The sequence below is a fragment of the Peromyscus maniculatus genome, chromosome 7 (assembly GCF_049852395.1).
Source record: "Peromyscus maniculatus bairdii isolate BWxNUB_F1_BW_parent chromosome 7, HU_Pman_BW_mat_3.1, whole genome shotgun sequence".
Lineage (NCBI taxonomy): Eukaryota > Metazoa > Chordata > Mammalia > Rodentia > Cricetidae > Peromyscus > Peromyscus maniculatus.
In genome coordinates, this window is record NC_134858.1 from 81,175,514 (window position 1) to 81,247,602 (window position 72,089).

At 42.8% G+C, this 72,089-nt stretch overlaps 1 protein-coding gene across 5 annotated transcripts; it reads left to right on the forward strand.

Annotated features, from left to right (window-relative positions):
* Positions 1 to 6,845: 6,845 nt before the first annotated feature.
* On the forward strand, positions 6,846 to 49,317 carry Hmgn3 (high mobility group nucleosomal binding domain 3). Of its 5 annotated transcripts, XM_006985367.4 has the most exons (7): positions 6,846 to 7,017; positions 38,043 to 38,093; positions 44,152 to 44,181; positions 46,968 to 47,018; positions 48,156 to 48,269; positions 48,394 to 48,493; positions 48,832 to 49,317. In XM_006985367.4, exons 1-7 carry the CDS (start codon positions 7,003 to 7,005, stop codon positions 48,843 to 48,845), a joined length of 375 nt encoding a protein of 124 aa, XP_006985429.1. In that variant the 5' UTR covers positions 6,846 to 7,002; the 3' UTR covers positions 48,846 to 49,317. The 5 variants fall into 5 exon arrangements, with proteins under 5 accessions (XP_006985429.1, XP_042137310.1, XP_006985431.1 ...); XM_042281376.2 differs by having other exon boundaries at positions 48,394 to 49,317; XM_006985369.4 differs by lacking the exon at positions 48,394 to 48,493.
* Positions 49,318 to 72,089: the final 22,772 nt, after the last annotated feature.

Consider the following 72,089-nt stretch of genomic DNA (forward strand, 5'->3'; position numbering starts at 1 on the left):
CTTGGAGGCTTCCCTCCGCTCAGTTTCTCCTTTTTGAACCAACTGGCTCTTCGCATGGGACATGTAGAAAGAGATGACTAAAAGATTGTAGCCCATTCCCTGGACCTAGCTACTAAGTGTGTCTAATTTATCCTTACATAGTCATTTTGGAGCTACAAAGAGCGAATTAATTACACTCCTGTGAGTTCAAGTGTGGTGATATTGTGTCCCCCAATATATTGTGCACCCTAATTAACTTATCTTGGGTCAGAGAACAGAACAGCCAGTAGATTAGACATAGAGGCCAGAAAATAGTGGCACACACACCTTTAATCCTATCACTTGGGAGGCAGAGATCCATCCCGAACTCTGTGAGTTCAAAGCCACACTAGAAACAGCCAGGCATGGTGACTCATACCTTTAATCCCAGGAAGTGATGGCAGGAAGCAGAAAGGTATATAAGGCATGAGGACCAGGAACTAGACTCCTGTTAAGCTTTTAGGTTTTTGAGCAGCAGTTCAACTGAAATCCATTCGGATGAGGACACAGGGGCTTCCAGTCTGAGGAAACAAGATCAGCTGAGGAGTTGGTGAGGTGAGGTTAGCTGTAACTTGTTCTGTTTCTCTGATCATTCAGCATTCACCACAATACCTGGCTCCGGGTTTGTTTTTATTAATAAGACCTTCTAACGATTCATGCTACATTCAAGCACCATCAGAACCAAGGAAAGGTAAATGCACAGAGGCTGAACCTAAAAGGACTTGGAGATGGGAGAGATGCATAAAACACACTTGAGGCAAGTTATCTGCACATGGGTTAAATTGGACTGAAGTTGGAAAAAAAGAAAAGATGGTTCCCTGTCAGAGGGTCACAGAGAACCCTCGCCTCTCTTGCTGCTAATAGCTGCAGGTGTTTGTACAATGGTTACCATAGTAACACTATGAAAAGGTATGGCTAGCAGGAGTTTTGGGTTAGGTACCCTTTGAGGATGTGGGGTCCGGGAGCTGCCTTGAATGCTTCATGGGAAGATAGAAGTGCTTTTAACTGGGTGTGTACAGGTTTTAATTCCTCTTCAGGTATCTTGAAGCCAAGGAATAGGAAGAGTGTGGGGAAAAAAAATCAATACCAAGCCAAGCTGGAAAAATGGAACACAAGATGAGGTCTACAGAGACAGTCTCACTCACAGGACTGTGTTCCCACTTTGCAAAGATATTGAAAAGTCAGGAGAATTTGATGTGCACTCATTTACTACTTATGATATCCTAAACCATCCCCCAGAACAGCTATCCTCAGAGTGTCTACATTGTACTAGTTCTAAGAAGTTACCTAGAGATGAGTTAGTGTATACCAGACAGGACACCATTTCATAGAGACACATTCACAGATGTCTGTATCGAGGGTCCTGGAATGAAGAACAACTGTTCCAGCACTCAGTATATATGTCTTGAGAACATAGACCTAGGCTAGAATTCTCAAATTCTAGAGCTAGATCATAGGAAAATTCTCTAAAAACGCAGACGCCCGGGCCCAGTTGTAAGACTCTGAGTTAGTATGTTGGAGTTGGAGTCGAGGAATCTTTACTGTTAGCAAGTTACTCATTTGATTTAGGATCAGTGGTTCCTAGAATATCCTGGTGGCTTTAGTCTCTTCCAAAGTTAGCATACCAACAAATTAGAGGCTTTACCAGTAAGACACAAACAAAATAGAATATTCTTGTCATGTCATATCCATATTTATGAAGGAGTTCCTTCTATGAGAAAGAGCACACATTTGTCTTCTTGTTATTGCTCCCTCGTTATCTATCCCCTTAGAGTGTTCCTTTCTCATCTTCTGCTCACTTTTTGATGCTTTTGTTGTTGTTGTTGTTGTTACACTTGGATTCACTTTGGCATTCTTTGACCTATTAACTGAAGATCCTTGATGTGATCTGGAATTAGAGCTATTGGAAGCAACTGTAGCTAGAGTTTTCCTGCCTGGCCCACAGTCAGGACAAATCTCTCTCACCCGCCAGTCCCACAGCCGCTCAAACCCAACCAAGTAAACACAGAGACTTATTTTGTTTACAAACTGTATGGCTGTGGCAGGCTTCTTGCTAACTGTTCTTATATCTTAAATTAGTCCATTTCTATAAATCTATACTTTGCCACATGACTCGTGGCTTACTGGTACTTTACATCTTCCTTGTCCTGGCGGCTGCTCCAGGCAGTGACTCCTTCTGCTTTCCTGTTCTTTTATTTCTCCTCTCTGTCAGTTCCGCCTATACTTCCTGCCTAGCCACGGCCAATCAGGTTTTATTTATTGACCAATCAGAGCAACTTGACATACACACCATCCCCGAGCACAGCCAAGTGCAGACCGTCTCAGACACCTGTACTCAGGCCCGTGGTCCTAATCATAATCTATGCTTGGGTATAGCTGCTGGGTAACGCCACGAGGAACCCAAGAACAGGCTCCCACAGGACATAAGAACATCCCACAGCAAGCAACAATACTACAAACTGCAGATCTGACTTCTCCAGTGAAAGCTGAAGGGAAACTGCCGGAGCCTGCCTTACATAAGAGAGGGGCAGATGGGGAGGGACAGGTGGGGAGGGGGAGGAGGGAGGGACAGGTGAGGAGGGACAGGTGGGAAGGGGCAGGTAGAGAGGGGGTTTACAAAACAATCTTTTATCTTTTTTCCCCCAAGACAAGGTTTCTCTGTGTAGCTTTGGAGCCTGTCCTAGAACTCGCTCTGTAGACCAGGCTGGCCTCGAACTCAGAAATCTGACTGCCTGTGCCTTCCTAGGGCTGGGATTAAAGGCATGTGCCACTGCTGCCTGGCCACAAAATAATCTTTTCCTTTCAAACTTCCTTTGAAAGTTTCTTTCTATGATTTGAAGATTGTGCAAATTTCTTCCATAGGCAAATTACTGGAGCCTTGAAGGCCTACAAGTTTCATTAGAAGTGTGCAGTACTGTTAATAGTACTGGTTACCAATAATGAAAATACATTTCATGTTACAGCACACACCTACACCCAGTGCACATGCACATGTATGTGCACATACACACAGCATGTGTATCTTTGTATGCAAATATATGGGAAATGGAATTAATCTTATTTCATTTTTAATTGTTTAAAATATTATTGTGTCTTCTAATACATGGTACTGTTTCATAAGGACATTTCCATACAAGAATATATTGTACATTGAGCAATCCCCTCCATGCTCCTCACCTACCCATTTCTCACTCCCCCTCCATCCGGCTGGTCCTCTCTGCTTCTCTAGACAGCTTCTCTTCTACTGTTGTATCATACACACACAATTCGACATATCTGTATGAAGCCTAGGAGTGAAACATATGAGAGTTATCTTTCTGAGACTGGCTTAATTCACTTAATATGAATGTCCCCATCTGCATGCCCCAGTGGAAATAATCATCTTAGAAAGCATTACTTGACTCGACCAGGAGCATTGATTTTCTGGTAGGGTCCTTCCTTTCTCTTCCCTTTCTCATCCTCTTGCCCCGTTTCCTTCTCTCTCCTTTTCCTTGATGACAGTCATGATGCTAGGGTGGTTTTGCTATTTGAAAAAGGCTGAGGTCGGGAATTTACTGTTTCAACAAGTTTGAGTCGGAAAGAGGAAGAGGGGTGTGGGAATACAATGGAAGTTTGTTTCCTAATTTGTTCTTCTTTCTTCTTCAAACAGCAACTCCCTGATTCATTCATCGTCTGTCTGAGCTCATGAAGTATCTGCATCCTGTTGAGAAGCTTTTACTGTCTTAGAGGCTGATCATTCAGAAAGCATTACAAATTAAAAAGCTCTTTGGAATACACCCAACGACAGAGGAGCGCCTGCCTGATCCCTGCTGTCCCATGGTCGGCAAGTTCAGGCCACTTTATCTCTTAACCTGAAATTCCAGCTGCCTATCGAATCATTCTCTTTGCCTCTTCCTTTTACCCTCGGCACTGATTTCCCCAGTCTTGAAGGGTAATAAAGGCATAAGGTGTGGTGGGGAGGGTACATAGCTCCCTTGTCCCACCTTAAGCAGGTGTAACCCACTTCCAAGGAAAGACAGCCACTGCTGTGTTCAACTGAAGTTGTTATTTACAGTGTTTGTAAATGAACTAAGAGACACAAACACTCAAGGTTTTTCATAATCACCTTTAAAATTTATTTATTCCTTTTATGTTACATGTGAGTGTTTTGCCTGTGGGTGTGTATCCTTAATGCCCTTGAAGTCAGAGAAGAGCATCAGATTCCCTGGATCTGGAGTGGACGTGGGTGCTGGGAATCAAACCTGGGCCCTCTGTGAGAGCAGCCAGTGCTCTTAACTGCTGAGCCACCTCTCCAGCCCAGCATTCAGCTTTCTTTATCCAGCTAGCAAGCTTCATTTTCATTGGGACTGTTTTATTGTGTGCACTAAATAGTGATTGTAATTTTGTTTGCTACTCTTAGCTAAGCATTTGGTCATAAAAAAAAAAAACAAACAAACAAAAAAAAAAAAACAATAAAAAAAAAACCAACTTTGTGAGTCACTTTTCATTACCAGAGGGGAAAAGTCACCTTATCCCTGACACTGACACCCTTAAATCTTCATAAAGAAAAATATCAGGGCTGGGGTTGCAGCTCTGTGGTAATGTCCTTGCCTACTGTCAAGGCCCTAGGTTGGATCACCATTAGACAAAAGAAAAACAAAAAGCACAATTCAACCCAGATATATTCTTACACTACCCAGCACTTCCCCATATCTTACAAAAATATCTTCCCTGGTGGCTGCTGCTGCTGCTTCTTCTTCTTCTTTTCTTTTTTGGTTTTTCGAGACAGGGTTTCTCTGTGTAGCTTTGCGCCTTTCCTGGATCTTGCTCTGTAGACCAGGCTGGCCTTGAACTCACAAAGATCCGCCAGGCTCTGCCTCCCAAGTGCTGGGATTAAAGGCGTGCGCCACCACTTCCTCCTCCTCCTCCTCCTCCTCCTCCTCCTCCTCCTCCTCCTCCTCCTCTTCTTCTTCTTCTTCTTCTCCCATCAAGCACTTGGCAAATTAACTCTCTTCCAAGACATATTCGTTATAAATTTTTCTTTAATGGTAAAATTATGAACGTCTAGGTTTTTGTTCGGCTCTAAAGCAATGAATTGGTCTTATCTTGTTTCTTTTGAATATGTCATCCATTGAGTTTCTGAGAGCAAGGCATCCATCAAAGACAACTGGGACCATGTCCGAAGGGCACTCTCTCTGACTGAAGATGGGAAACTATGGGCACTAAGACACTAAAAGCAGCAGGATATTGCAGCACACCTCAGTGACAGAAAAAGACTGAGCTACGCCGCAGGTTTGTAAAGATGCACCAAAAACGGAAGCCGTCCATTACCTCCCAAGCTTGCAAGGATTCCAACTCATTTATTCTGAAAATGAATAAGGAAAAGGTGAAGTAGGTATCAACGTGAATTGCCTCATGACTTTGATACTTCCATGCAGCCTCTGTGTGAGGAAAGCAGATTCCATCCTATGTAGTGTAAGGCTTCCATGTAAGGTCCTATGATGAGACTTTTGCCTTGTGAACAATTCTGATGCTAACTTTGTTCGGTTTCATTCACTTTCCCTGTAATTTTGTATAAATTAAATTACTCATTGTCCTGCCTTGTATTGGTTTGCATTTTGCATTTTGCTTTTGCTACTTATCTAAGCAGGGATAGCTCATTTCTTTTATAGCAGAGTAATATTCCATTGTACAGATTTATCACAACTTGCTCACCCATTCACTAGCATTTTTCCTGCAGCTGTTAAGATGATTGGATTCCTTATCATAGTAATGGTCTGATTACACTGACTGATTTTCAAATGTTGAACAAATTCTGTGTTCTGGGCCAACTTCCCTGGTCATGTGTTATCTTCTTAACGTTGAATTTGATTTGCTAAAATTTTGGCCCTGTCTTTGTACCTATGGATTTTTTTGTTTTGTTTGATTGTTTGTTTGAGGCAGGGTTTCTCTGTGTAGCTTTGGAGCCTTTCCTGGAACTCCCTCTGTAGCCCAGGCTGGCCTCGAACTCACAGAGATCCACCTGGCTCTGCCTCCTGAGTGCTGGGATTAAAGGCATGCACCACCACCACCTGGCTTTGTGCCTATGTTTATAAAGAGTGTTGACCTAAAATTCTCCCCCAACGCCACCACCGAGGTTTTTCATCAGGATAAAAGTGGTCTTATAAAATAAATTCAGAAATGTATTTTGCAATTCTTTGTAGAACTTTGAGAAACATCACACTACACATGAAAGGTAACACGGCAGGTATAGTTTAAATGTACATACTTAAAATACAAATGTGCTCCTACCTTCCTCAATTTCTCCCTAATTCTCACAACAAACACACTATATCCATTTTCGCAGAACTGACTAATTGGCCGAATTCGTATGTGACTTGTAACCACAGATTAAAATAAATAATAATAATAATAATAAACCACAATTAGACCGAGGCATTTTTGTATTTGCTAGAGATGGGGCTAAGATCTGCACCATGAACACCCATTACAAGCTTTTATGGGTAACACGTGTACAAGGTACCCCGTGTCCCTATTGACATTATAAAGTTAACATGTCAATACTTAACTCTTCTCTTCTATGAAGGTGCACACTGCTCCCATCCAAAGAAGGCGCGTGAAACAATGGAACTCCAGGAGAGTGGCCTGAAGGCTACTAGTTGAACTGGGCATGCTCAGTCGCAGGCAGATTTTTTTTTTTTTTTTTTTTTGTGAAGTAGAAACTACAACTGCACGTACCGGGTGAGCAGGGGTGGGCGTGCCCTCGTGGAATTTAGAACGTTCCCTCAGCCAATGGGGCCTCGCGGCCGGCTGGCGGGGCTCGCCATTGGGGGACCGGGATGCGAGCGAGTGGAGCGCCGGGGGAGGAAGCGGAGGTGCAGGTCGGAGAGGCCGGGCTAGCCGATCCCATTGCGGGAGCAGCTGCAGCGGCTAGGCAGCATCCAGCGGCGTGCCAGGCGGCCCAGTCCGTTGCTTTTACTTTTTTGCTGCACCGACGTAGTCATTATGCCGAAGAGAAAGGTAAGTCCTGCTGAAAAAAATCGCTCGCAGGCCCTCGAGTGTGCTCGGAGCAAGCCCCCGGCGCTGCGATGGACGCAAGGATGCGCCTGTAACTCGTAGGCACTGGACCCCGCGGCTGCCGGCTCCTTTTGCAGCTGCCTGTTGCAGACCTCTCTGGCCCCGCACCGAGCTCCGAGTGTTACTTTCCCTCCAGGGAAGTGTCCTCCTCTCTCCATCAACTCCTGGCTCCAATGGTTGCCACCTCTTGCCAGCGGCAGCCAGGGCGGGTGTCCATCCCCCTCGCAGGAGTTTCCTCTTGGCAAACTCCAGGTTGTTCTCAGGGTGGAGGGAAAGCAGCTGGAAGAGTCTCCCAGGCCAGGGAAATCGAAAACCGTGGAAAGAGTCCGAGGAGCCAGGCGGGGTCGGGAGGGTCCCCCGGGCAGTGCCCAGGGCGGGAGCGATGCCGGCGGAAGGCCGGGAGAGGGAAAGCCATGTTTCCCTACGCCAGCCCTGCTGCGCCGCCGTGGACCCGTATGTACCCACTCCGGTGTCGGTGTCAATCAACCGGCCGCGAGGGCGGGCGGGGCAGTGCGCAGCGCCGGTAGGCGGCGAGGAAGGGGACTAGTGCCAAACACACCGACCCTGGCCAAGGTCAGGGGCCACCAAGCCCTGGCCGCTGCCCCATCCACCACCCCATGCTTGGACGGACAGGGAACCCGGGTCATTTTAGTCTCTCTTCTGCCCCTTGTGGGTCGTGTCCCCTTCCGCGCAGGGACATCACGAGCCACATGTGGGGTCACAGAGCTTCTCAGGGTGGGGCTTCGACTTGTCATTGGACTGGTAAAGGAAGGGCAGATTTTTTTTTTACCCCTCCCCAAGAGAACCGAGGAGTGAGGAATGATTCCTCAGAAAAAAAACCTAGCCACCTGCCCAAAGGATCCAAGTCAACCAGCCAGCGTGGCCATTAAAGTTGGAACTTGATTTAGATAATGCCCCGCTTTTCCCCCAAGACTGTGCACTGATTGTGTGTGTGTGTGTGTGTGTGTGTGTGTGCGCATTATTTAAAACTATCAAAGCTTTAACATTTTAGAAGCTTTTGCTTTCTTATACAGCGCCACTAGAATTTGATTGTAAACACGTCGTCTCCTTCCACATTTATTTTTATTACATTTGTTTATTGTGTGCGTGCAGGGGAGGCACGGGCAACCACACGGCAGCAGTAGTAGGTTCTCTCCTGCCATGTGTGTTGTGGGAATCCACAGCAAGCGTCTATACTCCTTGATCCATCTCCCCAGCCCAGGCATCTATCTCCGTTCTTTAAGAGAAAATCGATCATATTAATTAGAAGGGTTTTTTTCCTAGAATTTAACGAGAACCGACTCTGTGGCTCATGCTGGGTGGAGTCCGGTTTGTATTATCTCATTTAATCCCCAGAACCGCAGAACTATTTTAGAGTCATTGAGCAGGGTCTTAAGACGGATTGCCCAACATGTCATTATCCATTGGTTTCTAGTGGAGTTGCCATGAATCCGAAGGCCTTACTCGACACCATTGTTAGCTCTTTCTCTTCATTTAGAGGTGGGTAGGGACCAGGAGAATTTAGGAGATCCAGAGCCTTGTAGTTGAAGAAGCTGGTGGCGTAGTAAAGAGCAGGAGCACTTGAGGCTCACTGCTCAAAGCTTCATTTGATGGCAACATTGTTTTCCCAGTGCTGTTGGGCTAGAATGATGTCACCGTTTGCAGCCTTTTATCTGAGGTTAGTGACGAGCTGGGAATTCTAGCAGAGTCAGAGGAACTAATTATCGAGAAAATGAGTTACAGAGGGAGTCGAGGCTAACTCTTTTCCCGGGAATTGCTAACATGTTTGGATAAGCCGCAGGTCACGTCCACCCTCTATGAACGCCTGGTTTGGTGGAACTTTTCCTTGATCTAGGGCCACTGCTGGCGAAACCATCGCTCTTATTTTCTATCCATCTCTAAAGGAGGAGGGAAGAAAAGAATGGGGCAGAAACTGCCTTTATGTTTTCCTTCTCCGAATGGCAGGGACCCTCTATGGAGTTAGCTAATACTCAGTCCTTCAGCGAAGGGTAAACTGAGTCCTTGATTAACGGAAGTCTTTTTACTGCCTGATAGCTGGAGGCCAAACACCTGTTTTGCTACCCGGGCAGGAGCAGCCACAGATCACATGGCTGTGATGGCCCCCCCACCTGGTAGTCAAGCCTTAGCACTGCCTGGTGGAGTCTTGGAGTTCCTTGGGACTAACATTAGAAACCACTGTCCCCAGGAGAAGCCCACACAGCTATGCAGGAAAGAACTGGAGACAATTCGTGCAAAAGCCTTAGAGGTCTTTAAAGCCAGGTAATTGCCAAAGGATTTGCATACTCTACTAATGCATTTCCTTGACCAAACGACTACCTGTTCTGAGCCAGGCGGTGGTGGTGCATGCCTTTAATCCCAGTGCTCGGGAGGCAGAGGCAGGTGGATCTCTGTGAGTTCGAGGCCAGCCTGGTCTACAGAGCAAGATCCAGGACAGGCACCAAAACTACACAGAGAAATACTGTCTCAAAAAAAAAAAAAAACAAAAACAAAAACAAAAAAACAAACAAAAAAAAACAAGTAAACAAAGAACTACCTGTTCTGCTTTGTAAATTAAATGGTATGTACACACACACACACACACACACACACACACACGCACACGCACACACGCACACACGCATGGGGCATGGGTGGAAGTCAGAACTCAAAGTTGGCTATCTACCTCTATTGCTCTCCACCTTATTTTTTGAGACAGGGTCTTTCACTGAGCCTACAGCTCGTTGATTTGGCTAGACTGGCTCTCTCTACCTCTCCAGCACTAGTACTACGGACCCACAGGCATCTGGCTTTTTTTATGAGTACTGAGAATCAAACCCAGGCCCTCATGCTTGAGGGGCAAGCACTTTTCCCACTGAGCCACCCCCCAACCTGGTAATCAGCTTTTAAAGTCCCACATCATATTTTCCTTCCCATCTCTGCTCCATGTTTCACTGTCTCATCAAAATGTTACTTAATGGACTTCCAAATTCTGCAGATCACGAAGTTATAATAAAGTCAGTGAAAACACCTGAAGACCTAGCACTGTTTAAATATTATAGGGACACGCAGTTTGTTCTCTGGAAGCTTATATTTAATTTAATGAAATGATAAGATTATCAGACAAGAAAAGAGTTGACTGACATTTGTGCTTATATAGGTTACAGAATGTGCTGTTCAGATTCAGAGACCATGGGATAGATAAGAACACAGGATGAATTGGGGCTGGTTGGTCTTGAAAGTGTGGGTAGGACTCAAGGTAAAATTCAGCATCATTTTCTGTTTGCCACTCCTTATTATACCCTAACATATTAGGCCTCAGCTATACAACTTCAAGGCCACAATATCATCCATATTATTATAAACTATTCTTAAGACACTTCTTTGTAAGTTTTACACATACACACGTTTGTTTAGTAGTGGCATTAAACCAATTTTTAAATGACTGCTGTTTTAAGCAATGCAAAGCAAAACTTAACATTGTAATGTCTTTCTAAGATTTAAATAAAGTTGATTTTCTGTATTATACAATGGGTGGTGAGTGAGCAAAATCTCACAGACTGGGGTGGTGGTGGGACAATGACTGACTGAGTTCTAGACTGTTCCGCTCTACCAGCCACAAACGCCAGCCAGCAGCAGTCATGTTGTGTCCCATGTTCTCTATAGAAGCATGACCAGCAAGGCCTGGATTCAGTTCTGGCCTGGCCAACAAACACATTTTCACGTCCTTTTTGCTTTCAATTTCTTATCCCTAGAATTGCTATGTCTGGCATATTATGCCAGGAATTGTCTAGTACAGCAATGTCTACAGAGTAGACATGGTGTGCATAGTGATCTCTTTCCGCTTAGAGACTCAAGGGAAAAAAAAAGTCTGTCTCTTCCTTACTTTATTTATCAGCTGTAGGAGTTCCCTGGTGGCATTTTTCAGGTTACTTATGTATGCTATCATATCACCTGCAAATAATAATACTTTGACTTCTTTCTTTTCAACTTGTATCCCCTTGATCTCCTTCAGTTGTCTTATTGCTCTAGATAGAACTTCAAGTACTATATTGAATAGATACAGAGAGAATGAACAACTTTGTCTTATTCCTGATTTGGGTGGAATTGCTTTGAGTTTCTCTCCCCATTTGTTTTTGATGTTAACTATAGGCTTGCTGTAGAATGCCTTTATAATGTTTATGTTTGTCTCTTGTATCCCTAATCTCTCCAGGACTTTTATCATGAGGGGTGATGCATTTTGTCAAAGGCCTTTTCTGCATCTAATGAGATAATCATGTGGTTTGTGTTTCCATTTTTTTTATATGGTGGATTACATTTATTCATCTTTGAACATTATTCCTGCATCTCTGAGAGAAACCCTACTTGATCCTGGTGAATGGTCTTTTTGATGTGTTCTTGGATTCAGTTTGCAAGTATTTTATCGAGTATTTTTGGATGTATTTTCATAAGGGAAACTGGTCTGTAATTCTCTTTCTTTGTTGAGTCTTTATGTGATTTGGACATCAGGATAGTTGTGGCCTCATAAAATGAATTAGGTAATGTTCCTTCTTTTCCTATTTTGTGGAATAATTTGAGGAGTATTGTCGTTAATTCTTCTTTAAAAGTCTGGTAGAACTTTGTGCTAAAATCATCTCATCCTGGGCTTTTTTTGGTTGGGAGACTTTTGATGACAGCTTCTGTTTCACTAGGAGTTATAGTTCTATTTAAATTATCTGATCTTGACTTAACTTTGGTAAGTGGTACCTATTGAGAAAATTATGCATTTCTTTTAAGTTTTCAAATTGTGTGGATGGAGTACAGGTTTTTAAAGTGTGTCCTTATGATTCTCTAGGTTTCCTGGGTGTCTGTTGTGTCCCCCTTTTTGTTCTGATTTTATTAATTTGGAAATTCTTTCTCTGTCTTTTGGTTAGTTTGGAATAAGGGTTTGTTGATTTTTCTCAAAAAACCAACTCTTTATTTCATTGATTCTTTGTACTGTTCTCTTTGTTTCTGTTGTATTGGTTTCAGCTCTCAGTTTAATTATTACTTGCCCTCTGCTCCTCTTGGGTGAACTTGCTTTTTGTTCTAGAACTTTCAGGTGTGTAGTTAACTTGCTAGTATGAGATCTCTCCAATTTTTTTATGTAGGCACTTAGTGCTGTGAACTTTCCTCTTAGCAGGGCTTTCATTGTGTCCCATGAGTTTGGGCATGCTGTGTGTTCATTTTCATTGAATTCTAGAAAGTCTTCAATTTGTTTATTTCTGTATTGTCCCATTTTTCATTCAGTAGAGAATTGTTCAGTTTCCATGAGTTTGTAAGCTTTCTTTCTTTTTGGGGGGTTGTGGGTGGGGAGAGGTTTGAGACAGGCTTTGGTGCCTGTCCTGGATCTCACTCTGTAGACCAGGCTGACCTCAAACTCACAAAGATCCGCCTGGCTCTGCCTCCCTAGTTCTGGGATTAAAGGTGTGCACCACCGCCCAGCGAGTTTGTAAGCTTTCTATTGTTTCTGTTGTTGATGATATCAAGCTGTTTTGTTTTGTTTTGTTTGTTTTTCAAGACAGAGTTTCTCTATGTAGTTTTGGAGCCTGTTCTGGAACTCACTCTGTAGAACAGTCTAGCCTCAAACTCACAGAGATCTACCTGCCTCTGCCTCTGCCTCTGCCTTTCGAATGCTGGGATTAAAGGTGTGCGCCACCACTGCCCAGTGATATCCAGCTTTAATTCATGGTGGTCTGATAGAATATAAGGAGTTATTTCATTTTTCTTGTATCTGTTGAGACTTGCTTTGTGTCCAAGTATGTGGTCAGTTTTGAAGAAAGTGCTGAGAAGAAGGTATATTCTTTTGTGTTTGGGTGAAGTGTTCTATAAATATCTGGTCCATTGGTTTATAGAGTCTGCTAGCTCCAGTATTTCTCTGTTTAGTTTTTGTCTAGATGACCTGCCCATTGGTGATAGTGGGGTAGTGAAGTCTCTCACTATCAATGTGTGAGGGTCAATATGTTATTTTAGCTGTAGTGATGTTTCTTTTACAAAAGTGGGTACCCTTGTAATTGGAGCATAGATGTTAAGAACTGTAATGTCATATTAGTTGATTTTTTTCCCTTTGATGAGTATGACGTGTCCTTCCCCATCTCTTTTGATTAGTTCTGGTCTATTTTGTTAGACATTGAAATGGCTACACCAACTTGCTTCTTAGGTTCATTTACTTGGAAGGACTTTTTCCAACCCTTTATTCTGAGGTAATGTTGAGGTGTCTTTCTTGTATGCAGCAGAAGGATGGAACCTGTTTTTGCATCCATTCTGTTAGCCTGCGTCTTTTTATTGGAGAATTGAGACCATTGATACTGAGAGATATCAATGATCAATGACTGTAATTCCTGTTCTTTTGTTGGTAGTGTTCGTGGTGGTGGTGGTGGTGGTGGTGGTGGTGGTGTGTGTGTGTGTGTGTGTGTGTGTATTTGTATGCGTGTGTGCGCTACTCTTCTTTTGGTTTTGCTAGTGTAAGATTCTTTATTTTCTGTGTTCTCCTGATTGTAGTTAACCTCCTTGGATTGGAGTTTTCCTTCTAGGACCTTCTGTAAGACTGTATTTATAGATATATATTATTTAGGTTTTACTTTGTCGTGAAATATCTTTTTTTCCTCCTTCTATGGTGCTTGAAAGTTTTTCTGTGTATAGTAGTCTGGGCTGGCATCTGTGGTCTCTTAGTCTACAACACTTCTATTCAGGCTCTTCTGGCTTTTACAGTCTCCATTGAGAAGTCAGGTGTAATTCTAATAGGTCTGCCTTTATGTGTTACTTGCTCTTTTTCTCATGCAGCTTTTAATATTCTTTCTTTGTTCTGTATCTTAGTGTTTTGGTTATTATGTGGCAGGGGACTTTCTTTTCTGGTCCAACCTGTTTGGTATTCTGTATGCTTATTGTACCTTTATAGGCAGCTCCTTCTTTAGGTTAGGAAAAATTTCTTATGATTTTGTTGAAAATATTTTCTAGGCCTTTGAACTGGGATTCTTCTCTTCCTCTATTTCTGTTATTCTTAGGTTTGGTCTTTTCATATTGTCCTAGATTTCCTGGATGTTTTGTGTCAGGAATTCTTTTAGATTTAACCTTTCCTTTGACCGATGTATCCATTTCTTCTATTGTATCTTCAATGCCTGAGATTCTCTCTCTTCCATGTCTTTGTATTCTCTTGGTGACACTTGCCTCTGTGTTCCTGTTCACTTACCCAGATTTTCCACTTCCAGAATTTCCTCAGTTTGTGTTTTGTTTATTGCTTCTATTTCCATTTTCAGGTCTTCAACAGTTTTATTCATTTCTTTCAACTGTTTGGTTTTTTTTTTTTATTGGTTTTCTTTAAGGGATTTATTCATTTTTCTCAAATTGTTTGTTTATGTTTTCCTGCACTTCTTAAGGAATTTATTCATTTCCTCTTTAAGGACTCCTATCCTCTTCATATAGTTGGTTTTAAGGTCTTTTTCTTGTGCTTCAGCTATGTTAGACTATTTAGGGCCTGCTGTGACAGGATAGCTGGGCTCTAGTGGAGACATTGGCTTGGCTGTTATTGATTATCTTCTTATGCTGGCATCTAGGCACCTGGGTTTGGAGTGATTATAATTCTAGGTGCTGATTTCCGGGTTTGTCTTTGTTGGGTGGGTGTTTTTCTCCTTGGTTTTTGTTTCCTCTCTGGATTTTCAGAGTGTGATAGTTGTGTGTTGCCAGTTTTACTGGACTGCAAGGAGGCTGGTGTGTTCACGGGGAATGCCTGCTGGTTTGGGAGGCTGGGATGCAAGGATGAATGAGGTAAGGAAGGTCGGGAGGGGACAGTGTATGGGATCCACATGAAGTGTGGACGCGGGGAAGGGAGGCCGCAGCTGATACTTGGTTGCAGTGCTGTGGATGGCCCTAAAGATTGGGTTTGGGGAAACAGAGTTGAGAAGGTCTGTCCATCTGTCAGTCTGTGGGCAGCCTACCTTGTCTTCTGGAAGGCATGGCCTGTGGTTGAGCAGGGGTTGTCCACCCAAGTTGGAGGCTGGCAGGCAGCCAGGGGTGGTGAGGAGGTCAACAGGGGATGGTCTGTGTGATCCTCAGGAGGTGTGGGGTGGCTGCAGCTGGTATTCTATTACAGTACTAGGGACTACCCTGAGGATTGGGTCTGGGGGAACAGAGAACTATTTTGAGATTTTAAATTGAGGTTTTGGGGGGTTTTGGTGTGTGTGTGTGTGTGTGTGTGTGTGTGTGTGTGTGTGTGTGTGTTTTCCTTTAATGGGAGGGCCCAATAGCATTGGTCTTGGAATGAGAGAGGCGTGATTAACAGTACTCAAAGTTTCGAAGGGTGTCTTTCAAAAGAATGTCACTTGTTATAACACCAAAGATGGAGACTATAGATGGAAACGTTGATAAATTTGGCTACATAAAGATAAATATTTCCATGTGGGAAAATTACTAAAAATTTAAAGTTTGTGAAAAAACAGGAAAAATATTTGTACCAAGTAGCACAGAAAGAGGTTTGCTATCTTAAAAAGAGAATGTCTCGAATGTCTTTATAGACATGATAGGTATTGCTATTGGAAAAAAACAGGCTTAAATAAAAGTATTCACTCTGGGGGCTGCTTAGCAGTTAAGATAACTGCTCTTGCAGAGAACCTGAGTTTTGTTCCTAGCACCAATGTCTGATAGCTCACCATTCCCTGTAACTTGAGCTCCAGGGGATCTGATGCCCTCTTCTGGCCTCTGTGGGCATCTGCACTTAACATGCACACACACACACACACACACACACACACACACACACACATACACACAGAGTTTGAAAAAAAGTAAGTCTTTAAAAATATTTACATTTACTAAAAATCAGAGATATGTGTATGTTGCAATTGATAGATGTGACTTTCTTTAATCTGATTAAAAGAAGCATGATTGCCTACTGCTGAAACATTACAGATTCCTTATACAAAGATTTATTGAAAATGGTTTCCTTACCATTCATCTGGAGTGCACAGTTCAGTGATTTTACAGTAAATTACAGAGCTGTGCAATCATTCCCATTATCCAGTTTTGAAGCTCAAAAAGATAACCTACAAAAAGCATGCTAACTGCCACCGTCACTAGGCTGCTGTTTTATTCTGTCTATAGTTGCCCTTTCTGGAAATTTCATATGAAAGCAGATTACAGTGTATAGTGTTTTGTTTCTGATTTGTTTCATATTTTTGAGGTTCCTGTATGTGGTAGTATGTGTCACAACTTCATTGTTTTATTATCTATTCGTGCTCCATTGTATGGATGTATTGCCTTTTTGCCCACCTCTTCAAAAGTTGAAAAGCATTAGGATTGTCTCAACTTTTGTCCACGATAGATAATTCTGCATATATTTGTATATAAGTCATTGCATGGATACATAATTTTTAATCATAATTTTTACCTTGGTAATATTTCAAAGAGTACAAATGAAGGGTTCCTTCATGCACATACTTTGTGCTTTGTGGGTGTTCACTTATGAGTAGTCTAATGAGCTTTAATTTACATTTCTATAGCCAGAGATGATGAGCATCTTTGTGTGTGTGTGTGTGTGTGTGTGTGTGTGTGTGTGTGTGTATGTGTGTGTATTTTCCTGGAGTGTTGCAGATCAAAACCAGGGCCTTGTATATGTTAGCCTTCTGCTCTGAGCAACAATGCCTATTCGGGTGTTTTTGCCCATTTTTAAATCGGGTTGTGTCTTAGTTCGCTTTTTATTACTATGATAAAACACCATGACCAAAAGCACTTTTTGGAGAGGCTTATTTGGTTTACAGGTCTCAGTCCTTCAATCAGGGGAAGTCAAGGCAGGAACTCAAGGCAGGGACTGAAGCAGAAACCACTGAGGAATTACTGGCTTGCTTCCCACAGCTTGCTCAGCTTGCTTATTTATAATCCCAAGACTACCTGCCTGGGGGTTGCCCCACCCACATCAGTCATTAATCAGAACCGTGCCCTGCAGACTTGCCTGCAGGACAGTCTAGGGAAGCATCTTCTAATTTAAGGGTTCCTCTTCCCATATGGCCCTAGCTTGTATCAGGTACACACGCACGCGCGCACACACACGCACGCACGCACGCACGCACGCACGCGCACACACACACACACAGGCTGCTTGTCATCCTACTGACTTGTAAGAATTTTTGCGTATTCAAGTTCAATTTTTGTTTTGTTTTTGCTTCTGTCTTTCCAGACAGGGTTTCTCTGTGTAGCCCCTGGCTGTCCTGGAACTCTCTCAATAGACCAGGGTGGCTTCAAACTCACAGAGGTCTGTGTGCCTCTGCCTCCTGAGTGCTGGGATTAAAGGTGTGCACCACCACCACCATATAAGACTTTCTATATATTCAAAATGTAAGGTCTTTATCAGGTATGTGCCTCTAAGACATTTGCTGCCGCCTCAGGTTGTAAGGCTTAGCAGCTAACGCCCTCACCCTGGAGCTGGCTCGCTAACCCTGCCTGCCTCATAGTTTTTAAAGGTTGTTGTCTAGCACCCTCTATCTAAATCAACACGGTTATTTGATTATGTTTTTAAATTAACTTTGTTAATTTAAAAAAAATCTCTTATTCCCCCAGAGCACCTGACAGAGGTACTGTACATGTTTCTTGAACAAGTGGATCAATTAGTTGTTTTGAAAGGAGGAAAATAGTTACATTTAATTACTTCAGACTTTGGAGGGGAAGATGTCTAATGGGATGCTTGTAGTCATTGTTTACTGGCTTTATGACTTGGTGCAGTTTACCTAGCCCCTCCTTAGCGTCTTTATTTTTATCATGTTCTAGGACTCAGTTTACTCGTGTGTAAAGCCAGGATAATAATATGTTCTACCTCACTGGGAAATAACTGAGGTGGGGAGTACTTAGCATGGTATTGGCATGGGTAGAGCAGTCTCACCTGAGCTGGTGAGAGTACTTAGCACAGTGCTGGGCATGGGGGGGGCAGTCATCCCTGAGCTGGTGAGAGTACTTAGCACAGTGCTGGGCATGGGGGGGGCAGTCATCCCTGAGCTGGTGAGAGTACTTAGCACAGTGCTGGTATGGGGGGGCAGTCCTCACTGAGATGGTCAGAGTACTTAGTTCAGTGTCAGAATTGGGGGGGGCAGTCATCATTGAGATGGTGAGAGTACTTAGTTCAGTGTCAGAATTGGGGGGGCAATCATCATTGAGATGGTGAGAGTACTTAGCACAGTGCTGGGCATGGGGGGGCAGTCATCATTGAGATGGTAAGAGTACTTAGCCCAGTGCTGGCATAGGCAGACGAGTCAAACACCGGCATCATTAGAATGATGAAATCCTTAATCATTAAGGGAACCATAATGAAATAATGGGCTTGTCCTCAGCCCCAGGCTTCCATGGGGGGCGGGGGAGGGCAAACGACAGCCACAGTAGATGGGGGCAAGCAGTCCTCACCACAGACGGCTAACGAACTGCACTTAGTGGCGGATATGCAATAACCGAGTCATCACAAATGTATTGTTCTACGAACATAAGCCTTAATCTTGGACGGTCTTCTGTGGTTCCTTTTTCTCACAGAAGAAACTTTTCAAAATATCTCTGTGTAATACTAAAATTCCCTTAGCAAATCAGCTAAATAACCCTTTCCCCTCTACGTTTCTCCCCTAAAATGCTGTGTTTGTTGACACCAAAGTTAAATATATTCTACTTTCCTGTAGGGTGCAATTTGGCAGTGGTGACTGAAATAAATGCCATTTAGAGTGTCTGCTTTCACGGTGCCTAGTATGTTGAAATATGATGTTGGTCTCCTGAGTCATTTAAAAATCAGTGTTGGAGATAAACCAAATCAAAATGTCGAATTCTTTTTTTTTTTTTTTTTTTTTAACCAGCTACTTATTTATTGCACATTTCACTGTCTTGGAAGAATTCAGTCAAGTCCCTCTGTAGTTGCTAATGAAGGTGTTTATTGAGTCCTGTCCTCTTACATCTTACAGGCATGCTCAGGAGCAGGCCTGTAGGTGTGCCCAAGGGAAGTGCATGCTTGGCCACGTGTATATCAAACAATGCATACATTCAGAAGTGGGGAAACAGAGAAAATGGCTTCTGCCTTTAAAATAAATGGGTTCCGATATTTAATATTTTAGGAAGAATTGATATCAGTAATTAACGTGGGCATATCTATTATTGTTCAGATTTAAATAACTAACATTATTGAAGGTTCTATGCCTAGTTGTTCCAGACTTGAGTTATGTGTTCTACGTTCTTCGGGCTCTTTAGTTGTGCAGGGGTGTGTTTAGAAGTAACTACGTAGAAGAGGTGCTGAGCTGCAGTTTCCTAAACAACACGCGTCTGCCGTGACTGTGACATTCTGGGGACTTTCTGTGAGTCAGGCCCTTTTCTTTCCCATTGCTTCTGTAAACTTAGTCCCCTCAACCACTCAGTCAGGTCCTTTCATCTCCATTTTACACCCGGAAGCACCAGAGGCTGACATTTCCCCAAGGTCCTTGTGAGCTGCGACTTCATTCCTGGAGATCTGGCTCCAGAGCCTGTGACTGCAGCTGCAGAAAGGGAATATTGGGATTCAGTGCGATGAGGGTGTCTCCTCTGGGTCACACAGCTAGACAGTGAGAGGACCACCCTTTTAACCCAGAATTTTCCTTTTAAACATTACACCATCAGATTTCTCACACCCATTTATTCCTAATAATTTTAGGGTTTTTTTTTAATGAAAATTTAAACTAAGGTGCCTAAAAATGAAATAAGAATTAAGTTCCATAAATAAGTTATTGCTTTTTTGTTTGAGATACTATATTTATTAAAATCCAGACTGTTTTGCCATTACTTCTTGGCACGAGTCATAGAAAGTTACCAGCCAAGTTGTGATTATCTCTGTCTGAGCTGAAGGCTTGCTCCAGAATCCAGGCCTGAGCTTGGGAGAGAGAGCACATCATCACCAAACTGAGATATTTTAGTAACTAATGGCGCACACACACACACACACACACACACACACACACACACACACAGACACACACACACACACACACACACACACACACACACACACACACACACACACACACACACGATTTCCCCACCAGAGTATCGATTTCTTGGAATATGGAAAATCTAAGTCTTTTATTTTCTCATATTCCACAGTAAGCTATTCGATTTTCCTTAATCCTTAATTTGTTATATGTAGCAATAGAGGTGTTTCTCTACGGCTAGAAACATGAAAATACACTTGATTACTTTCTACTAGAGTCAGAGATTGCAGTGTGAATACTAAACCACCATTACTTAGACGTTGGATTTAGAAAATGGGGGGGGGTATTTTTGCTTTTATAATTCACCAAATAAGAATGAAATAGGTTAATCTCTATGAAAATCCATTAGACCTAGAACTGGGTGGATTTTTATTCTAATTTTCTGGATTACCATTGCATTAATAACAAGCATAAATTTAAAAATAGACAAAGTAATACTGCTTTCAAATTATATTATTATTTAAACACCACACACACACACACACACACAAACAAACAAATTCAAACTTTATACTGGACTGTGTTTGCTTTTTATATCTTTTTTTTTTCTTTTGAGGTGTAAGTTGTACTTTTAAAAAAACACCTTATTACTAATGTTATTATGGGGGCATGCCACAACCTCTGTGTGTGGACCTCAGAGAACAATTTTATGAAGTTGGTTCTCTCTAGCTTTACGTGGCCTCCGGGGATCAGATTCACATTCTTGGGCTAGCCAGTTAAGCACCTTTACCCATGGAGCCATCCTGCAGGACCCAGCCCCTCGCTGCTGCCGCTGCCAATGATGATGGTGGTGGTGGTGGTGGTGGTGGTGATGAGGATGGTGATGGTGATGCTACCTCTACTTCGGCTTTTACTGCTTCCTCCTCCTCCTCCTCCTTTTTCTTTAAATTCTTGTTAGGCACAGTTATTTAAATTCTGTGGGGAGCCATGAATACCAGACCTCATTTCTCATTTATGTATTAAATATGAGATAAATGTACTAAGGACTTGAGATGATCAAAAGTGTTTTAGAGACGGCCTCTGAATGAGCATGGCAACACTCACCTGTAACGTCAGCACTCTTCTGGAGGCACATGCACTCTGGAGGTATATGCATCCTGGAGGCACATGCATCCTGGAGGCACATGCACTCTGGAGGTACATGCATCCTGGAGGCACATGCACTCTGGAGGTACATGCATCCTGGAGCCACATGCACTCTGGAGGTACATGCATCCTGGAGGCACATGCACTCTGGAGGTACATGCATCCTGGAGGCACATGCACTCTGGAGGTACATGCATCCTGGAGCCACATGCACTCTGGAGGTACATGCATCCTGGAGGCACATGCATCCTGGAGGCACATGCATCCTGGAGGCACATGCACTCTGGAGGCACATGCACTCTGGAGGCACATGCATCCTGGAGGCACATGCACTCTGGAGGTACATGCATCCTGGAGGCACATGCACTCTGGAGGCACATGCACTCTGGAGGCACATGCACTCTGGAGGCACATGCACTCTGGAGGTACATGCATCCTGGAGGCACATACATCCTGGAGGCACATACATCCTGGAGGCACATGCACTCTGGAGGTACATGCATCCTGGAGGCACATACATCCTGGAGGCACATGCACTCTGGAGGTACATGCATCCTGGAGGCACATACATCCTGGAGGCACATGCACTCTGGAGGTACATGCATCCTGGAGGCACATACATCCTGGAGGCACATGCGCGAAGATACCAAGCTGAAGACCTACTGGGGCTTCCTTGAGACAGTAGCTCAGAAAACAACAAAGCCCGCCACAACACCGCTCCTTCCTTTAATCCCAGCACTCCAGTTCTGGGTGTATACTCAGTATGTAGAATTTTTAAACTCCATGTTGCAGTCTGTTTTTGCTTTATTACTTCCCAATGACACATTTATTTTTATGATTCTCCTCTAGCCATCATGTATAGATTTCATCATAGCTAGCTAATTGGTTTTTTTTTTTTTTTTTAATCATTAGAAGATCATAATTGTTTACTCTTTTCTAGAAGTTGGTTCCTAGCTGGGCAAAAGGAGAAAATAGAGTTGACTATCTAGTAACATCTCTGAGAGCCCCGGAGGAAGAGTTCAAAGGTTGCCACTCCACCTGGACAAGGCTGCTTTGAACCTCCAGTCAGCCCCTGTTTGGTTGACAATATTGAGAGGATCAAATGCACCAACAGTGCAAAAGCACGTCCAAACTGTGAAGTGCTACAAGATGACAGAACAGGGCTAGGGTGGGACTCAGTCGGTAGACTGCCCACCTGGTACGCGTGAAGCCCCGTATTCGATCCTCAGTATTCCATAAACTCGACATAGTGGTACATGTCTGGAATCCCGTAATCCCAGCACTCTGGAAGTGGAGGCAGAAGTTCAGTGTCGTCCTCCCCTACATAAGAGTTCAAGGCCAGCTTGGGATACAGGAAAGCCTACCTCAAAAAAAAGGGGTTGGGGGATGATTTACTGCCTTTTCTTTAGCTATCATAGTAAGGTTTTTAAAAAAGAAAAACTTGTTTTCTGTGTATATGATCATTAAATCTGAGCATTTGGAAGGCAGACTCAGGGACATCAGTAGTTCAGAGCCAAGCTTGCAATATCTGAGTTCAAGGCCAGCCTGAGGGTGTCAAACAAAAACAATACTATACACCTCAACATATATGCTTTAATGGGGCACTGTTTGCTGTTATTTCAAGAAGCTTGTGCGTGGAGGGCAGATGGAAACGTCCGTGATGTATGTGTTCCTTGGTTAGGCTACATTTGAATTGTTTCCCTAACTGAGAGCTCTTTGCTATCTGCATCCCAGATTGGCAGCCATTTTGAAAACGAGGAAGGCTGATGCAGCTGCTTTGAGCAATGTGCTATTGAGAATGTGAGCTGGGAGGTGGTGACACACGCCTTTAATTCCAGCACTCGGGAGGCAGAGGCAGGCAGAGAGCAATGAGTTCCAGGACAGCCAGGACTGTTACACAGAGAAACCCTGTCATGAAACACCCCCACCCCCCTCCAAAAAAAAAAAAAAAAAGAGAAAACGATCTCTAAGTCAGTCTGCCTGCATCTTGGTCCCAGCTTTTTTACTTGCCAGCAAGATTCCCAAAGAGAATCATCTTCAACAAGTTACTACTTATCCTCTCTGGCCTCAAATTTTCATTGATAAAATGGCTATAATACCATTATTTAATACCAGCCTCATTAGATTGTGGTGAGAACTGAGCCATTTGGTCATGGCTTTGGACTTGACTGTTACCATTCCTGTTTATGTTACTGTCTTCCCTCTGTACCACTTTCTTCAACCTCTCCCATGGCCTTAGTACCCCTATAATGTGTAGGACTTCTCGACAGTACGATCAGTAAGTGAGCAGCTAAGTCAGGTGAAATACTCGTGCCTCTCTTCGATGTCCTAGTGAAGAAAAATGCATACCCGGACAGCATGAATGTGAGCGAGACTGGGATACAGACTTCTGATTTAGGCAAGAGCCTTCTCCATTATCCCATTTGCACAAAACTTGAGTGCATCAGAAAAGGTAACCTTGGACAAAGATACCACAGGTGAAAAAGGTATCGAATATCCTAAGTTTTTTTTTTTTGGTTTTTTTTTTTTTGGTTTTTCGAGACAGGGTTTCTCTGTGTAGCTTTGTATTAAATATGAGATAAATGTACTAAGGACTTGAGATGATCAAAAGTGTTTTAGAGACGGCCTCTGAATGAGCATGGCAACACTCACCTGTAACGTCAGCACTCTTCTGGAGGCACATGCATCCTGGAGGCACATGCATCCTGGAGGCACATGCATCCTGGAGGCACATGCACTCTGGAGGCACATGCATCCTGGAGGCACATGCACTCTGGAGGCACATGCACTCTGGAGGCACATGCACTCTGGAGGCACATACACTCTGGAGGTACATGCATCCTGGAGGCACATACACTCTGGAGGTACATGCATCCTGGAGCCACATGCACTCTGGAGGCACATACATCCTGGAGGCACATGCACTCTGGAGGTACATGCATCCTGGAGGCACATACATCCTGGAGGCACATGCACTCTGGAGGTACATGCATCCTGGAGGCACATACATCCTGGAGGCACATGCGCGAAGATACCAAGCTGAAGACCTACTGGGGCTTCCTTGAGACAGTAGCTCAGAAAACAACAAAGCCCGCCACAACACCGCTCCTTCCTTTAATCCCAGCACTCCAGTTCTGGGTGTATACTCAGTATGTAGGATTTTTAAACTTCATGTTGCAGTCTGTTTTTGCTTTATTACTTCCCAATGACACATTTATTTTTATGATTCTCCTCTAGCCATCATGTATAGATTTCATCATAGCTAGCTAATTGGTTTTTTTTTTTTTTAATCATTAGAAGATCATAATTGTTTACTCTTTTCTAGAAGTTGGTTCCTAGCTGGGCAAAAGGAGAAAATAGAGTTGACTATCTAGTAACATCTCTGAGAGCCCCGGAGGAAGAGTTCAAAGGTTGCCACTCCACCTGGACAAGGCTGCAGGACCACTTTGAACCTCCAGTCAGCTTGAAAATGGAAATAGTGAGCCTGCCCCTGTTTGGTTGACAATATTGAGAGGATCAAATGCACCAACAGTGCAAAAGCACGTCCAAACTGTGAAGTGCTACAAGATGACAGAACAGGGCTAGGGGTGGGACTCAGTCGGTAGACTGCCCACCTGGTACGCGTGAAGCCCCGTATTCGATCCTCAGTATTCCATAAACTCGACATAGTGGTACATGTCTGGAATCCCGTAATCCCAGCACTCTGGAAGTGGAGGCAGAAGTTCAGTGTCGTCCTCCCCTACATAAGAGTTCAAGGCCAGCTTGGGATACAGGAAAGCCTACCTCAAAAAAAAGGGGGTGGGGGATGATTTACTGCCTTTTCTTTAGCTATCGTAGTAAGGTTTTTAAAAAAGAAAAACTTGTTTTCTGTGTATATGATCATTAAATCTGAGCATTTGGAAGGCAGACTCAGGGACATCAGTAGTTCAGAGCCAAGCTTGCAATATCTGAGTTCAAGGCCAGCCTGAGGGTGTCAAACAAAAACAATACTATACACCTCAACATATATGCTTTAATGGGGCACTGTTTGCTGTTATTTCAAGAAGCTTGTGCGTGGAGGGCAGATGGAAACGTCCATGATGTATGTGTTCCTTGGTTAGGCTACATTTGAATTGTTTCCCTAACTGAGAGCTCTTTGCTATCTGCATCCCAGATTGGCAGCCATTTTGAAAACGAGGAAGGCTGATGCAGCTGCTTTGAGCAATGTGCTATTGAGAATGTGAGCCGGGCGGTGGTGTCGGCGCACGCCTTTAATTCCAGCACTCGGGAGGCAGAGGCAGGCAGAGAGCAATGAGTTCCAGGACAGCCAGGACTGTTACACAGAGAAACCCTGTCATGAAACACCCCCACCCTCCTCCAAAAAAAAAAAGAGAGAGAAAACAAGCTCTAAGTCAGTCTGCCTGCATCTTGGTCCCAGCTTTTTTACTTGCCAGCAAGATTCCCAAAGAGAATCATCTTCAACAAGTTACTACTTATCCTCTCTGGCCTCAAATTTTCATCGATAAAATGGCTATAATACCGTTAATTAATACCAGCCTCATTAGATTGTGGTGAGAACTGAGCCATTTGGTCATGGCTTTGGACTTTACTGTTACCATTCCTGTTTATGTTACTGTCTTCCCTCTGTACCACTTTCTTCAACCTTTCCCATGGCCTTAGTACCCCTATAATGTGTAGGACTTCTCGACAGTACGATCAGTAAGTGAGCAGCTAAGTCAGGTGAAATACTCGTGCCTCTCTTCGATGTCCTAGTGAAGAAAAATGCATACCCGGACAGCATGAATGTGAGCGAGACTGGGATACAGACTTCTGATTTAGGCAAGAGCCTTCTCCATCATCCCATTTGCACAAAACTTGAGCGCATCAGAAAAGGTAACCTTGGACAAAGATACCACAGGTGAAAAAGGTATCGAATATCCTAAGTTATTTCTTTTGTATTGGGTTTTATATATATATATATATATATATATATATATATATATATATATATTTAAAAGGTATAGAATATCCTAAATTATTTCTTTTGTATTGGGTTATATATATTTAAACTAATAAAACTGCACTATGCACACATGAAGAAGTTTTTTGGTTATTTTTGGTTATCATTTATGTTTGCTTATTTATAAAATGTTTCTACCTTTAAATATAGCTTAGAAGATGGGTGTTTGAGTTCATCCAGGCTTCTGAACAGATAAACAGAATTCTTTCTCGGTTACTTTGATCTTGACAAAGCATTTGGGGAAGACATGCTAGTCTGCAGTGACCTTAATCACTGGGTCGTTGAAGCACAAGCAGAGAGGAAGAGGGGACAGAACTTGGTGTGGGTTTGATCATTAATGATCTGAATGTGACCCCCTCAGTTCTGAGTGGAGAGTATGTGACGGTGACTTTACAAAGCAGTCTAGGGCAGGACTGGGAAGACGGCTCAGTTATAAACTGCTTGCCCTGCAAGCATCAGACAGATCCCCAGGACCCACAAAAAGCCAGGCACAGCACTGTGTGTCTGCAATCCTAGGGTTCCTGTGGGGAGATGGAAGCAGAAATGGGAGAATCCCTAAAAGCCAGGCCCCGGCAGCTCAAGGGGCCCTGTCTCAAACCAGGGAGCAGGCGAGGACCAACCCCTGAGGTTGTCCCTTTGGCTTCCATGTGTGCACCATGGCACATGTGCCCACACCCCTACACATAACTCAGGCGTGCACACGCACACATGTGCATTCATGCAAACACACACATACACACAGAGTGAAAAATAAAAATCAATACAGCTTGAGTGTGTCTCAAACTTGGAGCTACAGAACAAAAAAAAAAAAAAAACAAGCACAATAACATTAAACATAAAAGTCTTGTGGCTTTGAACAAAACTTAAGTGTAATTTATGGTTCAGCAAATTTATTTCAGTTTCAGGAATTTCCTTGTTGTTTAAGAAATTTTGTACCAATTTCATAGCTAGTACCCTCATTTGTGGGGGAAAATGGTCAATCTGGTGTCAGTTAGTCTGCTATGTGTAAATTTTTGCCTTTCTCTTCATCAGTTATTTCATTTTTAAGGCTCCAGAATGGTTTTCCACTGCAATCAAGCTCACTATTTGCCTGATTTTCCTCCAGCTCTGAATTTAAAACAGAAATGCAAATTAATCTATAAAGAAAATTGGAATAATTAAATATTCTTTAAAGTATGGACCGGTAAAATGGAGAGGAGTCACCCAATACACTCTGGAGGCGAGAAAAAGTGATTAGTGGCCTGTTTCCACCCTGTCTCCTCTCAGCATTAACACATTGGCACAGGCAGCCCAGGGGTTGATTAAAAAGGAAAAGACCAGAGTTGAGGAAATGGGTTGACACAGGAAGAGCTTGCTGCTCAAACATGAGGACCTGGGTTCTGATCCTAAGCAGTTGTGTAAAACACCGTGCGGAATCACGAACTTGCAATCCCATAGATAGGAGAAGCTGCGGGTGGCGGGGACAGCTGGCTTAGCCATTTGTTAGCTCCAGGTTCAATGAGAAAACTGGTCTCAAAAAATGAGGTGAGAGCAATACAGAAAGACATCAATCTCCAGCCCTGTGGGTGCCTGTATGTGCGTGCGCGTGCGCACACACACACACACACACACACACACACACACACTCACACACTCACACACTCTCCAGGTCCAGCAATCCCTGATGAGAATTCTTAGCCTTCCTCCTCTGTGAGGCTCATGATCCTGCACCAGGAAACACAGACCTTATTCTCTGTGGCTTCTTGCACACCCTCAGGAGCTTTCTCTGAATCACGGATCCACCATCTGATGCCAATCTACAACAGTTCCCAAACAAATGACAAACGGGGAAAGGATTTCCTCACCTCCTCAGACCTCCTGACTTTGGTGGGCAAAGGTGGTTCACTAACGGGGTGGTCGCCACCATTTATCCTCAGTGACACTCAGCACTGCCTGTTGGATGGGTGGTCTGCGGACTAGAAAGCACTACATTTCCTTTCTTGGTTTTTCTGCTGGAAGGACTTACGGAATGCAGGGTGTATTCCCTGGGGTGAGTAACCGCAGGTCAGAACCCAGACTTCTTCTGAGAACCCTTGGTCAGTGGCTAAAAGTGGCCATGGTCCCATACCCCAGCTAGAGAGGAATCCTAAATCCCGTTCCTTCCTTTTCTACAAGTAAAGAAACGATATATATTGAACAGAAAAGCAAACAGGATATGAACCAGACTGACAGCATGTAGAAAAAATACAAAGAAATGCTAGCTGTCACCAGGGGATTTGTGTTAGGGAAGAGGCAGGGCATTGTTAAATGGGACTTAATACAGCAAAATGGTTTTCATTTTTCTTCCAAATATGAGTAGCATTTTGTATTTAGAAACATTTTAAAAGAGGAATCCCGGAAATGATAGAACATACTTATCCACTGCCCAGATTTCACAGATTAGAATATTTTGCCTATTTACCTCAGGCCCCACTTCTTAAAAAGTAAGTCCATATGGAGAAATTTTCCTTTGAAAATCCCTTTGTCCCTCTGGCTCTGTGGACCTCCCCAGAGGTAACTACTACCATGAGTTTGTGGTGCATTTTCCAGTACATGTGTTAAGATTTTACAATTCATTCATATCTACATTCCTGGTATTAATCTGTACATGTTGTAAAACTTTCAAAGTGGGTATATTCTGCTTAACTACATCATGGTCAGTGATGAATTGAGCGTTTTCTAACCACGTGGTATATGTTTTCTGTTTATCGTGTGATTTTGATTTTTTTCTTTTCTCTTCTGCCTTATCAGTCAGATTTGTCTCATTCATCTTCCTGATTTGGGTGTTCATAGACTGAGATTTTTTTTTTTTAATAACAATCATTGTATCTTTTTTTTAATATTTATTTATTTATTACGTATACAGAAGAGGGTGCCAGATCTCATTACAGATGGTTGTGAGCCACCATGTGGGTGCTGGGAATCGAACTCAGGACCTCTAGAAGGGCATTCGGTGCTTTTAACCTCTAAGCCATCTCTCCAGCCCCATTGCATCTTATTATAAGAAAGTCAGACCTGTTTTGGTGTCTTCTATCTTCCAAATCAAAGCCAGGCCCCCAACTGGTTAAATTCTTGTCCACCCCCCATTCCCATCTCCTGAGGTTGTTACTGCCCAGAGACATTCCCAACTCTTCCCCACCCCCCACCTCTGTCCTGTGTGGTGGTTACAGGCCTAAGAAGGTTACTCAACATGTGAAAAACAAAAGGACCCGAATTTCCAGTTTGGGTTAAGTTTAATCAACTTGCACTTAAAAACTGAAAAGAATCCCATTATTGGAAAATTTTAAGTGTTTTTGGCATAATCTGGGTAAAAGTGTAATTATTAAAAATTTTAAATACACATCAGGTATTTGCAGTGAAAATTGGGTGTTTGGTAGAGCTGGTTTATTAAGTGTAAAATCTACACCATATTTAAAGGATTTCATGAAAAAATGTGCAATATCATATTAATAATTTGTATATTGGCTACACAGTGAAATGGCATAATTTTACTATGGCGTTCAGATGATGAAAACACTGTGCATAGTCCTACCTGATTTTTTTTGTTTTGTTAATGTGGCCCTCAGAAGATCTAAAATTACATATCTGTATGTAACGTGATATAGGTTGGCACTGGTCCCAGATTTCTGTTAAGACATTTAAACATAAAACAAATAGTGTGTATTATCTGTGCACAATAATTACATTTACCAGGATACTTCTTTTCATTTTTTTTTTTCCCTTACCGGCCTGCCTTCCATGTAGATTCATTTTTCTTGTTTCTGAACTTGACCCTTCAGTAAGAGAGCCGTGCTGAAAGAAAGGCTTTGGTGGTGGTGAACTCTGTTTGTAATCTGAACCAGCTCTGGAAGGGCAACAAGGTGTGGAATTCTAGGTTGACACTGTGCCTAGACTCTGTGGACAGTATTGACTGATATTTATAATTGCTAGCGAGGAGTAATTCTTTGCAGGTAGCCTGCCTTTTCACCCTGATAACTTTTGGGTTTTTCTCCAGTGTTCCTTGTGTTACTGTACTTTGGTTGTAGTGTGCTTTGTATCCATGTGTTTTGCTCTCTTCTCGGTACCACGTTCTTTCTGCTGAGCTGTCTCTTAGAGAGATTTCAAGTTTCTCCAGTAGCTACTTGTATCTGCATCTCTCTCTCTCTCTCTCTCTCTCTCTCTCTCTCTCTCTCTCTCTCTCTCTCTCTCTCTCTCTCTCTCTCTCTCTCTTTCTCTCTCTCTCTCTCCCCCTCTCTCTCTCCCTCCCCCCCCATTGTCCATCTCTTTATTGTTCTCTGTTGCATTCTTGGAAATCAATGACAATCAGTCATTTCTCTTGTTGACCCTCACTTAGAATTTATTTTTGGTTTGATTTTTTTTTTTTAACTTCAGAATCTGTGAGCTGCTTTTCTTTTTCAAAATTTGCAATTGAAAGAAAATAAGATTTGTTTTTCCCTCTTGCCTATTGGGTTCAGTACTTCTTACAGTTCTACAAATCAAAGAGAGTTTGATGCAGAGTATTTGCATTCACAGTATCTATGTATCTATCTTTAATTTAAATAAAAATAATAAGCCAACGTGGTCATCATCCATCTTACGCAGTACAGCATTTGTCAATGAATTTGTTTTTCTCACTTTTTACCCAAAAGTAACCTGGTTTTCGTTTGCGGTTTTTCTTTGGTGTTCTTAGGGGTTAAGCACTTACACGTAATTTTAAACTTTGTTTTGAATCATGTGATAACCTTTTTTTAGTTCACCACTGTTGTGAGATTTATGCATGATGACATGCCTACCCATAGTTTGTTTTCACTGTTACATGGTGATTTATTGTGTACTCTTGTGTGTTTTAGTACCTTCCTGATGCAGGTTGGCTCTGGTTTTTAATTAATCACAGCAATGTATGTGTTTATTTGTTTATTCCTCAATTGTTGGTGCTGAAAAACAAACCTGTTATGTTTGTAGCCCATTATATTTTTTACATCTTTTATTTTCATGCTTTCTGTATTCTTGGATTTTTCAGTGTTTATCTTTTTGGAGGGGGTGGTATGCAAGTCTATGTAAGTGTTAACTACATCTAAATTGTTTATTATTTAGATGTTTATTATTTATAAGCCTTTAAATCTGACTGAGCAAGCAAGCATCCCCCTTCCCCCTCACCCCTCCGCCAGCCATACCCCATTTGTTTCCCTTCTTGAGAAATGATAGAGGTTCCTGGAAACAGATCCCAGGGCTAGCCTGGCACAAAAGCGTAGAGGCACTATCTTTACCTAAGCAGTTACTAAAACACACAAGAAGCTAACACCCTTTGCAGAGAAGGAGAAAAAACAAAAATTGATTGCCCATGTTGGCCTTAGCACTGAGTGTTGGGGGGGGGGAGATGGTTCACCCCTGATATGTGACCATATAGTACACCAGTGCTGTCCTGACAAATTGTAACCCTGGGCTCTAACAGTAGCAAAAGTATACAGTAATTTATCTTGGCACATAACACATCAGCTATTGAGGAAGCTTGTCTTCAGGTAAGAAGTCAGCCCTCCCACTGTAGGACATGAGAGCCTCCTGTGACATTTGCTCTTTAGATCCCTTAGAACTTCTTAGGGCATGAGACAAATGTATAAGCCTGAGCCTGGGATTAGCACAGCTCTGAGGCACATGGTGGTGCCTATCGGATTCCTACTGAGCTCAGCCTGCAGAGGGTGGTACTGCTCAGCTCCAGGCATACAGCAAAATGTCTGGCTTATCCCTGCCCCACGGTACCTGCTCTTTTAAGATTGCTTTACATGAGCTGTGCTCCCTTAAAATATTTCTCCAGTGCCTTCAGGCTGAGTCTGTGTCCTTATCCAGTCACTGGGAATTCAGTAATCCTCCAGCCTCTGACTGAACACAAGATCAACTTGCATTGGTGCCTTGATATGTCAGACCCTCTTGGGCCCACCTCCTAGCCATCCAACATATCTCCAACCTTTCCTGGTAATTCTTGGCAGCTGGGAGTTGAAGGAGCCTCGTGGATAGGCATGAGACCTTTGTTTGCCCATGGTTTTCATGCTCTTGGGTGTTCTTGGTTTGTACCAGATTTATCTAAGCCTGGTGTATACCAGGCATTGAAGCAAGAACCTCTTTGCTTGGCATTCCTTGCAGCCCGTGAAACGCTCCTCACCTTGCACCCCAGGCCGCTAGAAGTCACCTGAATATGCCTCTAGTCCTCTGTCTCCTCCTTTCTTTGTCCTTATTTCACACAAACACCAGGTGCAATCTGCTTCAATTCCTTCACGGTATGCCTTCCTCCTTCTTGATCTAACCTGGCAGCCAACTTACAGTGCTGAGGCATGCAGTAAGACATCTGGTAGTGATGGTCTCCCGGAACAGCACACCTGGTCATTGGAAGCAAGAGGATGGTGGCCAGTTGCAGAGAATCTACACATAAGGAAACATGCAACTTTAAGGCTCCACTGGATGTACCTTTACATTTTGTAATCCAACAGATGCTCTACGATCACCTGCACTTTCTATTGTATAACATCTTCGTAGCAGTCAAGTTCCTGACCTGCTTTCTCTCACGTCTGGCTAAGGAATAATAAGCATGACCCTTTAAGTTAGATGTCATGGTTAAATCATTCATTGGTGTAGAGATTGAGCCGCTGACGGAGTTGCCAGATTTCAAGGCAGAGTTTTGAGCCCACAGCTTGCATTCAGGCCACTGAGGCATGTTGACCCCAGAGAAAACATCAGGTGCTCCTAACTGGAACTATGTCTGAAATATGAAACCCCTGTGGAGAGACTGCCGAAGCAACCAGCCTTGTCTGGAGCTGTACTTTGTCACATCTGTAATCATACAGTTTACTCATTGGAAAGCATTAACATTTTCATTCTTCATGCCTTTTTAATGCAGTGTCTTTTGTTGCCTCTAATATAAACATCATTAGATGTGTGTTTGAAGATTGATGTCTTGATAATATTGCCTGCTACTAATCTATAACATATAACATTAAAAGTAATGTTATTAACATTGAATTTATATAATATTGATATTTTCATATATACCCATTGGTCAGAGTTTCTGCTGCTGTGATAAACATCATGACCAAAAGTAAGTTGGGGAGGAAAGGGTTTATTTCACCTTACAGCTCTAAGATTGCCTCACCACTGAGAGAAGTCAGGGCCAGGGTGGGAACCTGAAGGCAGGAACTGAAGGTAGAAACCATGGAAGAAGGCTGCTTTCTGGTTTCCTCCACAGGGCTTGCTCAACCTGCTTTCTTATACAACTCAGGACCAGTTACCCCAGGTTGGCACTGCCCGAGGTGAGGTGGGCCTTCCCACATCAATCATTAATCACATTAATCGAGAAAATACTCCACAGGCTTGCACATGGGACAGTCTGGTGGGAGCAGTTTCTCAACTGAGGTTTCCTCTTTTTAAAAAACTCTTACCTGCGACAAGTTGAAAAACTAACCAGGATATGTTTATATATAGTATACATTTATATAATACCTGCATAATGCTTTCTTAGCTATTTATAAGTTACAAGTAGAGGCATCCCTGGTTGATAGCTGCTGAGTGGCCTGACAATCAGAAAATTTGGATGGGTGGAGGCGTTGAGTTTGTCACCTGGGGAGTCAGGAAAACCAGTGACCCCTGTAGAAATTGTCGTCTGTGCTCAGACTTGCTGACATGTTGCTATCTAGAACTCAGTTAACAGATACAACCCAAGGCCTGTGAGGCTGGCCTTCCTGTGCAAGAGTAGAGGACACAAAAGAGAACGTTATGTTTCCCTCCAGGACAGGGGAGGTTCTGTTTGGAGGAGAGAACAATTAGTCAATTGTAAGAAAAGGGCTCCAACCTTGGAGGCAAGGGAGCCGCCAGAAAATGGCTAACTGGTAAACCACATGTAACATAGATCAGGGGACAGAGAATTCCCTGTGACCTTTGCCTTGAAATGTTTGGTTTTTCCCAAGACTACTATGCAGTTCCCTTACTTTACTCACTATTTTATTACCTAATTTTTAAAAAATGTATCATTAATTTATGTAGCTCTTTATTCTTTTATTTTATTCCCATTTTAATCTGACTGTATTAACAGTTATAGTTTATTTTTGAGATTTCTTTTATTATTTATTTAAATGTCTTGAGTGCATATGTATTCACATGTGTGCATATACCTGTAGAGGCCAGCAGAGGGCACTGGATCCTCGAACAGGAGTCATAGGTGGTTCTGAGCCACCCACCATGGGTGCTAGAGACTGAACTTGGGTCCCTTGAAATAGCAGCAAGTTCTCTTAACCACCAAGTCATCTCCCTAGCCCCAGTTACATAGTATAAAGAGCTCTCAGTTAGTTATTGAACACGCATATTATTTCCAACTATGCCTTATTAGGTATAATAGAAACAACGATTTTTTTTTTTTTAACAAAGAATTACTGGGTCATCACCTTGTTATCTCTCTGAGCTTTTTCCAGGTTGTTCTTTGAGAAGCTAATATTAATTTACAGTGTTACCAGCCCCCCCCCCCAGTGGCAATTTTATGGTCTTGTTTGTTTTGTTCTCATTTTATCAGACGAGGCATGTATATAACTGTTTTATTGTGCTAAGCTGAACATGGTGATAAATGTCAGTTTGCTATTTTTGTGAGGTGTTTTTTTTTTAATTTTTATTTCACTTATTATTCGTGTGTGTAGGCAAGTATGCATGTGTGTGCATGCGTGTGCACATGTGCACATAGGTGTGTGTGCCATGATGCTTGCATGAAGAGGGGAGGGTGACTTTCAGGACTTGGCTCTCCTTTCACTCTAGGTTCAGGGAATCTCAGTCAGGTCGTTGGGTTTGAATGACAAGTGTTTTTCAACCACTGAGCCCTCTCACTCACCCTAATTGTGCATTTTCTGATGGCGCTCCAGTCATCTTGGCCGCCTCTTGGTGCCGTAGCTTTTACCTTCAAGCTTTACATAGTTGTAAAATACATTTGTTCAATTTTCTCATGAGTCTTTTTGTTCTTGAAGATTTGTATTCTTTTTATCTATGTCTCCCTGTGTGCACGTCTCTTTGTGATTTTTGCGACCATGGATGTCGATGCCCACAGAGTTCAGAAAAGGGCTTCAGATCCCCTGGTGCTGGAATTAAAGGCAGTTGGGAGCCACTGATGTGGGTGCCCAGGTTTAAACTGTCTCAGGAGTGTGTGGTGCCGCCTCAGGAAATGATCAAACTCCGGCAGCACCAGGACACCTGACTGTCAAGTGGAGGGTGGGAGCATAGTGAAGATGCTGGGACTGAGGATGGAAAATAACATACATTTGTCAAAACATATCAAGGAAGGGTCTAGAAGTCAAAGTGAAGCAAATATAAGATGAGACAGTGCTTCTGTGGTCGGCCGGGGCTTTGTGCAGCACCCTGCCTGTCTTTATTATTATTATTTTCTTTGATAATTTCTTATATAAGTACTGTATTTACATAATTTCTATCCCTTCCTCCCCCTCCAGCTTCTCCTGTGTCCTCCATATCCCCTCTCAAATTTATGACCTCAGTACACACACACACACACACACACACACACACCCTGTTAAATCCAGTTAGTGTTGCTCATATGTGTAATGTGTTTAGGTATTTGATAACCTACCAAGGAGTTCCATCCTGGGAAGAATGAATCGACAACCCTTGGCAGTCATTAATTGCCTGAAGCTCTCCATCTAGGGGTGTGCAGGGCCTGGTGTGATCTCCTCCATCACTGTTGACATGTTGACTAGGGTTGTCATTGTGTGGCCTTCCTTAGGCCACTGTGTTGTTGAGATTTCATAGGCGCAGCTTCCTTGTCCTGTAGAGACGCACTGTTGTGTAACCAATATCCTGGTTCTCAGGCTTTTACAGTCTTCTTGCCTTCTCCACAGTCTTCCCTGAGGTTTAGGTGTAGAGGCTGTAGCTGTTATCGATTGAGCCGGGCATTCCACAGTCAGTCATTCTCTGCATTTTGACCAGTTGTGGCTTTTTATAATGGTCTCCATCTGCTGCAAAAACCTCTGCTTTGATGAGGGTTGAGAACAACACTTAACCTGGGTAAAGAATAAGTATTTAGAATACAGTTAGAAGTAATACTGATTTATGAAAGTGGCAGGAGGTTCTCTTACACAGTCTATAACTTTGCTAACCATGGGCCGTTAGCTAGGTTTCCAGTACCAAGCAGGATTTCCCTCCTGTTGAATTAGCTTAAGTCCAATTAGGCAGCCGTTGGCTGCTGCCAAGATATGGATGTCTGCCACTAGCGCACCTTTACGGGTATCTTGCCAAGCTGACCATTGCCATGTTGTGGTTCCTCGGTGTCATAGCTGGGTAGGACTGTATTTGTTTTTCTCCCTTGGCAGCTTACTTAGCACCACCAGAAACTGTAAGAGCCATCCCTCAGGGAGGAGGCTTCCAGGTCAGTTCCAGAAGGATTCCTTCCAGTCCTGTGCCTGAGCTATGTTATATCTTTAGCAGTAAGATCTTGCCTTCACGTTCTTGAATGTAATCAAGGGCATTGGCAATAGCCTAGGTTGTTTTGGGAGTCTCTTGGACTCTCCTAATAATTCAAAGGTAGTTTTCTCATGCCCAGAACTGGGACTTTTGTTCAATAATTTGTGGCTCTTGATTGAAGTATAATTGCCTCAAGTGATGTCACTTAAATGTGTGAGTGTGTGTATATAAACACATTTAAAATAGGTGCATTTTTTAAGTACACATAAAATAATATTTCCCTGTAACTTTTTAAAAACATCCTTGATGTTACTTATCTTCCTCCAACTTTCCCTTTATATTGCCCTCTGTCAACTCCCCACTTAATTTCCACCCCTCATTTCCACCCACCCAGCCCCTCATGGCACCTTCACCCTACTGTCTCCCTATCTAAAGCAGCAGAGTAACTTGAACAAGGAGGTAGACCAGATGGCGGATTCCAGGTACTTCCCACCACTGATTGCAGGTTTGTCAAGACAAGTGATACGTGCTTAAGGTGCGCGTACATTGCAAAGAAGGGTGCATAGCAGTTCTCTCCGCGTTCCCCATAGGGTGTCGGGGGGGGGGGGGGGGGGGGGGGGGCGGAGGGGGATGGCTCCATGGTTACAAGCACTTGCTATTCTTCTAGAGGACCAGAGTTCATGTGCGTTTGTGTGTGTGTGTGTGTGTGTGTGTGTGTGTGTGTGTGTGTGTGAGAGAGAGAGAGAGAGAGAGAGAGAGAGAGAGAGAGAGAGAGAGAGAGAGAGAGAGAGAGAAATATATACCTTGGGGCTGGGTAAGTGGATATAGTGTTTGCCATGAAAGTATGAAGACTTGAATTTGGATCACCAGCACCTACATAAAAGCCAAACACTGCTGCATTTATATATTCCCTGCTCTGAGGGCAGAGATACACAATTCCAGAAGCTTGCTGGGTAGTCATCCTGGCCAACCAATTTGCTCTGAGGTCAATGAGGGACCCTGTCTCAAAAAATAATGTGGAAGCCGGGCAGTGGTGGCGCACGCCTTTAATCCCAGCACTTGGGAGGCAGAGGCAGGCGGATCTCTGTGAGTTCGAGGCCAGCCTGGGCTACTGAGTAAGTTCCAGGAAAGGTGCAAAACTACACAGAGAAACACTATCTCCAAAAATGAATGAATGAATGAATGAATGAATGAATAAAATAAAATAATGTGGAAAGCAATAGAGGAAGATACCCACTGTTGACATCTGGCTTCCATATATGCACACAAAGATGATTTTACACACACACACACACTATACACACTCTTAAAATATATACTTAATAAATGCATTTTTCCCTGAAAATAATATATGGTTGTATCTGGTGCTAGGAGTCATATTACCCATGCACATTTTAATCATTATTTTTATTTCAAATTTAAATACAGTTCATTGCAATGTTTTTGTTTTTTTTTTCTAGTCTCCAGAGAACACAGAGGGCAAAGATGGAACCAAACTCACTAAACAGGAGGTAAGCGTCTCTTTGGCATACCTGTATAGGTCTTACTACTAAAATGTGTCACGTTGTCTGCATGTGAAGGAACACCATTGCAAACAAGTCTGCTGAGGCCGAAAGCCAAAGATTACATGTAGTTCCGTTTGGCTCAGGCATATTTCATTGAGTACGTTGATGAGGTATTTCCCATGTTGTTTGTGTTTCTGCCTGTTGGTCCTGCTGTCTATCAAAGTGGGTATTGAGCATTCCTTCTGGGCAGAGAGTAAGATGATAGGCAAATTCATCAAGGAAAACAGTGCCAGCTTTTCATAACAAGAAAATGAAAGGTTGTTGATTTCATAAATTTTCTGCTCCAGTGAGTGAATTATGAATTCCTTTTTTTGATTCTGATTATTTACCTAAGAGGATTCATCTCTAAAGACACAACTATGCAAAGATTTATAATATATCAAAATATTAAAGCTTTTTTTTTTTTAGAAATTAGGAAACTTCTTAAGTTATTCAGATAACTAATTAGTTCATGACTCAAAGATACAGAAATCTGGAAAGGGGTTAAGAACTTGGGAGACATGCTTATGTCTGACCGCTGATGGAGATACTGAAGGAGATGTCTTAAAAAGTCAGAAGTGAGATGTATCTGTGATGACAGGTATTCCCTTTTGGATAGAGCTTTCCAGTGTGTGGAGAACTTCAGCTCTTACACTTGAACTTATAAACTAAAAGGGGTCACAAGAGAGCAAAAACAATATCCAGTTACAGAGCCTTTGATGGGGTGATTCATATTATAGTTAATAATTCAGAGGAATTCGCCGTGATATCCAAACCCCCACATAAGCTTTGTACATGGAAATTCATTCTGCCAAGGAGAAAAGTCTTTAACAGAAGCTATAAAGACATAATGTAAAAACAAAAACGCCTGCCCTTATCATCCATGTACCAGCAATGAGCTGTTGGAGTTAATCATAAAATCAGAAACCAAGTCACCACACACATGCTAGAGTTAACAACAACAACAACAAAAAAAAGATAAACACTTAGAGAATGACAAAATGTGATTTTTATAACAGTTGGTGAAGTGTAACCTCGATGTTTTTGAATTTAGGTACCACACACACAAAAAGCATTTGGGTTTCTCTTTGTGGGTTAACATTTAACTTGATCAATCAGAAAGCCTTACAACCATTGCTCAGAGGGGAAACACTTGATTGCAGAAACCCTTCCTAGTCCCTCTAGGCAGAAGCAACTCCTCCTGGCTGAGATACACATAAAAGATAAGCCTGAGTTTTATGTTAGCCCAAGGATTTTCATGCTTTATGCTTTTCTGGTTTGTTATTTTCTACTATATATATATATATATATATATATATATATATATATATATATATATATATATATATATATATATATATAGTTAGGAAATATATATATATTTCCTAACTAAAGTATTTTATAGACAATGCTTTTTTTTTTTTTAAACCTGTCATTCAAGCCAAAGCCAGATTAAAACTCATCACGTGTCTTCAGGACATCAGCACAGTCTCTTGAAAGTAAAAGGTCATCAGTTAGCTTGAGTGTTGACTAATGCTAAAAACTGCCAGAAGTATGGATCCTCCCCCCCAAAGTGAATTGAAATTCAGTTCAAACTGAATTTTCCAGTGATGTCATTTCGTATGTCACCCAGGATGAACAGATACTGGGTACAAAGGGGGCTCTCCTTTTGAAGATCCCCCACTGTGGCTGTGGTATTTGGAGGGCATTGTACAGGGCCCCGAGCTTCAGGAGGCTGGACAGTAAATGACCTAACAGTGTGTCATGATCATTACTCTCTGCCATTTGCAAAGCCTTTTCTTTCCCATTCTTGCATCTGAGCTGTTCAATAACCCTAAGAAGCATTCCTCACCCCACCCCCCACCCCCCACCCCCTCCCTCTCCTTGCAGTGGTGAAGATGGGACCCAGCACCTTGTATATACCTGCTCGGCTTTACCACCACACCCCTGCCCCACATGCATTCCTTATCAAAAATATATGAGCACCTACTATAAGTTCTCCCGGCACTGTGCCAGGCCCTGTGGGTCCCACAGTGAAAAACAAGCAAAACTTTGCCTTCCTTCCTAAAGCCTCCATTTTAGTGAGGCAGAGAGAGTAAAGTAATAGGACATTTGCTATAAATTTACATATATATACATGCATATATATATATATATATATATATATGGAGAGAGAGAGAGAGAGAGAGAGAGAGAGAGAGAGAGAGAGAGAGAGCGAGAGAGAGCGAGCGAGCTCAGGAGAAGAAATAGCAACTATCACAGCAGTGCTGTTCTGATAGCAGACAGGCGGATGCAGTGATCCCTATTTTTTCTCAAGGAGAAGAGTTCTTAGAGAAATAATATGATGTTTCTCCAATGTCACAGAATCAGGAAAAACACCTGAGGCCCTGATCCCCATCCTTATTCACCACCCACTTTTTATACGGTGCTTCAGTTGAGTGACCCAGTTCCTGTTCTTCACCTTCTCCATCGCCCAGCCAAGGCTGTCCTTCGGTCTTTCTCTGTCTCCCAGTTTTGAAAAGAAGGCCGCTTATATTGAACTTCTCGTTTGTTTTTGAGAATCAAAAGCAATTTGACTTTTAAGTCTTGCTTTAAAAGAACATGCTGAAGCTCAGAAGCAAAGGGACATCTTATAAAAATAAGTAATAACCAGCAAAGTCCAGTGATGATGATTCTACTTGGATCTCTCTCTCTCTCTCTCTCTCTCTCTCTCTCTCTCTCTCTCTCTCTCTCTCTCTCCCTCCCTCCCTCCCTCCCTCCCTCCCTCTCCCCCCCCCTCTGTAGATGTGTGTGCTGCATTTGCAGGCAGGATGTTGAAATAGACCCCATGTCTTTCAGATGGAGGTGATCAGTCAATCAGTTAGGCTTACTGGATAAGTCTGATGTCTCCAGCATCTATAAACCACAGTGATTTGGTGTCCTAAAACTCTTCCTTCCCTGTCTGAGAGCGACTTACTTTTCCTATGATTTCTCACTTAATCAACAAATTAAGAGAAATTCCTTAACAGCTCCCCTACCCAGTTCTACCAAGTAAAGCTGAGCCTTAAATGAATATTTCAAATGCTTTAAATGTTTTAAAGAGGAATAAATAGCAGTCTAGTCTGTTTCGTATCCAATAAATTTAGTCCAATCATTTATAGATGTTAAGGCTGTGGAAGCTGATGGAACTTTCCAGGAAGGCATCCACACTTGCATGCGTAAGCGGTACTGCTGACTGAGTGAAAGGTTCATCTCAGCCTTCACTGCAGTGAAAAAAAAAAAAAATCCCTTATGGTGATTACTGGAAAGGAAGTTATAAAACGTTTTTTTTTTTTTTTTTATGACACAGAGAGCTGGTAAATTTTAGGTAGGAAGTCATAAAATTATTTTATGGTAAAACATCTACTTTTTAGAGTCTGGCTGGGTTAGATAGCCTATAGAGACTGATGTAGTATCAATTTCCCAAGCCTTTCTTTTGGAACGCTTAGTCTGAACCTAAATTAAGTCTGTGGATCAGTCAGCAGGAGGCCCGCCTTGTAGAGGAAGCTCTGATGAGACCATCCCTCCAGAAAGCCTATTCTGGGTGTTCAAATGTTGGATTGGAGAGGCAGGGTTTTGCATTTGGGAAATCCTTCACATGACTGTTACCTTTCCTTAGTAAGAGTTTGCCAGTGGTAACTGGTTGGGGAATGGACAGTTATGTATAATGGCTAATACGTTTGGCTCCTTTCCATAAGTGAATTGTATATGGCTTTCTGGTGCTTGCTTCTTCCATTGCCTTAATACTTCCTGGGGTCCCTGTTAGGCATCGACAATACTGAAATAGAAAAAGATGGTGCTTTGGGGGTAGGAGACACAGACAGGAGATGAATGAAGTAGCTGGTGAAGAAAAGCCAACAGGATGCTTGTAGGTTGACAGCCAAGCAGGAAGGGATTTGGATAAGGCTCATTTGCTTCCCTTGAGTAAGGAGGCTGCCACTCTTCCCAATGGAGAAGGTTGTTTTGCCTGCTGGACTTGTTTAATGGTGGTAATATGTGTTGAGACCACAGAGAAGCTTCCAAGCTGAGCTGTACAGTAACCTGGGGATGCCCTTCTGTTCTTCCACATTCAGAAACCGTGTGGAAGCATATACATGTTTTGTACAGCTTAAGTGGGAATGCTGTCTTTTCTTCAGCAATACTCAGTGTAGTTGACCATCCTGAGGAAGGCGTGGCAGGATTTGGATCCTGACTCCTAGGGACTTGTGGGTGTGATGTCACAAGTGCACCCAAGAGAATCCTGGCAGGCCTCTTGGTGTTTCCAGTGGAGAACCCCTCTTGTATCCTTCTTTACTGACTAGGTTGTGCCTCAGGCTGTGTGCTGATAGTTACGACCTATGCTGGGTAGTAACTGTGTCCCAGTCAGCAACTTAACCGGTTTCCCATTCTGTGTATATCCTGTTAGCTGGACTTAAGCCCCGCTCTGATCGTTCCTTGGTGAGACCCCAGGGTTAAAACTATTCATGGAGGCCCTGGCCCCTCATTTCCTGCTGTGGTTGAAAGACAGATGAGTTTAGCTCTGCTTGTGATTTCCGGCAAGAAAGTTTTTAGATGTGGTGATGTCAAGAACGATTTCTTCCAGGATGACCTGACCCACTGACCTAGACTGACTTCAGCGAGAATTCACGAATTTCTACAATTCTTCTCCATCATGACACGAGTTCCCACTGACCATTTCTGCTGACCCACTTAAGAAAAATTATTTGGAAGCATTTAGACCCTCACAATGAGTCAGAGTCTCATAAACAAGTGTGAGTCAGGGGAAAGCTTGAATTCATTTATTCAGCAAATATTCTGGATGTGTGAGGTGGTAGCCACTGTTCTACTGGAAATAGAAAAAGAAAGTAAAATGAACAGGAAGGATGGAGTAAAAGCTGCAGTGCAAGCCAATTTTAGTTTTAGAAAGTTAAATCCCTTTACCCGGGAGAAGTCGGTTCTCCTAGGTAGTAAAGAGTGTCAATTTTGTGTGCTGGATGCTTGTGTTGTTTTGTATTTTCTTTAGGGTGTCATTGGCTATTAAGTGAAAAAATAAACTAAATTCAATCAATATCTATTTAATCAATTTTCTAAACTTTTGGAATTAAGAGATTAGTGAAATCTGTATTTGGTAGATGATTGTGTTGGCTCTGTTCTGCGTTTAAAAAAGAAATATTTTTTGTAGCTAGAGTTTTCCTGCCTGGCCCACAGTCAGGACAAATCTCTGTCACCCACCAGTCCCACAGCCGCTCAGACCCAACCAAGTAAACACAGAGACTTATATTGCTTACAAACTGTATGGCTGTGGCAGGCTTCTTGCTAACTGTTCATATATCTTAAATTAATCCATTTCTATAAATCTATACCTTGCCACGTGGCTCATAGCTTACCAGCATCTTCACATGCTGCTTGTCATGGTGGCGGCTGACAGTGACTCTCTGCCTTCCTGTTCCAATTCTCCTCTCTGTTAGACCCGCCTACACTTCCTGCCTGGCCACTGGCCAGTCAGTGTTTTATTTATTGACCAATCAGAGCAATTTGACATACAGACCATCCCACAGCAATTTTTCTTGCCTGAGTAAGATTTTCAGTCATTGTTTTTTTTCCCAGTGTAGCAGAGATGGGAAAGTCCTATGTTGGTTTTTGTGTAACTACTTAAGTTCTTACTAGCTTAAAGATTTTGATTCTATTTTAAAGAGACCATTTCTTACGGTCCCTCAGTGTTCTGATGTCAGGTTTATCACAAAAGAAGAGTTTGTGGGTTAGAGTGGAGCCAGGATTCCTCTCTTTCCCCTTCTCCCAGCACTTTTGACTGGGAGAAGCCACTTGATGGAAGGTAAGCCTGTATCTTGTACAACACTTTCTCTGGAGCACCCAGTAGACTTGACATGTTTCATTATGCTAACCCATAGAGGCTGATGGGTGGCATACATTTTATTCTTTCAGCAAAGTAGAATATACCAAGAATGGATTTTTAAAACCAGCCTGGTTGTTTGTAATTGCCAAATTTTTTTTTCCTGTTCTTTTGTAGCCCACAAGACGGTCAGCCAGATTGTCAGCGGTAAGTACCTTGGGGCCCCTCAATACAGCTTCTCAGGAATGAGTACTCCCTTTGTCCGAAGCAAAAGGATGATTAGCTGGCATATTCCTTGAGTTTATTTTCCCTTTGGAAAGTACTTGGGGTTTCAGTTTCTAGCAAAACCTGACCTATGTTGCCAGGCAGTTCAGCTGATTATCTGTGTCAGTAAAAACCAGTGGCCAGGTCCGTTATCAAGTATACAAAGCCCATGCAAATTGGAACTGCTAAATCCTGAGACAAACAAGTACATTAGGTAAATCTTGGTCTCCAAATTCTACACCTGTTAATATTGAAATGGATCCAGAATGTAGAGTCTCTGCCCACAACCCATACTTTTGAGCATTATATTCCTGGATCAGAATGTTCCTAAATTAATTCATAGGCTTTAGCTGCATGCTTATCCTGGGACATCTTTGAAAGAGCGGCATTTTTGCTTTGTCTCTTGGAGTCCCCTTCAGCAGGCCATGCCCAGGGAGAGGATGTATAGAGCTAGGATGGATAAGGGATACTGAGCCTGTGCTCCAGCTCCTAGCCAGCCTGGCCATGCTTCTCTCTGACTTTTGTGCTCTTCCTTGGGAGTCTGCTTGTCCATTCTTCCTCATTCTACCAACAAACAGACCAGCCTGACTCTGGTAGAGGATTTTGCCCCAAATTCCTATAGTCTGAGCTACCTTCTAAAAAATGGGGAAAGCTTCATTGATAGCGGACCATCCCCACACTGAATGTCACAGGCACGGCTGGAACTTATGTGGAAGTGGATGTTAACACCACTTATGAGTTCACAGACAGCATTACTATTCACCAGAAAGACTGAAGAGCTGTTGCAAATCTCAGGCCAGTTAAGGGAATAACCCTTGAAAGTCAAAAGAAGGCTTTTCCTGAAGCAGCACTGTAAGAAGCCCCTTTCCCTGAGATCATGTCCTCATCTGAAGTCAGCAGAGTCCCGTGCTATAAAGCTCCTCTGAGGACTGAGGACATGGCTCGCTCACTGGATAAGGTGTTTGCCGTGCAAGCATGAGCACCTGTGTTGGGATTCCCAGCACCCACATAAGGAGCCATGTGCAGCAGTGCGTACCTGTACATGCCAGTACGGAAAGCAGAGGGAAGAGGATCCCTGAAGCAGGCTTTCCAGCCTGTCTGGCCCATCAGTGAACTCCAGTTCAATGAGAGACCCTGACTCAAAACATAAGGTGGAGAGTGGTTGAGGAACACACTGTCATGAACCGTGTGCTCCAGCAGGCACAGGACAACACCCCCGCCACACACACACACACACACACACACACACACACACACACACACACATGCACGCGTGCAAAATCTTAGTTTCTTAGTACTATCAAAACACTGAATGCTGAACCAAGATAAAAGGTCTTTCTCACAGAAAATGATAAAAGTGGAAACAATTTGCTGAAAATCAAGAAGACTTATATACTAATCTGTCAAAACTTACAATAACAGATTTTGAAAGTTAAGACTTAGGAGCCATGAAAGCTGTGTTTAGGAAGTAGACTGAAGATTTAGAGGGATAAGAACACTAATAAAAATTCTTACTTTTTAAGTTCCACTCTTTTTTTAAAAATTTGATTTCAAGGTCATTTCTTTTTCCTTCTCCTTTTAAGAAAAAATACTGTTATTCCATTTATTCACTTGTGTGTTGAGGGTCAGAGGATAACTTGCAGGAGTCAGTTCTCTCTTCTCAGCCTGTCTGCCCCGGGGTTCGAACATGGGTTATCAGGTTTGGTAGCAAGCTCATTTAGCCACTGAGCCGTCTCACTGGCCCTCCCTTTTGGATTTTTGAGGCTGTGTCTTACTCTGTAGCTAAGACTGGCCTCAGACTGTCCACCATCTCCTGCCTCAGTGTCCTGAGTGCTGGGGTTACCAGAGTGGGTCACCATGTTTAGCTTTTGGTTTTTTGTTTTTTTTTTCTAACAGCTGGTCTTTTGGAAAATGAAATGTCTCCAATTAAATTTTACACATAAAGGCCATGTTCAATATGAACTCCAGATCTTTTACAGATACTAGAGGGAAACGCACATTTTTCTTCACAGGGGACACCCTGGACAGTGTTTTCTATTTTTAAAACATTCTTTTAGTGCTTGGAGAGGTATACGCATTTTAAACCTTTATTAGAGAAATATTTGACCTAAAATACCCACAGGAAAAAAAATCTTAACTTTTAATAGCCAGACAGGTCACCGTAGTTATATGCTTACTACAAAGCTCCAGAGACAAAGGAACCCAGTGTCTTGGTGTTACCATCTTACCTTAAGCTGACATCAGAGAGGATGAAACAGGAAGAGGCTTGGCCACAGAACCTGAAATCTGTGTCAGGGGGAGGGAGCTGGATGTAGCTTTGAAGAACTTCACAGGCCTCAGCCTCGATGACCGATGGACAGTGGACTTTGCCTGTGATGTCCTGTAATTTCTAGTCTGTTGGGAAGGCTGCTGAGAGTGAATTCATCAAGCCATTTAGCCAAGGGTTGGAGTCTCTCCTCTTGCTGTGGTGTTGTGAAAAAAGAGAATACAGAGATAGCAGAAAGAGAAACTTAACCCTGCCCCCAGAGAGCTCTGCTGGACCAGAGCCTAATGAGGTAGCTTCTCCTCCTTATCGGCCCATCACTTGCAAACCCACAATGAAGATGGTGCCTGGTACCAAAAGGACCCGTTTGAAATGCACAGAGCCACAGTCAGAACCAATGATTGTCTTCTTTTCGGTGCTCATGGCGTCGGTTTCAGTATTTGTTTAATTTAAATTATTTCTGCAGAAGCCTGTTCCGCCAAAACCCGAGCCTAAACCAAGAAAAACATCTGCTAAGGTAAGAGGCATTCCCCTCTTCCCTCCCTTGGCTTTCTGAACAATGAATAAATTATAATTCCATGCCTAAAAAAAAAAAAAATCATCTGAGGAGAGATCCTGTTGAATGAGTCAGGCTAAAATGTACAGACCAGCAAGTCGTCCCCACCTTATGGGCTTTCCTTAAGGACACGAAGCGCCGTTTTATGCACTAGCAGGAATGTGTTTTCCATTTGGCCAGCGAGGTGCAGGAAGGGCAGCAAGTTGCTCTGAGTAGCCTGTGTGAGGAGGGGCCTGCCAGCTAGCTCAGAACCCGCACGCACTCCATCACATGGTGGTCTGGTGGAGTTAGTCCTGGCCCTGGACCCCTCTGCAGAGGTCAGAGAGGGGCGCACCGCCTCACAGAACTACTAGTCGGTGGTCATTCCCGTGACTCGCAGTAAAAATATGATCATTTACTCGAGCAAGCAGTGAACACTAGCCTGGCACTGTGTGAGCCCCGTTCTGGGTGCTCTCCTCAGTCGCCTTCAGCTCAGTCTACTCCACTGAAGCAGATAATGAGTATCCTGTTTGGCAGGTGAGGAAAAGGGAGGTACGTTAATGCCGATGAACTTAGCCACCGCGGCTCTCCTGTGCTGCACCCCCTCAGAAAGCACCCACACTGTCTGAAATGGTGTGTGGTAGTGAATGCAGATGTCCACAGCAGCGCTCCACACTGTGGCTCAGTCATAGAATTAGCCACAGTTCTTCACCTGGGCCTTTGTTTTCAGTGCCTTTCTAGTTGTGTGGCTCCATGTGGCTCCACATGACTGGTCACATTGGGGAGCCACGGGAGAAGCCACAGCCCCTGGTTAGGCGGGTTTCCCCCGCGGCGTTTCCCCTTTCCTGTGGCTGCCCCTCCACAGCAAAACCACTCATAGTGGAACTGTCCCAGGAGCGACGATACCCGGGCCGGCCACCATTTCCTACGGAACGGTGGGTTCGCCGCCAGCCTAGTACCGTTTTATGGAGGTACAGTGTAGTTCAGGTGAAACAGCCAAGTTGGGTCCCCACTTTCCCCCAAGGCCACCGTCATTGTGTCTGGCTGGGTTCCAGCGCGCGCTTCTAACATCGCTCTGCGCCTAATGTGTTCTGTTTCCCTGTGCTTCGATTCCGCCAGAAGGAACCCGGAGCAAAGATTAGCAGAGGTGCCAAGGGGAAGAAGGAGGAAAAGCAGGAAGCTGGAACGGAAGGTACAGCACCATCTGCAAATGGTGACACTAAGGCTGAAGAGGTACTTTCCACGACCACCTCCCGCTGACCGAACCAGTGCCTTAAAAGAAATTGCTCGACCCTTCTTCAGCTCTGGATAAGCACATTCACCATGTCTCTCTTTATTGCCTGTAATGTTATTGCAGATCCACATCTCTCGTTCCACTGTTAATGTGTCAGCCTGCAGAAGTCCCCCACCCAGCACACTGTCAGTAAAGGGGCAGATTGAAACAGTGAGAGTTAAGGGTACAGTAGACACTCTGCTTGTTTGCAGTGACTAGAATCAGGTAGTAGCTTGCTGCTTTCTTTATTATGCGCATTGGAGCCCCGCAGGTAAGGCTTCTGTGGTTGTTTCAATAGCAGAAAGCAATCAGTGCCGCCGCCAAGGGCTGGCGCCCATGCATTCCTGCCTTGTCTGTTTTCCACCCAGAGTTGAAGTGCGCTTGGAAGTAGATCTGGAAGGAAAACAACGGGCCGAATGCTCAGAAGTGTGTTTCTTGGTGGGTGGACTCTCCTCTGATTTTACTTATTTTAGTGGTAACTGTGTTATTTTCTTTCTTTCTCCCTTTCTCCTTTATTCACAGGCACAGAGAACTGAATCTATAGATACCGAGGGAGAATGAATTGTTGTGGAAAACGGGGGTTGATTTCACGGACCTCTTGGGACAACTTTTAAAAGCTATTTTTACCAAGTGTTTTGTAAATGCTAATTTTTTAGGACTCTATTAGTTGGCATAAAATATATATAAAGATGGACATTTTATCCTCTTATGGTGGTGTTTTTTGAAAATTTCCATCATCTTCAAGTAAAATAAATAACCAATTTAATATCGGAAGCTGCGTGTAAAATGGATTCAGCATTCCATGCCCTGGCTTTAAAAATTTAGTCCTGTGCATACTGTGGTGTTTTTACTGTGCATATTTGAATTTTTCATGCAGTTTTTCTAGAGCAATAATCAGTGGTGCTTTTGTGCCTAGGTTTTATGTGATTTTAATGAAATATGGATAGTTGTGGATACCTGCTGACTATTTGTGGTTTAAAATAAAAAGGTTTTCTTGTCTGCAAAATACCTGCCTGTTTGTGTCTTTACTAAATTTAGGAAGTGATCCATTTGGTAAATGGAGATGTTGTAAAGAATTTCCACAGTTGATACCATGATGTTATCACTAAGAAGTCAGACTGTCTCATAATTTTTTGGACTTTCTACATTATTGTTTTAATTAAACATGTATGACTGCTAGGGTAGAGGAATGACATGTACCTCACTTTGTAACAGGCATGGCTGGTAATGGTTGTCATGTATGATAAAGTTTAATATAATACTGATGTTTATAAAGTCCCTAAAAATAAGATAGCTTTCTGCTAAACCATAACTAGAAAAAAAGATAAATAAAAATAAACTGGGTAGGTAGGGTAGCACTTGGGAGGGAGAAACACGTTGATCTCTGTGAGTCTGAGGCCAATCTACACAGCTAGTCCCAGGCCAGTCAGAGCTACGTGGTGAAACCTTGTCTAGAGAGAGAGAGAGAGAGAGAGAGAGAGAGAGAGAGAGAGAGAGAGAGAGAGAGAGAGAGAGAGAGGAGAAAAAGAGAGAGAGGAGAAAATAAATCTGGGCTCATCTTTTAATGTCTCCCACTTTCAGAATAGCACCACGTCAGATTTGTATAGGAGTGCTCTCCCATTTGTGAGGACCTCAGGCCAGTGAATGCTCTTGGCCCCATACAGCCACCCTGCAGCCTTGTCAGCCCGAGAGGAACACCGGCCAGCATGTTATTAGAGTTCCTTTGTAGGTGAGGAAATGGGAGTGCGTGACACAATGGAACGGGAGAATCCAGGCTTGACTTGCTGATTTTTAAATAATGTCTTTCTGTCCGTGGAAGGGCCCAGCAGTGTCAGGGACAAAGGAGCTATTCTAAATACAACTTATTGTTTATGGTTCCCAAATGTGAGCCCCGCCCCCGGGAAGCTGAATGCTCAGGATTCTGCTTAGATGGAAACGTTTTGTAAGATGGAAAATAGTGGCTACATCGCTCAGGGACTTGTGGAAAGAGGCTCGTGGTCCTCGAGACCTTGCATGTCCACAAAACAAGGCCCCTCCTCCCACATGCACGTTGGGCTAAGCACTTCGACTTATGTCATTGTCCGAAATCCATCATTAGTTGATGACAAGTACCAACCACATTCTGTTATAAATAATCTCGAATCTAGTATTCCTTGACTTCCTACTCTGAAATGTGCCTGAATCCAGGAGTTTGGGTTGTACTGAAAGCGGCATTCCCCTCAGGGGAAAACCGTCTGCGACCCCACGGGTACTTTACAAAAAATGTGTTCAACATTCTGTTAATGCACAGCTGAAGCACTGTGCTGGCTAGAGTCCAGTTCAGGACTGGACTAGAATGCCCATAAATTTACTTTTTAAGAATTATAGGGTGATACAGATGATTTTTAAAATAATAGGTGTTATAGTAATACACAGAGAAGTGGATGTGTGTTACTCTTCCCTCATTTCTGTCTCAGAGGCCCAATCATTGTGCATTTGTAATGTGTATGTGTTGTGTTTCAAAGAGGGAGTCTTACTAGGTTTCAATTTCTTTAGCTAGTAAAGCATAAGTGAAGATAGATCTCTCCGGCTCTGTTCTACGGCTGTACGCATGCTTGTACGCAGTAATACCCTAGACACAGAATGTCTGAATCAAAGACAATATACATTTGACATCTGTGACTGTTGCCAGAGAGTGACACTAATTTCCACTCCTGCCAATGGTACATGAATGGCCTCACTCTCAGCTCTGCCAGCATCTCACTTTGTCCAATCTAGTCAACGAAAATTATCCTCCAGTGTTTTAATTTTATCTTCCTGATGTTTAATATCCACTTAAATCACTTCTGAAAATTCTGGTTTTATCTCTTTCTGTTAAGACGTTGCTCTATTCTAAGTCATCACTCATAAAAATCATCAATGGTATGTGTCTAAGTGTGTGGGTATGATCACCCCTCATTCACAACTTCTGTGAATACTGTGGAGCTAACAGCTACCAGATGAACCTCAGAGCCACAGAGGGGTTCCCTAGCACCCGAAGACTCATGTACACTGTGCCACAATAAGGACACACTGCCTGAGGCCACATGCCAGGTGTAGGGATGCCCCCTTGTTGCCCACTACTACCCGTTAGGCTAGTTGATACACTTTAAAAAAAGAGTTCCCCTTCTCTGGGATGCTTGTGTGTTAATCTGCTTGAAATGGCCTCAGCTTTGTGAATCTTGAATGACTGAGTCAAACAGTGCCCGGTGTAGGTGAGTTGCATTATGTACAATCATGACTGCACACTTAGAATTGCATTATGTATACCATCATGAGTGCACACTTGGAATTCTCCCTCGATGTTGCCCAGCAGATTTTAATGGCGTGACAGCAGGCTTTAGAGGCACAGAGCCCTGAAATTACCAATTACTGGTTCTGTGATGAGGCAACTTATATATCAGGGCCTAACAATAGATAAACACTCTTAGTGTATTAACATAAATAATATGTCTATAAAATGATTTATTTTTTCCAAGTTTTGCAAGACTTTGCTCTCCTGTCTGCAGGTGGAAGTGCTCTTCTTTAGTTTGTTAGCTGGACAGGGATAGGGAAGCCATCTCGGCTAAGCTACTCACATGGTAATGTCTTTGAATGTTTTTCTCTTACGCATGAATTCCAAACTTCTGTTATTTTCTGTTAGTTTATTTAGAACACTGACTTTTAAATCTCATAATAATTATAGTGATTAAGATAATAGGCTGAATTTATTTAATGTCCTATAATAAACACGGCATATAAATTATTAATTTGGGAGATAATTTATGAATTCTTTAATATCATGTCCTATCTTCTAATAAAAAATAAGCCCAGTTTTCCAGCACTAAATGGAGGGCCTGGCTCACTTTGAGCTGTATAATGCATCTCATGGGAGAGGAGGAAGTTTAAAAATGATCTTTATACATCACATTTTCTGACCTTTAAATGGGCAAGATTTCTTGGCTATGAAACCAAAAGCACAAGAAATCAAATAAAAGAAATGGATGACATCTAAATTTAAAACTTTTAGGACAATGAATACAACCCACAGAATGGGAGAAAAACATTTCAAATTATCAATCTCATATGGGTCTGGGTTCCAAGATACATAATAATCTTAGATTCCAAGGCACATAAAAAACCCCACTTTAAAAAGTGGGAAGATGATTTGAATAGACATTTCTTAGCACATACTAATGGCCATAGGCCTGTGAAAGGATGGTCAGTGCCTAGTTAGGGTTTCTGTTGCTGTGATGAAAGGCCATGCCCAAAGCAACTTGGGGAGAAAGGGGTTCATTTGGTTTATGATTCCAACTCAGTGTTCATCACTGAAGGAAGTCAGGACAGGAATTCAAACGGCAGGAACCCAGAGTCGGAAGCAGAAGCACAGGCCGTGAAGGAGTGCTGCTTACTGGCTTGCTCCTCACAGCTTGTCCAGCATCCTTTCATTGAGAGCCTATGACCACCCAGCTCAGGGCTAACCCCACCCACAATGGGATGAGCCCTCCCTCATCAATCACTAATTAAGAAAATGCCCTTCAGGCTTGCCTACAGCCTGATCTCCTGGAGGCATTTTCTCAATTGAGGGTTCCTCCTTTCAGTTGACTCCAGCTTGTGTCAAGTTGACATAAAACTACCCAGGACAGTCAGCATCACTACTCACTACTCTGAACCACAATACAATCAGGAAAGGAAAGAAACAAGTTCAATAGAGAGTATGGAGAAATGTGAGCATTCACTGCTGTGTGAAATGTAAAAATGGTGTGTGTGGGGGGGAAAGGTTTGGTCACTCCTCAGAAAGTTCATGGAGTTGTCACCCATCAGTTCCATTCCTAGGTCTAAATAGAAGACTGAAAACATGTTCAGATAAAAACTGTGTCTGAGTTTTCATAGAAGAATATTTCCTGATAGCTCCCAGTGGAACAATCCATGCGTCTGTCTATTTGTGAAGAGATAAAAAATAAAGACTATGAAATATAATAGTATCCAGCTGTAGAGGAATATACTGCCACACAATGAACCCTGGAAACATGCCATGTTAAAGAAGACACACATGAAAGGCTACATATTGTTCCCATTTATGTGAAATACTGAGGATAGAGGAATCCATAGGAACAGGTTAGAATGGCTGCCAGAAGCTGGGGAAGAACAGGGTGGGCAGTGACTACTAATGAGTACAGGGATCTATGGGAAACAATGACATTTGAAACTCATGTTAACACAGTCTCTCAATCTACCAGTAGCCACTGGCTTACAGTTTACAGAGAAATATAATTTACAAGGCTATTGAACCACACGATTTAGAATCAGAAGATAGGAGTTTCAACCCTTTTTTAGATGTATTTATTTAATTTTTATGAGTGTGAGTGTTTTGCGTACATGAAGGCATGTGTACCACATCTGTGCCTTCTGTCTATTGACATCAGAAGAGGATGTCAGATCCCCTGGAACCGGAGTTACAGATGGTTGTGAGCTGCCATATGGTTGCTGGGAACTGAACCTGGGTCTCTTGCAAGAGCGAGTGCTCTTAGCCTCTGAGCCATTTCTCCAGCCTCTAGGATCTGGGTTTTCAATCCCAAAGCTGCTCCTCAGTAATTGTTTGAACCCAGACAGGTGATTTAACATCTACCTATCAATTTACTCATCTCTACAACAGAGATTGAATATCTGCCTGACAAAGCTGTTGAGATTGAATGAAAGTCACTGTGAAAATCAGCTAGTAAAAGTGCCTACAATACAATCGATCGTAAACATCAGTTGAACTAGAATTGGACAAATACACATAGCCTTTGTAGGCAGGCTTGGGTAAAAAGAAGCCTCAGGCTTCACCTGCAAGGCAGTGTGCTACAGTGGCAGGCCATGAACTCTGAAGTCCTGCTGCCACCAGGTCAGCCTGTTTTTATTACTCACCGCCTGTGTGTCTGTCAATGCACACTTCAACCAGTCCTTCTCTATCTACCTTAGTGTTTCCATCGGTAAATGGGAATAAAAGTTGTTTTTTTCTCTGTAGGGTGTTATAAACCAGTGACCAGGCCGTATTGATCCTGTTGATTGAAATGAGAAGTAGGTGAACCATTAGTTCCTTTACGGTAGGAAGGCAGAGTTGCCCCCATTCTCCCTGTGTCTCTTGAGCTTAAAATGTCGTAGAGCAAATGCATGCTGAACTGGATGTCCCCTTCAATGGACTGGGAAGAGACAGTCTATAGCCACTGCTATAGCCATCACATTTGGTTACTGTTTATATCGACTTTTAAAACGTTGATGCCATAACCTTAACGTCTTTCTGTTGGTTGTGTTCCAACTCTTGTGACAATATTTATTTAGCCTGCGTACTTGCAGAATCGCTTTAGATCCAGCCTCAACTTTTTTCTATAAATCTATACTGTGATTTGTGATACCTTTCATTTTAGGTCATAAAGTACTTGACTAGTAAACAGAGAATGTTCCCTTAGAGATACTATACCTGGGCCTAGATTAATGACTCTCATGAGTTCCTTGAAGCCGGGCCATAAACTTGGAAGTTGGGAAGAATCCCTAAAATCATCTGCTCCCTTTTTGATGTGCCTTAACACCCCCTCCCTTAAAATAAGGCTAAGCAAGAGCTTCTCAGATTGACAAAAGGATTTGTTAACCAAGAGTCAGCTGCGGTGGCCCATGACTAGAATCCCACTTGGAAGGTAGAGGAAGAGGGTTAGGAGTTCAAGGCCAGCCTGGGTGACATGAGATCCTGTTTCGTGCATGCATACAACACACACACACATACACAGTTATAACCAGAACAATTACGACAGTTACAAACTACTTTCATCTTTTAAATTTTAAAAAAAGGTACTTTTAAAAGATAAATTTCGCCAGGCATGGTGGCGCACGCCTTTAATCCCAGCACTCGGGAGGCAGAGCCAGGCGGATCTCTGTGAGTTCGAGGCCAGCCTGGGCTACCAAGTGAGCTCCAGGAAAGGCACAAAGCTACACAGAGAAACCCTGTCTCGAAAAAACCAAAAAAAAAAAAAAAAAAAAGATAAATTTCAGTCTTAACATTTTAAAAGATTTGTTTTATTTGTGTGTATGTATGTGTCTCTTTGTATGTGCACGAGTATATATATGAGTATATATGCCCACGAAGGCCAGAAGAGGGCATCAGATCTTCTAGAACTGGAGTTACACACAGTGTGGGTGCTGGGAACCGAAGCCTGGTCCTCTGTAAGAGCAGTGTGCACACTTAATCACTGAGCCATCTCTCCAGCTCCACAAAGTGCTTTTAACTGCTCAGTCACTTTCGGTTATTAATCCCAGTTCTGTTAGGATTCGGGCATATGAATTAAGTCAGTTCTGCCTTTTTAAATATCTGACGATGCTGCCATAATATCCAAAACACTGCCACCCACCCACCCACTCGCAGGGATTACAGTAGTAGCACACAGGTCTCTTTTGAAATGTGCTGTATTTAAACAAGCCTTTCAAATCCAGATATTTGAGAAATGAGAAAAGGTTTTCAAAAACAACCACATTCAGGGTAAACACAGGAAATGTTTATTTTCTTGTTTTGAGCCTGCAAAACTGGCTTTACGTGCCAATACTCACCCTTACCCTCCAGTTTCCTCCCTACTTCACAGTTTTATCCTATCTTCTGTGAGTCCATCCCCAACTCTAGCTGAGATGTATTTTACTGGGCAGAGCACTCCAGGATTACATCAGAGTCATGTTGTTAATAAAAATATAATGTCTAAGTATCAGGCAAAATAACATGGATACATACAATAGTGGGGTCAGCCTCTCTGCTCTTATGTGGCTTGGATTCTAGTGGCGAAGCCAATATTTATTATGTAGTAACACAAATAATGCACATTGTAGGAGCCATTATAGAATGCTAACCTTTTCCACACTAAACTCTGTCAGTCCGCTAATGGATTTTATTCTGAAGACTATAGCTCATGACCCTAGCAGATGTTAGCCATAACCAAACCCGCAGAAACTAAGTTAACTTTCTGGATAGCCTTTTTAAAGCATTATTCATCTGGTTGCCATAAAGTATCTGCCAAAAAATGACAATTTGGGTTTGGCATGATTAAAGGTTTAGTTGCACTTCTAGGAAATAAGTAGCCATATCTCTCATGGTGTCTCCACTGATGACCCTCAGAATTTGAAGAGCCTAATAGGTAAAATAGTTTTTTGGTAAGTGGAGAATAACAGAAAGGTGGCTTTATAAAAATATAAAAGTCACAGAATTGGGATTGTCTATGGAGATGATGCAATGTATTTTTGTTTTTAGAGATGAGGCTCCTTTAGACTCCAAAAGGATCATTTCCTATACCTGAAACATTTGTGAGTTCTTCTAGAGTAGGAACTAAGTCAGAAAAGGTGATTTTAAAACAATCTTTCAGCCGGGCATGGTAGCACACTCTGTCTTCCCAGTGCATGAAAGACAGAGGCAGGAAGAGAAGGAGTCCAAGAACACAGTTAGCTACAGAGAGAATCCCAAGCCTGCCTAGACTACGAGAGACTCTGCCTTGGTGGTGGTGGTGGTGGTGGTGGTGGTGGTGGTGGTGGTGGTGGTGGTGGTGGTGGTTGTGCTGGTGGTGGCTGTTAAAAAATAAATTACTCTTTCACTCGCCAGGCAGTGGTGGCATATGCCTTTAATCCCAGCACTTGGGAGGCAGAGGCAGGCGAATCTCTATGAGTTCGAGCCCAGGCTGGGCTACAGAGTGAGTTCTAGGAATGGCACAAAGCTACACAGAAAAACTGTCTCAAAAAACCAAAATAAATAAATAATTTTAAAAATTACTTTTTCACTCTACTGAAATTTAGTATAAGAAACTGGAAATGAGTGATAGTCTTAAACACTGGTTTACTCTTTGGACATGTTGGCACATGCCTATAACCCCAGCTATTTGGAAGACTGAGGCAGAAAAATCACAACACCATATCACGCCAGGTGACTTGCAGAGACTCTGTCCCAAAAGACAATCACATTTTAAGTTCTAGGTTCAATCCCATTTCAGAAAAACAAGCAAGCAAACAAACAAAAAATTGAAATAGTTTGACCATCAGTCAATAAAGCCACTGCTCTATTGAGCCCTATGCTCCAGAGAAACCACAGCTCTAAGAAATGTAATTATTTGGCTTTGCTCTTGGGATTCAAGACAAGTCCTTGGTCATAGACCTTCCTAGAATTTTTTTTAAATAGTAAAGCTTAATATTTGCTGATTAAAACTAAGATAGTACAAAATTCCCTGTCAGTCTATTAGTGTCTAATGTGAGCCTTGCGCTGGACAAGGGCAAGCCTTCTTGATCATTTCCATCATGATGAGCTGCATTTCCTTCCGAGTCTCCTTCTCACACTCCTGTGGACAGGATGCTCTGCTTCACTGGCTAGAAGAACAGAGCCAAGGCTTGCAGGCTGAAATCTCAGAAACTGTGAGTGAGAATCTTTCCTCCTGTAAGATGTTGAAGTCGGGTACATTGTGATGGCATGAGAAAGTGATTGCAGACTCCATGACTCAGCCTCTCGGCCAGCACCTCACCCTTGAGGTGGTCCCTGGAGCTCATTGGCTGAATCCAAACTGCAGACATATTGAAGACCGTTGAACCAGGAGGCCCCTAAAGCTTCTCCCAACAATCTGAGTGCACAACTCGACCAGAAAGACAGTGACACCATGACTAAATGGGGGTGGGGACAACAATGTTGAGAGGCAGTGGAAGTGAAGATGGACAGTATTCATCACCATCCAGGCACACACCAAACTCGGGAATGTGTGGGGCACACGCAGTCTGTCTGGGCTTGATTGAAGAAGAAATAAGAATTCCAGTTTCTTCCACATGAGAGAGATAGGAAGAACACGTTTTCTGGGAAAAGGAGTCTAGCAACTAACCAGGTTCCTTGATTAGTTCATATTTCCTTTTTATTTAGCATATAGACTATCCAGACTGTTGCATATTAGGAGATTACTGTTAGCTGTCCAATTAAGGGCATCATGGTTATTAATATGAAATACATACCAGAGTTTTCAAAGGATTAATTGTCATAATAACTGTTATTTATTTTCAAATAGTTTAGCAAAAGTATATAGACACACATATATAGATAAAGAAGTTTGGCATAATGTTATTGGATCTAGAGGTGGGTATATAGGTATTTCTTGCACTGTTTGTACATGTACATTTTCATAGTAAAAATGAAGCTGGAAAATATACTTTGATCTTCTTATAGAAGAAAGGAGACAATTGATAATACCAGTCATAAACAGTAACAGCATGCTTACACTGTGCCAACTGTGTGCTAATGATTTTAGCCTGACTCGGATTGGTAGAGTGCTTGTCTAGCGTGCACGAAGCCATGGGTTTGTTCCTCAGCACCGCAGGGTGCGGTAGTACACTACACACCTATATTGCCAGCAATCAAGGTAGACACAGGAAGATCAGACATTTAAAGTCATGCTCAGCTCTACAGAGAATCTGAAGTCTGGGCTATGTGAGACCTTATCTTTTAAAAAAAGGGGGGGGGATTGGGAGAGAGTTGGGGGGAATAAATTTGGCCTCAAAGAGCTGTCTGGTTTTTGTCTGTATCTGACCGTTTGTCCTACCACAGTTACACATGGGCAGCCCCTGAGGTCGTATATTATCGCCTTAGCCTCAGAGATGAGGAGGCATTCACCAACCAAGCCTGTGTGTCTCAATAAAAATGTGAACACTGAAGATCAGGTGAGCATCCCAGGTTGCCACACCCACACATATTACCACACATTGATATTCAGAGAATAGAAATCTTGCGGACGAGAGAAACGTCAAGATTGCAATCTCCTCAGTTCTGCCCTGTGTCTCCACCTTTAGGGAGTTCTTATTGTAGTGGCATCATTTCACATGATAAACAGCGGCCATGAAGGAAATGCAATGGCCTTAACTGCATTCTGGTCACTTCTAGCAAATGACCAAAATTGCAAGTGGTTTGGAAAACCTTTAGCCTGCAGAAGCTGTCAAAGACTGGCCCCAGGACAGTCTTGGGGACTGTGCCTTTGAGCCCCTGCACTCTGACTGACTCCAGGTATTCTCTTTGATGCCTTTGTATAAATATATACAACATGAGCATTAAGGGTCATGATAAATGTTACTAGTTTACCTGCTTTGCAAATCCGAAGAGACCTGGAAACAGAGAACTAAATGTGTTGCCCAGTATTATTCAGTGACTAAATGGTGAAACTAGAATTTAAACTCGACAGGCTGAGGCAGAACCTGTGTAGTTGATAAAAAAAGGAAACGTATTTTGGAAATGGTAAGTGAATAGAATTTTTTAGTAGGTAGAGCCAGGAAGTGCTGGGGGTTCGCTCCTGTCCCTTCTGCCCGGTAACTGGCGTTCTGTGTAATAATGCACTTACAGAATGAGACACTGAGCACAGCAATACCTTGCTCTCTGGAAGAGAGATGTAGTGGTTTTAGCAGTACGCACATTGTTTTCCAAGCCCATTAAGTGGGCTGATTAATTTTACAAAGAAACCCAAGAGCGGGAAGTGAATGGGCCTCTTCGTTAACTCTTCCTTTCCCGACAGGCCAGACCTCCACATTCTCTGAACATGCTCGTTCCTACCAAGCTTGCTGTAAAATTCCAGTAGCCTGGGAAAATGCCTAAAAGGGGAGAGCAGCCTTGCACCTCTCCACTAATTGATAGTTGACAATAGTCCAAATCTAAATGGCATGGGCTTCGGGATTTCAAAACGCCGTGGTAAAATTGTCATGCCTGAAAGAAATTATATGAGGTAAGACCCATCCAATTATCACAGTTTCTATTTTTTTCCCCTTTGTGAAATACCAAGGGCTTCAGCCAGAGAGTCCTCAGTTTAACAGACAGAAGGTTCCAAGGCTTTGCAAGCAGTTTGATCATCTTTTTAAACCGACTAGCTGAGTCGAGATTGCATTTTGACAAAATCCACACAAAAGCCCACAGACGGAGGGCACCACACAGGTGCAAGCAGGGCCTGTGAATGGCCCAGTGCAGCAGCCACGGGCCTGGGCATTGCTCCCTGAATATGTGTGTGCATCAGTGTGTTAACAAGACCCTCGCCCGGGTTAAGGACGCCACTCTGCTTCTACCATGACCCAAAACCTAAGCAATTCACTAGAGAAAATAAATTTGCCAACGCCAGACATACATGAAAACAAGAGGAATTCAAGCCCCCCAACCCATGATACCACTTTATTCTGCCAAATTGAGCCTAATGACTAAATCCTTAAATAGTTTCGTCTATGCCTTGTGAGATTCTTTAAGTAGCTCATATCTCACCTACAACAATATCAACAACAACAACAAAAAGATGTAACTCCACCCCCTGTGTTGTGAAATGTGCTTTGGTATGATCCCTCCTCGGGTGTTTTCAATCATTGAAGCAATTGATTGTAAAACACAATTACATATTGTTCCAAAAACCTGTTGTGGGGGTGGGGGGTGGAGGGGTGGGGGTGGGGTGAAACAACAAATGACAAAAATCAAGGAAGGAAAACAGCTAACAATGCTTCCATATTTCTCCATGTATAAAACTGAATAAACTGTACAAGATCCATGGAGAGGGAAAAAAGTCAGTCAGCCCCGGCATTCTGTGTCCCCGACAAGCGAGTCCCACAAGGTTGGAGACAAGAGTTGGCCAAACATGTTTCCAGCAAGTCCCAGCTAAGTGTGGCATCCTTCCGTTTATTTTCGTTCTGTGAGTTTTTTATTTCTGCATACTTTGAAGTTCGCCTCAAGGGAAAAAGTTGAATTGGGGCTCTGTGACTAGAATCTTTGGCCTGGAAGGTTGGCGCCTTCAGCGGTTTCTCATGCCAAGCTTTTGAGATTCCATTCCCATTCCAAAAGCTGACAGGAGCTTCCTTGCAAGTTCCTCTGAGAGAAATGAATGAGACAAAAGTCCAACAGATCTCTGCCTTTATTGGCCCTTAACTAGCCTAATTAGCTTGGTGAATTAGCAGCGCTGAAGGCAGAATGCGGATTGCACAGAGGTGAAGACCCACGGCGGGGGCCCCACAGCTCACGCACCAGGCAGGATCCGTCCTGGTCACGCATCCAGCCGCTGGAACGGTCACAGGAAGAGACTGCAGACAAGCTGCTGTCGTCCTCGCCTAGTTCTACAGGAAATGGGGAGTTTTTGAACTTTGAGACAGGCGAAATGATATTTATTCCCAGAAAAGACTTCATGATGCCAAAACTAGTGGGCAAAGGACATTACGTCACGAACACCTTTAGATCCAAAGGAAGAAAAATTTTAAGGTGGCTCTGAGTAGCTCTTTCCCAAAGACAGGTGAGAAAAAAAAATTGCAAATTGCAAATGGCACTAAATAATGCAGGAGAACTCCAGAGCAACCTGGGGAATCTCCAGCTCTTCCAACAAGAGGTACAGCTGTTGGCAGTGTGATTTTTCAGAAAGGGTGCACAGTACATGTTAAAGTTCCCAACTAAACAGAGCTTAAAGCCAAAACAAAACAAAACAAACAAACAAAGATTAGAATATTCAATATGTGTATCCTTTTTTAAAGCTTGGCTCTAGACTCAAATACTATAAATGGGATATATTTTGAAATCTATCTATCAGGCCTACCCTCTAATGTGGTGAATTTATGTTCACCTCATCTTTACCATCCACGTACACAACTCATAGATACACACTGACTTCCCTGCATGGTTTTAAAACCTCAGTGCCCTGTGTTAAATGTCAATGAACGTTAAAAAGAAAAAAATGTATCATAACCTGTATACATACATGTTTGTGCATGGCTTCTCGAGAGGATACACGGGATGGAGCAGGTAGGTGCACAGAATAGATTAGGACTTAAGAAAAAGAATATTCTGCAACTTGTTAATGTTTTCCCATTCTATTTGAAGTTCGGACACACCAGTGCAAATGGCCGCCGTGGTACCCGAAACCCGAGCACCACAAACAGCAGAGCTGTTGGCAGTGTGATTTTTTTCAGAAAGGGTGCACAGTGCCTGTTAAAGTTCCCAACTAAACAGAGCTTAAAACCGAAGGGAAAAAAAAAACCCAGAATATTCAATATGTGCATCCTTTTTTTAAAGCCAGGCTCTAGACTCGGATACTATAAATGGGATGTATTTTTAAATCTACATGAATGTTCAGTGGGATATGAAGTCATGAGAACTGCAGGGCAATCACACATTTACGTGGGGAGGTTTGCACATTGCTGGGTGGGATGCCTGGTGCGTGCCTCGGAAATGCCAGCGCCTCCTCCCAGAATCCCCCTCCCTCACTTCTATGCCGAATCATTGCGACAGCTACCAGTGACTTCTTAGAGAACTGTAGCACCCTTTGAAGACAGGAGACTCCACTCAGAATTATCACTCTAGAATCTAGGTTCCCTCCCATCCCGAACTCAGACAGGAATTCGACGTCAGCCTCAAGGCACAGAATCTGTGCCTTGTGTTGGATATAGTACAACAGTGAACTCAAAGTAACAAACTTCCTACTCTGCACCTTTTACTTTTGATTGAATTTTACTTGTTTTAAAGTAAAAATTTAAAAGTGCATGCAGAAATGCATGCCTATGCATATATCATGCTTGCGCACACTAAAACAAATGCCATTGCTTGAAAAGAAATAAGCTTTTTGTGGCTATGTGATAAACAAGAAGGAGTGGGATTCAGAAATAAACTAATGATGCTGAAGGGAGTTCATGGACATAAGAAAGTGAAATGCTCTTGAAAAATTCTGGAGGAGAAGGAAGGAATTCTTCAATGGAAGCCATGGCAGTGGACACACAGCGGACCCTGCCGCATGGGACGCACAGGCTGTGTCCACGGATGCCACCAAAAGGTTTTGGAACTGCCAGCCACACACCCGCTTTATTTTCTAACCTGAGAGTGGCGGGGGGGGGGGCTCTCACTGACTGTTATGAGTAACTACAGTTGTAAAGAGATATGCATAAGCCTACAAATCCAATGTGCAATTATAACTGTGGAAATAACTTAGCAAATAACTATGAAGAGACAACCTGTTTCTGAAGCCAAGGAATAAATTCTTGGTTCTTATTGCTTCCACATGGATACCCCATGGGCCATATAGGCTAAGACCAGAGTCTCCTCCCAATATTTTTTTCTCATAAAGGGAACAGATTTGATTCTGTTGTTGAATGAAAAGTTACTGAGAAGCAAATCTTTCTTTGCCCTCAGACAACAGGGCCCTGTTCATAGAAAAACTTAAGGTATAGACACACAAGAAGAAAAGCTTTTTTAACAATTCCTTTTGTAAATTGCAGTAAGATCTCAGCATCTGATATATTAAAAATCAACGGCATTTCAATATGCTAGCAATGGACACTCCAAATGTCCTAAAACTCTGCTTTGGTGGTAATGTAACTTGGCCAATTTTCTCACAAAACAACTGAATTTTATGCTGAAAAGATACTAGTGTTATATAAAATATTTCTCCATAAAGTCTTTTTAATGTATTACGTGTGTGAGTGTATGCATGTTCATAATCATATGAATGCCTGTGCAAGCCAGAAGAGGGCGTTGGATCTCCTGGAGCTGGGGTTAGAGGCCTTTGTGAGCTGCCTCGCATGGGTGCTGAGAACTGAACTCAGGCCCTCTACAAGAGCAATATGCTCCCTTACCAGCCGAGCCATTATCTCCTTGAGAGACTTGGGGTTTTTATTGGGGGGAGGGTAATTTTGTTTTTTGGTAAAATAATGAAGAACATCTTTTCCTCAGAAGAGGGGTTTTACTCAGCACATATGCCCATGTGTGTGTTGTAATCTCCCATGTCAAACACTTTTGACCTTAAGAATTTTCAGGAAGAGATCACCCAGTTTGGGTATTTCCAGACCTTTCCAGACAGAAGTCAAATGGCCCATTGTTATGCCTACCCCCACCACACACACACACACACACACACACACACACACACACACACACACACACACACGACTTTGACAGTCACATTTGGTTACTGTTTAACTAGCGGAGCATCAAGCACAGAGGAGTCTGCTTTCAGCCAAACAGGTGGTCAACAGGAAAGAAATCTTTTCCCCAATGTCCATACCATCTTGGTTGTTCTGGATGTTGGCAGAGCTCAGAAACTCGGGTGAGTATCTGGCTGGGAAGACAGGGTGCTATAAACTTAAAAAGCCCCCCCTACCCCCTTTAAGGCACAGTAGAATTTATGAGATGATTCTGTAGGAGTTAGGTCTGTAGCTATTTTCACCTAACCCTCATTTTGTTATTTTTAATCTACTGATTTTCAAAAATATTTAAAGACTTACTAAAACAGAATAGTCTTTTGTTATTTTAGGAACACTGAGCCAAGAACTCTAGTTTAAGGGAACTGACTGCTTACGAAGAATAGTCAGTGCAAAATGCAGCTTCTTCAAAGGGAGTAAGACTCAGTTTATTCTAAACCAAACATGAGTGACCATGGCCCAGGAACATGGATTCAGGTCACTCAGAATTTGAGTGTCACTATAGAAGGAGTCATAAGTCATAAACATCAACTGAATAAGTACATCAGTGGGGACATTGGCCTGGGGGGGGGTGACAGCAAAGCATGGACATCTCTTTTATAGCTGTCTAATGGTCTACATTCACGCCAACACTCAGGAATCACAGAGTTCCAATCAGTCGATGGCTCTGCAGAGGCTTCAGCACAGATGAGCCTTTTTTAGGGACCTTCTTTCACTACAGCAATGATAATAGGCATAATAATAGCTACGACTGTACTAGATCTTGACAGGAACTCATCTTATTGCTAAAAAGCCTCACAGAGAAAACAAAAGACACTTGCTATGGCAACAGGTAGCAGCTCCCCGTATTTCTAGTGTGATGGCACAGTACTGCGCATTCTGATCTGTAGTCCTCTAGTCCTCGTTTAAGTGTTCAGGGGAAAAACTGCCATCACTCTTATTTTGTAGATGAAATCAAGGATTTTGGAATACTACTTGCCAAGAAATACTCATAAAAGATGCAGCTAACATCTCAACAGTGTCAACCTGTGGAAAAGCAGACCGTGGCCTCTGTTCTATGTGGTACCTAGTGATTCTTTGATGAGAAAGGATACACAGCACAAGGGATGCAGGAGCATCTATATAAAAATCAGTTATCACAGTTATCTGTCCAAAAGCTATTTCTATTGTCTTGTGTGAAAAGGTACCACCCTCATCATCTTTGATAACAAACATCTGCCTTCCCCAGAAAAGCCCCCCAAATCTCATTAATGCTATTTTGTGGTTGGAAATTCCTGATGTGTGGCAAGTTAGGAATCACTTCAGATTCAAAATATTGGCTCAGGAGGAGGAACATAAAAGGAAACAGTTCCATGTCTACAGTGCAAGGCAGGCATGCTGAAAAGGCAATTTGTTTTTAAAAGGCAGACTGAATGGATTTCAAGATGAAGTAGTGACTGTTAAATTAGCCTTTTTATAGCTTGAATAAAGGAAGTTTCATAGTGACCAAATACAATTTTGTTCAAATTTTCTTCTTTTATTTTGGCATTTGTTTCAGAATAGCCAGTTATTTATCTTTTAGTTGGCTCCTAAAATTAAATAGATTGATTTTCAAAGAGAAATTTTTATTAATTTTTTTAAATTAAAATAACAATTACATTGTTTTCCCCTTCCCTTTCCTCCCCCCAACCCCTCCCATGCATGCATGCACACACACCCTTACTCTCTCAAATTCATGGCCAAAGAGAGAAGGTTTTAATAAGATTATTTCTGTTTCTAACATCTCACCCACAGTGAGTATCCTTGCAGACTCCAAGACCTAAAGAGTAATTTGGGGTTGCATGTCTTTAGGACCAGGTGAAATGGCAGTCATCCAAGTAACAGGGTCAGAAGAGGGCCAAACAGCTTTTCCTGAATTAGTAGGTGAAAAAAGGAAATGTGAGCACATTAACTTCGTGACACAGAGTCCACATTTTGCTGCTGAGTAGGCACATGAGTCCCTGGCCCCAGGTTTTAACAGTGGAACTCTTTGGGAGTTCCTCCGGAAATTCCCCCAGATTCCTGGTCCTCGTGGGCACAACAGTGACGCTCGTGTGCACTTAGCGTCTTCTAAACTCTACACTTGGGGCATGTTGTGTCATCCCCACAAAACCTGGTAGGACACCGATCTCCTGAGAATTCATTGCAGGGGAAAAGGAGCGATTTTAACCTGGCCAGGCTATAATACAAGGAATGAGCATTTGTAAAATTGTCAGAAAGACAATAGAAATAGCTTTTGGAGAGAAGCTGTGAAATTTCTTTCTATACTGATGTGCGTGCATAACTTGTGCTACATCCTTTCTCACCAAAGAATCAGCAGGTACCAAATGAGACCCAGCGCTGCCTCTCTGAGAAAGCTGCCACTTTCAAGGTTAACTGTTGATGCAAAAACACAACTTCCACCTCAAGGGGAGTAATGAAGAGTTCATTATGCACCAAATATAAGTGGTCATGGCCCAGGAGCATGGCTTCAGGCTATTGCAAATACCATGTTCCAACATGGTAACAGTGTCAGGACATTTTTTTATAGTTACTCAATAAAACAAAGTCGTAAATCAATGCACTTCTCAAATAGGGGTGACAATGTCACGCAATTGTGAAGGCAAATCCGGAGAGTCCTTGCTACAGATTTCGGGTGGCATCTGAGGTCATGTTCAGCCTTTGGGTTGGTAGAAGCTAATGGTCTGTTAACAACATCCCAAAAGTTTGCATGTTATAGCCCCAAAATGTTAGGTCAACTATAGAGGTGCACAGTGAAGGGCTGCCAAGGGGACAACAAATGATTCATAATTCAGCTGTGGATTTGTACCAGTGCGTCTGTCCGTAATCAAGTTCTAATCAGTTCATCAACTTGCAGACTCTCATCACAGATGAAGCTTTTTTTTTTTCTGGGAATTTCATTTCCTAGTCATCCAAGCTATTAAATAATAATAATAATAATAATAATAATAATAACAATAATAATAATAACATACCACCAACAGGAAACACAGCACAAGGCAGGAATCCAGGTTCAAGAATTGGCTGCAGATGCTGCTGTCACTGCCTTCGGCACTCCGGAAGCTAGCAAAGGATGCCGGAAGCCAACTGCAATATAAACCTCACCCCGTCGTCATAGCCTCTGGTTTGCCAGCAGAAAAACAGCCCAGCGAAGCAAGACGCTGGCTTCTTCCTATCTGCTTTCCAGATTTCAGACAAATTCATCAAAATGACAGAATCAAAATCTAACCAATTCCAGCTGCCTCTGGGAAAGGCGTATTTGAGTTTCCCAGCCACGCTGGAGAGTGGGAGAATGCAACTAAGTTGGGAAAGCCACATGAGTTAGCGATACAGTTTGGGCCTGTAAGTGTCCCCCAACATTTGATAGCTGAGGAAACCAAGGCCTGAAGTAAAGAGTCAAGGTCACAGCCTGCCATCTGCACCTGAGCCTGGGCTCTTTACCAGGACGGTCAGATGCCTCACAGGAGTCCAGGGACGAGATGGAAACACCAGTAGAATTGTTTGCCAAGTAAGAAAATTCCCTATGCCGATGATGTTGATGATTTTGATTTTGATGATGATGATGATGATTTTTCAACAAGGCTTGGAATGTAGGTCGATGGTAGAGTGCTTGCCTAACATACACAAGTCGCTAGGGCTGAGACAAAGAAATTAAGAAAGAAGCTAAGCCTTGATATTTGATGGGACTTCTATGACTTTTGTAACACTAAGCAAAAAATCCTAAGGGATCTAGAAACGCTCTTGTAGTTCACCTTTTGTAAGTCCAGACATTCAAAGATGTCATTGAGGTAGAAAATTCAGGGATCAAACACCAGATGAATCCTCATTAATCGCTAAAAAATTCAACCCCCAAATTTCAGAATGCATTGCTAAAATGTCACAAGAAGCCTCTTTCAGAGACAGTGTTACCAAACCTCCAGAAACAATGAGAAAACATTTTTTTTCCTACCTGTAAGTAGCAGAGTCACCTGCTACAAGCTCAATTTCTCACCCCCTGGATGTCCCTTGGTGCAGCTCCGGTCATTTGGGTTTTGTCAATGGCATTTGTAGGCAGTCATGCGCACACACTACCTACAGGCTGAGCCTCTCTTGTGGCAACTGTACTATTTATGGGCAATTGTGGAGTGACTATGTGGCAGAAGCCTTGGCTTCTCCTGAACAGCTGACAACCACACTGGCCTATTAGATGAAAGCAATTTGTTTTCACCTTTTCGCCAACCTAAGGCTCTGTGGCCAGGGGCTATTTGGTCACAGCAGTTAGTCGACTGGGCCTTAGGCTACAGATTTTCTCTAAGGTATAGAGCTGGCCTATGAGCAGAGGCAGGCCAAGAGGGTTTATATGGGAGTGTGGAAAGGGCATTTCTCCCAGAAGCCTCTATTTCACGTTTCCTTACCCACCTTTGCACCAGCAGCAGTCAGTTCTCAGAAGCTCATTTGACTTGCTGCTCCCTGTGGTTGGCTTCTGCCTCTCAGGTCAAGGCAGAAGTTCTGAACACTGCGTTAGAGAGAGGGAAGAATGGAGTAGAAGGAAAGGGCCTTGCCCATGATCCCTCGCCTTTAAACTCTTTAGAAAGTCCCAACCACCAGGGCCCGAGAAATAGCTCAGTGAATACAAGTGCTTGTCGTGAAAGTAGGACACCTCAAGTTCACTGCCCAGATCCCCCTTAAGAAGCAAGATGTAATGGCACACACTTCTTCATCAAGACAGAAGGCTAAGAGAGATTTTCCTGAAAGCTGATAGCCGGCTGGCCTGGAGGACATAACACAGCAGAGAAACCACAGAGCCAACCTGCCTGTCTTGTGGAAGGTGGGTCTGAACTTCTGAAAGTTGTTCTCTGGCTTGCATACACACAACTCCGCAGACTCCCCGCGCACAAAATGCATGACCAAATAGAGAAATATTAAAGGAAATTTCCTCATCTGGGAGAAGTTCCCCTTGGATATGCTGAAGTCACACTTTTGGATCTCTTCTCCCGTCCTTGGGGCGGGAACCAGCCCCAGGGGAAGAGGCGACCAGAAAGAAATAAAGACTTTGTCTTTTAGGATCATTGGTGATCAAGGGACAGAGCTGGGAGATGATGGTCTCCCTTTCTGCACCATGAACACGTGACCTAGCTAAGCCAGATTTCAGCTTCTTAAGAAGAAAATGCTGGGGCTGGAGAGGTGGCTCAGTGGTTAAGAGCACTGTCTGCTCTTCCAGGTTTGGTTCCCAGTGCCCATATTACCTGGCTCCCAACCTTGTTCCAGAGTCTCTGCCTCCCTTTTCTGGACCCGGTAGACATTGCATACATATGGTGCACATACAGACAAACAGACCCACATAAGCAAAATTAATTTCATTTTTTAAAATTTGTTTTATGTATATGGGCATTTTGCCTTCATGTATGTCTGTGTACCACAAGAGTGTGCAGTGCCTTCAGAGGCTAAAAGAGGCTTTCAGATCCCCTGGGACTGGATTAACAGATGACTGTGAGATGGGAATCAAACCTGGGTCCTCTGGAAGAGTGGCCAGTGCTCACTGAGCCATCTCTCTAGACCCAAAGAGAAGTCAATTTCAAAATTATAAAAAGAAGGAAATGCTGGTAGAGCTCCTTCAAAACTCCATTTCTGTGTTATAGTGGGCATGCGCATTCTAGATCCCTCAGCTCTTCTTAAACTGAACTTCCCCGAGAACATCTTGTTCCCATGCTTTGGAAAATAGTCTTTCTTATGTTATGTAATTGGAAACAGTAAAGCTAAGTGCCAGTTTTATTCTTGTGTAAGTTGAAACTGGACACCCAACCCCACATCTAATCTAGGGCCCCTCAATAACCTCAACAGTAATAACAGAAAACTTTGTATCTATTTTATTACATCACAAGACCTTGTAGAAATGGGGCTTTTAACTTGAAGCTATATGAACTAAATTGATAAGTCTATTTTTTATACAAATTATATCTGTTCTGTACAATAATTGATTATCTCAAAGGATAATTGATGCTATTTCATGCTATTTGGAAATTCTGAGTAATAGTCATTTAACATCTTTGATTACATTAAGTGAGATAGATTAATCACCCTCTAAGACTTTCAAAAAGAGGGAAACTTTAATAAATAGGCTCATTGGAGGCTAGAGAGATGGCTCAGCAGTTAAGAGTGCTGGCTATTCTTCCATAGGACCCAGGTTCAATTCTCAGCACCCACATGGCGGCATATAACCTTCTGTAACTTCAGTTCCAGGGGATCTGATACTCTCTAACAGATATACATGTAGGCAAAACATCATTCAATGCTTATAAAATAAAATAAATAAAAATTTAAAGTAAGAAATGGGCCCATTGTTGAAAAGTTATTAATGACAGCTTAACAATCTAGTCAATTAAGGAAGCAAGGCTCCATCCAAGGCCAGGTGAACCCTGAAGACTAGACCCTCAAATAGCCTTACTAGTAATAAAGAAAATGGTCATTTATGGTCACCTACATGATCTTAAGCATCCACAGGAAAGTATGACCAAAGATTACAATGACTGGCATATTTCTTTAGCAGTCCAAAGGATTGCACCCCTAGACATTAGGCTTAAAACTATGTGACATGTTATTTACACAACCATTTCTTATTAATTTACACCTTGATAGGAAATTCACTTCCCAGATACAGGACATTATGACCTTGGCTCAGTTTGACACTCCACCATGGATCTGCAGGCACAAGAGAGTCACTATTGTCTTGACCTTAAAAAAATTAAATGGTGATTAACTCTTCCCTGACTCTAGAAGCCATCTGGGAGGGACCTCACACTGAGATTCTAGACACTGCAACAACTATCAAGGTGCCTGAAAGCAGACCCTGGGTTCACCATTCTTGAGTCCAGTCTTGGAAGACAAAGGAAAAAGCAAGGAGGAGCCCAACAGATGGGTTCTCTTGTAAGCTCATCGAAGGATTCCAGTAGACTTTGACCTAACCCTTAAAAATAATCTGTTGTGGCTTTTTCTGGTTCCCTGCCTAGGACTTGCAATATTAATAATTCCTGCCTTTTTACTTCTTTTTCATATCTCTGTTTAGGCACCAGGCATCAGCCAAGGATTCTCATGTCTCCCTACACTTCGCTATTATACAAATGGAACTGCTGACACACTTTCAGGGTCTCCTAGATAGCCCCAGTGGAGGGGTTCCTCAACTGCTACACCTGTTGACCCCACTCAGCTCAAAGAAGCCAGGTAGACTGGTGCACTGATTCTCTGAATAGCCTTTAGAGTCACCTCTGCAAGGGGCAAAGAAGTGACAAGAAGAGGAGGCAGACACGATTTAGACAGACTTAGGGAAGGGATCTCCAAGAGCAACAGTTTCAGAAATGTCCTTGGTTATCTAACCAGGGATGCCAGAAGGGTGTTGTGTCCTAAATGACCATCTTACCTGGGAGCTACACATGAGGCTAGGAACTTAAAACTGTAGTCTAGACACTAATTTGTTCTGGTGAATAGCTTTGGAACTGAGTCTCTAGATTATCATGGTGGAAATAGATTGTGCATATTCCCCAATTTCAGCCCATCTCCTAAACAATTTTACAGTTAACTCCTCAAAAGATAAAATGTTACAGTAGCCATGATTAGGCTCTGTGAGGCCCATTTTAAAACACAAAACTGGGTTCTTTTTGTTGTTTTGTTTGTGTATCTGTGTGTGTGTTGTGTTGTGTGTGTGTGTGTGTGTTTTTTTGTTTTGGCCTGTGGGGAGATGTAACATTCCAAACTACCCCAAAACATAAGTGTTAATCCATTTGGGCTGGTTATTCACCTGGCCAAGGGACCACCTCTCAGGAAGATGAGCCCACCTTAAA

Coding starts and splice junctions, on each gene's coding strand:
- Hmgn3 (XM_042281376.2), top strand. Junction 44,182..46,967: donor GGTCAGCCAGATTGTCAGCG/GTAAGTACCTTG, acceptor TTATTTCTGCAG/AAGCCTGTTCCGCCAAAACC. Junction 47,019..48,155: donor CAAGAAAAACATCTGCTAAG/GTAAGAGGCATT, acceptor CGATTCCGCCAG/AAGGAACCCGGAGCAAAGAT.